Raw genomic sequence first — 72,089 nt, forward strand, 5'->3', positions numbered from 1 at the left:
CGTCCACACAAGTTCCCAACCATCCAAAGTTTCTTTTATAAATTGAAATGCCATTATAAAAGGCCATTCACAGTGCATATGTCGAACACTCACTTAAAGTACAGAAGGGGGGGGAAGGCCCATAGCCTTTTTCCTTTTCATTATTAAATACTTCTCAAAGAAATATGAAATTAGCTTTAGCATTAGATACTCACATGTCCTCTCTGATCAGTGTTGGGAACAAATACATGAATTGGCGTTCCAGTAGTAACTCCTACAGTGCACACATTATCTTTCAGATAATTTACGTGTATCATGAACTTCTCAGTTAATGATGATTGGAATGAAGACTGACCTTCAGAAACTCCTGAAAATATTTTACACGTATCAGTCTCTTTTCTGGGAGTAGTAATTCGGCTCTGACCTGGCCTCCTATAAACAAAAAGTTGGTAAATTTATTAGTTAGAAGACATTTCGAATCACAAGAAAGCATAACCAATAATTACTCATTACTGCTAAATTCGCTATGCAGGAGAAGTATTAGTCAAAAAATCCAGTTGGCAAATACCTCCTATCAAGATCCACTTGCATGTCCGCTTCAGATAGTGGTAGACGAGGAGGGCATCCATCAATTACGCAACCAACACCTCCTCCATGAGATTCTCCATATGTTGTCACACGAAAATAATTTCCATAGGTACTACCTGCTGCCTGTATCTCTGTAATTATCACAGGCATCAGTACAAAATATTTTATATGATCCATCGAGTTTAGCATTTAACAATTCCACAAGTTCTGAAACTCTCATTTTCCGTAAATATGGAAGAAATTACGACAGTAACCAGGTAGGATACCTGGCATTGTTAATTATGTAAATCCTTCAAATTCATATATACAGCATTTCTTTTTCACGTTTTATGTAAAGTTTATAAAGCAATCACATATAGAAAAAAACTGTCACTAATGACAAAGCAACATGCGAATAAGCCCAAACTATCCTCACTTCAACTACTTACACTTTCAATTTTAAAAAAAAAAAAACAAGAAGAAGAAGAAAATACTGCGACGGGAATAAACAGATTCGAAAAATAAAAATCGAAATTTAAGATGGAGAGAAGAGAGGGAGAGAGAACTCACGCAGTCTCTTGGGAGTGCCAGGGCGAACAGAGATTTGAACCACGGCGGAGGAAAGATAACGGCCATCCGAATTGAAGGAAGAAAAAGCACCGGATAGGAATGGCTTGGAAGAGATGGAGGAAGCCATTAGATTATAGTGGATCAAAGGAGAGAGGAAGAAGATGAACGGGAGGAAGGAAGAGTAGAGGGAAAACAAGGTTGTTGAGAGGTTGAAGGGCAAAAGGTGTAATTATAGGAAAATCAGTTCTCACCTACCCTGCCTCAAGCAACTCGTCTGCCTGGCTCTGGTTTTTTTTTTTTAAATAATAATAATAATCTTTTAAAATATGTAAATAATAATTTAATCTCTCAACATGTCATAATTTTTTTAAAATTTTTAGTGACTTTTTTATCATTAATAAATTTATATAAATTATTAAATTATTTTATTAAAAATAAATGATTTATAAGTTTTGTTTTAATATGCACAACTTTTTTTTATATTTGCAATAATACAACAGTAAATAATGAATTAATACGTGAAGTTATGATTTGTTATTGTATTATTAATAATATAAAAAAATTATGAATATTTAAACAAAATTTGTGTATAATTTATTTTCAAGAAGGATAAATTGATAATTTATATAAATTCATTAATAATAGAAAATTTTCAAAGACTATAGAAGAATTATAATATTTTAAGAGATTAAATTATTATTTATATATTTTAAGAGATTTTATTGTCATTTTTTTCTTCTAAAAGTTGTGTGGGGTCCTATAAGCAATACTACTTAGTAAAAAATATTACATTTTTTTAGGTGAGATGGTAAAAACTGTAAGCATTTTGGATCTTTAGATTTATAATTAATGATTTTTAAGAAATATTCTCAACTAAAAGTCTAATTAATAAAATTATTTTAATACACATATCATAGTAAACAAAAATAAATATAAAATAAGAAAAATAATTAATTAATTTATTAAAAATATAATTTATTTAAATATTGAAGGGAGAAATCTTTTGGTTGGACTCAAATCCTAGATGCATGTCTAGCTTTTCTTCATTGAAATCGGCTCTATTCATAACTTTTATGTTTATACCTCCAACTCTTTCATCCCAAAATTTTGCTCTGTGACCAGATTCTCATTTCCACAAATTACAGTTTTCAGTTGCAACAAGTTTCATCTTTTTATGTTAATTTTCTTAAATTGCTAAAAAAAATTAAATATAATAAGCTCGTTATTTTTAAATTTATTTATACCCTTGCAATCCTTTCAATTTGGTATTATTCAAACAAAAGTAATTTTCTTTAAAAGTTTTTATTCTTGTTTCTCATTTTATTCCCTGCACCACCAAACCAGGAAGCCATTTAAAAAATAAAAAGGTCGGTTGACGTTATTAGAATTGATCATTAGCATGATCGCTGGTCAAAGTTGTGTGGTTCGGCTTTGTTAAGTTTTGGGTGGGTAGGTGAGGAGCTGCTATAACCTTCCATGTCATTTGGTTTGGTGGCCCAATAGCTTTTTGAGCATTTGGTATGCATAAATATGGTGGATGGCTAAATTATTTTAAAGTATAAGTATTCAATATTTTATTTATATTAAACTCGCTTACAAGGGCCAACGGGACAATTACGCATGACTCTTATTCTCATTAACCTTCATTTCAACAAAAATGCAACTTCTTTGCCAATGCCGTGATGGCATATGAGGATATGTGCATTAATATTAACATCCAAACTTGATTAATTATCAGAGTGTCATGATCAATTAAGTATACTGTGAACTTTAGAGACCGGACGAGAACATGAAATATTAGAAACCTTCAGCCAAGGATCTTGCTTAAGAAATTGAAAATTAGAAGGAATAAAGGAGAGAGAAGTGTTGAATCTAAATATCTCAATTCATATGTATAATAAAATATGATAGAATAAAGTAATTCATGCGTACCTGAAGAATCCATGAGTGCTAGAGAAATCTTGATTACCTCGAGTATGGGCAGGTACACAACCCTCAAGTCCCCAGAGCCTTCAGAGAGTTTAGAGATAATGGAAGTAGAAGAAAATGAGTCGTGTGTTTGTGGTTACCGACTAATCGTCTTATATAGATCAGATCGGTAACCGCCTTATTAATATAATTAAATAATTATATTATCTATTATCTCTGACTCAGTTAGTTAAGAGATAGGAAATAACTGACGGCTACTGAGTTGTGGGTTGGGCCTCTGCCCATTGGGCTCACTTGTGTGGTCCACCTATCATGGTCCACACAAGATCATAAGGACCAATTTATTGGGCTTATTAATTAATGCTAATTCATAAATAATATTCCAACAATCTCCCACTTGAATTGCATTAATTAAGCAAGTTGTATAAACAAGCCACAAACAAATTCAGAAAATGAAACTCCACAAAATCACTGAATCCTATGGGGAAACAAGTGATATGATATCTTATAATCTGAGTAAAATATGAAATTTTATTTCAAACACAGCTCAGTAAGATAACAACATAAATCACTGATTCCTATGGGGAAACAAGTGACATGCATAGCGTACCACAACAGAATCATTGAATCCTATAGGGATACAAATGATATAGACGCATCTAATTGAACTGAACATAACTCACAGAAGAAAACAAAGCCTAAAGAGAAATTGCAACAAAGAAGGTTCTCAAACTCTCACTAAACTAGGGCATCAAAGGAATTCATAATACCCATACAAGTTACATGATTTTGAAAAACTTCTACAGGTAAGCCCTTAGTCAGCGGATCTGCAAGCATCTGCGTGCCAGGAATGTGTACCACACGGGTTTGAGACTCAGCAATTTTCTCTTTCACAAACATAAGTTTGATATCAAAATGCTTTGTATGACTGGAATTTCTGTGATTGTTAGCATAGTATACTGCAGATTTGTTATCACAATAAATGGTTAGAGGACGTGATATTGACTCAACTAGGTGCATGCCAGATATCAACTTCCTCAGCCATATAGCGTGACGTGTAGTCTCAAAGCAAGCAATATACTCAGCTTCCATAGATGAAACTGCCGTAAGTGTCTGTTTCACACTCTTCCAAGAGACAGCTCCTCCAGACAACATGAAAATATAGCCAGTCGTGGATTTACGATCATCTAGACAAGAGGCAAAATCTGAATCTGAAAAGCCAACAATCTCAAGATCTTCTGATCCCTTAAATTCATAATCAGAATACCCAACAATCTCAAGGGAATTTGACCTTCTGTAAGTCAACATATAATTCTTTGTACCTTGAAGATACCTCATAACTTTCTTAGCAGCCTTCCAATGATCCGGACCTGGATCATTTAAGTATCGACCCAGCACTCCAATAGCAAAGGCTATATCTGGTCGAGTACACACTTGAACATACATAAGGCTGCCGACAGCGAAAGCGTATGGTATCTTTCTCATTTCAACCCTCTTCTTATCATCTTGGGACACTGTGACTTTGACAACAGCTCACCTTTCTGTACAGGAGCAGGTGAAGAAGAACATGAATCCATTTTGAATCTCTTAAGTACCCGCTCAATATAAGTGGCCTGTGATAAACCAAGAATACCACGAAATCTATCACGATGAATTTGTATCCCAAGAACAAAGGAGGCTTCACCCATATCCTTCATGTCAAAATGACAAGACAATAGGTGCTTTATCTCATTGAGGAAATTTATTGAATTGCTGGCTAATAAGATATCATCAACATAGAGAACAAGAATGACAAAATTGTTCCCATCAAACTTCTGATAGATGCACTGATCTGAGACATTCTCAACAAAATCGAGAGAGGTGATAACTTCATCAAATTTCAGATACCATTGCCTAGAGGCTTGTTTCAGACCATAGATGGATCTCTTTAATCTGCACACTAGATGTTCTTTACCGGATTCAACAAAACCATCAGGTTGTGTCATGTAGACTTCTTCATACAAATCGCCATTCAAGAACGCAGTCTTGACATCCATCTGGTGAAGATTAAGATCAAGCTGTGCAACTAAAGCCATTACCACTCTAAAAGCATCTTTGGTGGATATCGGAGAGAAGGTTTCTGTGTAATCAATACCTTCTTTCTGGTTGTAGCCTTTAGCTACAAGTCTGGCTTTATATCTATCAATTTCACCCTTAGCTCCTCGTTTTGTTTTAAAGACCCACTTGCAACCCACTGGTTTAAACCCCTTTGGTAGCTCTACAAGCTCCTATACGTGATTGCGGTACATAGAGGCAATTTCTTCACTCATAGCCTCCAACCATTCAGAAGAATGCGAGCTAGAAATAGCCTCCTGGTAACACATTGGGTCTAAGCTATCAATAGCATCTGAATCAAATTCCTGCAAATATACCATGTAATCATCTGGAATAGCAGACCTGCGAACCCTTTGGACCGTCTCGGTTCAACAACTATGTCCCTATCACCCTCTAAAGGTGGTTCATCTTGAGCTTCATTCTGATCCACGGCATTATTTCTGTCAACATGAGGAGTTGTCAAGATAGGCATAGGCAAAATGCTACTTTCGTCATGCAAGGTAATATGCCTAAGCACAGATCTCCCACTGTCTAAGGCATCTTCAAAGAAGTAAGCTCGGTCAGATTCAATACCCTAGTAGTGTGATTTGGACAATAGAATCTGTACCCACGAGATCCGATGCAATAGCCAATAAAGAAACCATCAACAGTTTTAGCATCAAGCTTCATCTGTTGTGGATTGTAAGGTTTTACCTATGCTTTACAACCCCAAACTCGCATATGCTTCAGTGGAGGAGTCCTTCCAAAATACAACTCATATGGAGTCTTTGGAACTGACTTGCTAGGAACTTGATTCAAAATATAAACAGTAGTTTTGAGTGCATCACCCCACAAGAATTCTGGCAGTGAGGAGTGACTGATCATGCTCCTAACCATATCCATGAGAGTACGATTCCGCCTTTCTACAACCCCATTTTGCTGTGGGGTGCCAGATATAGTATACTGAGCTTCAATGCCATGCTCTTGAAGGTACAAAGCAAATGGCCCAGGGTTCCTGCCAGTCTCAGTATATCTCCTATAAAATTCTCCTCTTCTATCAGATCTCACACACTTGATCAACTTGCCAGATTTCAATTCGACTGCTGCTTTAAAAGTTTTGAATGTGTAACATCCCAATATAAATTTTAATAGTTAATTTGGGTCGATAGAAATTTAAAAAAAATAATTTAAAAAAAAATAATATTATTAAATTATTATTATAATAATAAAAAAAAAGGTGTAAAAACAAGAAAGAAAGGAAGAAAACGTGAACGCAGCCGCCGCCTCAACAGTAAAATATAATAATAATAAAAAGAAGAAGAAGAAAGAAAGAAGAGAGAGAAAAGAATAAAAAAAAATGTGTGGGACCCACTGAATTTTTATAAAAACTTACCTTCCTTCATTTCCTCATTCATTCCTGCGCGCGAGCTGAGGCGGAGAGAACGCGAGTCACCGGTGCGAAATATCTAAATTTTTAAGGTAAGAGTTTTTAATAGGATATTTAGGGTGTGATTTTAAGCTTTTCAAGACTAAGTAAGTATTCTAAAATTTTTTCTTAGTCATCCTTTTTCTTTGGTTTCTGAGTTTGTAGTGGTAGAAAATTTAAGATCTGGAAGAGGGATGAATTTATGTTGAATAAATATGATTTTTGAGGTTGTCAGTAGTATAATAAATGTTCTAGAGTATAAATTTATTGATGATCTTTGAATCTGTGGCTTATGGATCAAATTCTAAACTAGATCTGAAAATATATGTTGATTTATTGAGGTTTAGATGATTATTTAGGATGAGAAATGAATTATTATTGCTATAAGATTATGATTCTAAGCTAGAGACTTAATTTTTAATTTTTGGGTATTTTAGGTACGAATTTATGAAATAAAAAGAAAATTTTGATAATAAAAATTAGTTTAGAAGTTGATTTTTAGATTATTAATGTTTATTGATAATTAAAAGAGGAGTTAAAAATTTTACTTAATAGTATTGACTCTAGATTTGTATTAAGATTGAGATTAGGAATTATGTTATATTTTTAATTCTATTATTAGAATTATTTTATTAGTTTCAAAAATTGAAACTAATATTTATAAATAATATGTTATTTGTAGATTGTATTACTGGTGAAGATTGTGGTGAGAGAGAAATTTTAAGGAATAATTTATTGAAAAAGCCACAAAGTAACCATGCTTTTAATTTGTGATTAGTGTTACTTCATGTTAATTGGGTGATTATTGAGAAAATTATGAATTTTGTAATATTGTATAATTGTGCAATATTATTATGAATTTGTTTAATTATTGTGGGAGGTGTTGGGAGACTTGCTATTATTGTTGTATTTATGTGCCACGTGGTACGCCCCTATTGGAGCTCAATAGGTGGCTTGTAAGGGCTCGGGCTAATCTACCTTTGGCCGGGTAATTTAGCACCGAGTGAGGGCTACGGCTCGAGGTTAATGGAGGGATATAAGGATGGTTGTTTGTGTGTATTGTAATATTTCTTATATTTGTTGGAATTATATTATTTTTAATTCTCACTTAGTAAGCACACACTTAACTGTTTGTATACACTATCATAAATTGGCTTTGGTTACTGGGACTTTTGAGTCTCATTATGTGGTTAACAATTTTCAGGAGAAGAGCCACGAGTGACACGTGGAGGAGTCCCAGAGGCTTAGTGGTATAGATCCACTGTCTCTTTTGGGTATTTAATTTATGATTTATAATGTGTTATATTGCCAATATTAGAACTTTTTTATGTTTATTGTCAATTATATGAATATATAAATGTAATCATGCCTTTCAAACTATTTCTATTTTTGGTACAATTTGGATGACTGTAATTTTAATATTTGGTTTACTTTGGATTGGTTAAAATGGCATGATTATAAGGCCAAATAACTGGCTTGTGTTGAAAATTGACTAAATTGCTTATTTTACTTGTTGGGAGTATAAGGATGGACAAATGTGATTTAGTTTACTTGTTGGGAGTATAAGGAGGGACAAATGTGATTTAGCCTAATGGCATGTGGGAGGTAAAAATTTATCTGAAATGTTATAGTGTGTAAGTTGAAGCCATTTATAAAATATTTTATATCGAAATTATTGATATAAAAATGTGTTGGGTGGCTGTAACCCAACTATGGTTGAGTTAAATTATTTAAAAAAAAAATTTTGGTGTGTTACAGAATGCATTAAGGGACTCGCCCTTTTCACGCAAGAGTTCAATCCATCCATGACGAGAGTAATCATCCGTGAAGGTGATGAAATATCTGAAACCACCCATAGCCGGAGGCGTGATAGGTCCACAGATATCAGTATGGATTAGGTCTAAAGTATTTTCAGACCTCTTTGCCCCTTTGGTTCTAGCTCTAGTAGGGAATTTTCCCTTTATACAGTCAACACAAGTCTCAAAATCTGAGAGATCAAGCTCTCGTAAGACACCTTGCTTGATCATGCGTTCCAATCTCTCTCTAGAAATATGACCCAAACGATGATGCCATAACATAGAGGAATTATCATTGGGCCTTTGACGTTTATGCCCAATAGCAGCATTGACATGAAGATTAGGAAGTTCAAGTGACCAATCATTCAATCGATATAAACCATATATCAAGGAAGCGACACCAACATTAATGGAATCAAAACAAATGTTAATTTTCCCATTTCCTTGGAAGAATGAATAGCCACAAATAATGCCGTGGATCAGAATGAAGCGACACCAACATTAATGGAATCAAAACAAATGTTAATTTTCCCATTTCCTTGAAAGAATGAATAGCCACAAATATCCAATGCAGAAGTTGAAATTAAATTCCTCTTCGCAGAAGGTACATAAACAACATTGTTCAAATGTAAAACATGACCAGAATTTAAATACAAAGAAATAGTTCCAATGCATTCAACCGATGCCTTGCTCCCTGCTATGCCAAAGACTGACCTCTGTGCCTCACTTGGAACCTTCTGGTTTCTTAGCCCCTGTGGAGAATTCACAACATGTACAGTGGCACCAGAATCCAGCCACCATGAGTCAAAGGAAGTTTCAATGGTGTTAGATTCAAAACAAACTAGAGCTAGAGGGGCAGTTTGAAGAGTTATACTTTCACTTTCTTGTTTGTTCTTCAATTTGAAGCAATTAGCTTTAATATGACTCGGTTTCTTGCAATAATTGCATAACCCTTTAAAGGGTTTCTTCCTCGACTTCTCACTCTTATCACCATCCTTCTTAAAGGTTGGATTATTAGGCTTTGGGGCATCATGCTTCTTCCCCTTTTTCTTATGTGACCCTCCAGATTTGCTGCTAGAGCCATGGGAAACATAGTTTATTGAGTGAGAGGAATTCTTCTTTATAGCTTCCTCTTCTTGAGTGACTATCGATATCATCTGGTCAACAGACCATTCAGCTTCTTGTGAGTTGTATGAAGTCCTCAAGAATGTGTACTCTGATGGCAGTGATTGAAGAACATGGTAAACCAAGGTGCTTTCACCCAAATCAATCCCATATGACTTAAGCTTGTTATAGTAATGAACAAGCTTCAGAATGTGCTCCCTGACACCAGAAACTTCGTCGTATCGAGTATTGTCAAGAAGTGACAGATAGTAGTTCTTTTGAGTCTTGTCAAGCTTCTTGTATTTGTTACCAATAGCTTTCAAGTACTCCACTGCAGTATCATTTTCAGGAATATTGTCCCTAATTCCCTTTTCAATTGTGTACTTAATGATCGCTAGACAGATCCGGTTGGACTCACTCCATTGTTTATGGAAGGCTATTTCAGAAGCACTAGACTCGGAAGAGAGATCCACAGGCTTGGGCTCTCTCAGAGCTAAATCTTTCTCAGAAATGGTCAAATACATATTGAGGGACTCTTTTCAGTCATCATAGTTAGTCACATTAAGAGCCTTCACAAAGGATAGTTGCGTAAAAGCAGAAACTGAAATCGCAAAACAGAAAATGGGAAATATTAATTATGCGTGCACAACATAATTATAAAACAGAATTCCCAACAAGCGATTATCAATTATGCAACTATAACCATGCACCAAGAAGGCTCATATACCATAAAGATTTAGCTCATACAAAAGTCCATACAAAATAATGCATTAAACATTTCCATACCTATAGGGTACAATAAATATCTAATACATTAAAGGAGTGCTATTAGCCTATTCTCAAAGCCAACCATCAAAATCACATTAATAATGTCACACCTATAGGGTATGTCCATTATCAATGCTACAGAATCCTACGTATCATCAATAATTTATAAAGTCACAAATTTTATGACTTTAGGACAAAACAAAATTATTTTAAAAGTCCTTAGGATCTTTTGGGAATTAGGAAACGAATCCAGGACTTAAGTGAAATTTTGAAAGGTAATCAGGGGCAAATAAGTAATTGAGGAAGATATTTGGGTCAAAATTGCAATTCTGAAAGTTAAGGGACTAAACTGTAATTTCTAGAAATATAGTGGGGCTAATTCGTAAATCTAAGGAATTATGGGCTAAAGGAGGTAATTTAAAAAAAACTGGGGCTGAAACGCAATTATCAATTTTTTTTTTAAAGCCAAGATCTGGGCCCATACGAAAATAGGCCCAGAACCATGGATCCGGTTCCTGACCCATTTCTGGGTCTTCCCCAGCCGCGAGCTGGGAACGAGGAAGGGGGGAGAGAGAGGCTGGCATGCATGGACTCCCAACCGTCGGAGAGGACAACGCCGTCGGGGGGCAGCTGTTGCAGAACCTGAAAAGAAGAACAAAAAAAAAGACACACGGCGACCGGCGGCAGCTGTTGCAAAACTGGAAAAAAAAATGCACGGCGACTACCCAGTGCCATGAACCAAGCAACAGATCTCGTGAAAAAAGGAATAGGAAGATGCCGCGATCCCTGTTCGACGATACGTGAACCACGAAGGGAGGAAATCGCCGACAAGCTCCTTTTTTTTTCGTGCTTTCATCATAAATATAACAGGATTTAAAAAAAATTCATATTCAAATCTTATATTCATACTCATTTTTCTGAATAATATGGATATAAGAAATTGTCGATATAAGATAAATCTCTATCAATATATGTCATTAGAAGAATTGAGATATATAAATTTAAAATTCGTTACCAAGGCTTTGATGCCACGTGTTGAATCTGAATATCTCAATTCATATGTATAATAAAATATAATAGAATAAAGTAATTCATGCGTACCTGAAGAATCCATGAGTGCTAGAGAAATCTTGATTACCTCGAGTATGGGCAGGTACACAACCCTCAAGTCCCCAGAGCCTTCAGAGAGTTCAGAGATAATGGAAGTAGAAGAAAATGAGTCGTGTGTTTGTGGTTACCGACTAATCGTCTTATATAGATCAGATCGGTAACCGCCTTATTAATATAATTAAATAATTATATTATCTATTATCTCTGACTCAGTCAGTTAAGAGATAGGAAATAACTGACAGCTACTGGGTTGTGGGTTGGGCCTCTGCCCATTGGGCTCACTTGTGTGGTCCACCTATCACGGTCCACACAAGATCATAAGGACCAATTTATTGGGCTTATTAATTAATGTTAATTCATAAATAATATTCCTACAAGAAGCACCTAAGCAAGCAACAACACTTGTTTGTATAAAACTCTTTAAGGAATACACCTCAAGCTCATCCTATAAGCTACTTTCATTTATTTCACTGGAATCAAGGAATGGCAAGTAGTAGATATGTTTTAAATTTAAAAACTATTCCAACTTTACTCCTATTAAAGAAAGAAAGAAATATAATATTTTTTAATACAAGATCACAGCATGAATCGTGAGAAAGATACAAAAATTAGGTCATCTTAAAATTCAAGATGATTATGCATCCTGTAGGTAGGTTAGTAAAAACAATAAGAGTAGAACTATCTTGAGGAGCTAGGTGTGCGAGCATATCGATGTGTTTGTTAGCTTCTATAAAGACGTGGTCAAAATTAATTGTCTAATCTTTCAAAGCAAACTCCCTGATTTTTTAAATATTTATCGCTCGAGGATAATGATCAAATAAGTTATGCTAGATTAGTGAAAGGGCTTCTATGGAAACAATGTGAACATTAATCTTTGTAAGTTTTGCATTCCAATAAATTTGAAGAACTTCTAGAATGCCCATTAGTTCAACTACAGTATTAGAGTGGTAGTTAAAATATTTTGAGAATCTCATAATCCAATTTCTTTTATCATTGCGAATGACTCCACCACAAGACGCCCCCCATTAGAGGTTACCTAACCGTCGATATCAACTCTGATCCACCCTGACTTCTGAAGGACCCCAACTAGCTTCAAATCTAATTTCGCCCTTATTTATAATATTTGCCCTTAATTGAAGCCTTGTATTATTGATAATTTGTTGAATGTTAGAAAAGACAATATCTTTATCATGATTATCTTCTCCGAAGTAAATCATCTTGCACCTCGGTGGTGTACGCCCTTCGTTAATTATGAAAGAGAAACACAACATTTGAAGAGTCATATAAAAACTTTAAATTAGGATTAAATTCTCCTTTTAATAATTTGTTGGCGGTAAAATTACACAATTTTAATTAATAACCCTTTGTGACTCATATTAAGAATTAAAAAAATTCTTTTAAAATGTATTTTATAATAAAGACTAAATGGAGTATCTTATTAGTAACGCCTAAAGCAATCCTTCCTCGAATACCTTTACCTACCCATAACCTTTACCTACCTATATCGTTGTAATTCATCACTGGCATCACAATAATGTTAAAACAAGTGCATGACAAAAGATGTACTCATCATGTTGTTTCTCTTGAATGGTTTTCCTTTTAATTAAGATTAAAATTATTGTCCATGAGCTGAGAACCCTTTGATGGCAAATGACAATGTCAAGTCTTGACTTTGAATGACTCTGCACCGACAAAAATCTCAATCATAGACTTATATTTAGAATTTAAATATTTTATTTGTAATTAAAATTCCTAAATATTATATATATATATATATATATATATATATTTTGCATGAGTTTAGGCATCTTGAGGTCATCTCTTTTAATGGCATACTTCTCATTGAGAATTTAATAATTAAAATATATTTAAGATTTGAACTCAAAACCTTTGGTTAAGAGAAATAAATTTCTTGCCAATTAATCCAAGCGCCTCAAGGTTGAATATGTAACTATCTTAATTGATATTTATAATTCATTGTGCAAAAAATTTTATCAGGATCTTAATTATAATTAATTAATCCTTTTAGCACTTATTTAGATATGAGATAATAAAAGGGTGTTAGGTTTTACCTTTTAAAGGGCAAAAGTCTAGTTTTAAAATCAATTTTTGATAGGTCACATTTGACCACGTTAGAGAAGTGTATAAATGTGCTGACTTCTTAGCTCACCGATTAACTTTTGATTCCTTTGATATCACAATTTTTTATGTCCTCCTGCATGATTGTAATAACCTCATAGTTTTAGACATGATTAGATCATAATATCTTTGCATGGCTTTGCCGTTGCCTTATAAATTAAAAAAAAAAATCAACTTTTGATACAAGTTTTCTGGGGTTTTACAAGCTTGTTCTAAAAATTCATTTCTTCAACTGGTCAAGTTGTTAGAAGTTACTTAGCCTTGGTTTTTGCTTTTGGCTTTTTTAGTTTTAAAGAATCTCTTTCTAACATATTCCGTATATTACCCATTCCTTCATATGAAATGTGTGTCAAAACAATTCTTAATTTAATAAACTGACTTGTTAAAAATTTTCTTTGCATATCCTCCAAGAGAAAATTCCAAGAAATAAGCAAGAGTTGATATTGGCATAACTGCACAAGTCAGCAGTTAATCATCATGTATTTTAATAATAAAGATTCTTGTTTTGTCTTTGAAATATGGCTAAGAGTCCTAGACTCTTTTTAAGTGTCAGATATTGTTCACAAATTTATAGTCTAATCTCAAGAGAAAAGTTCCTATCTTTCAGATAATGGTACTTGGTTTAACTGGGGAACGATTTGTCGTATTGATTTGTGATGTTCTTGCATTTTATTTCCGAAATTTTGGTATTCTTTGTGCATCTTATTTCAGGTCATTGAACAATTTTACCTCCATCTAGTGATGTATTGTGTCTTCCTTGACTCTTAAAATATTTGACCATATTTAAGGAAGTAAAATATTTTAGTATGCAATTCAAGTTGAACTTTCTGAGATTTGGCCATGTTTATATTGATTTTTTTTTAATTTCTCATGTTTGACTCACTACTTTTTAAGTACTTAAAATACGGATGTTGAATTTGTTTTACAATTCTTATGACTTTAATAAATTTAATCTGTTGTTTGTTTAATTTAATTTAGTTGTAAGTTAATTTTAGTAATTTTTTTTCAAAGTTTCAAGTTATTAACTTGTATAATTTTTATTAACAAATTACAAATAATAATGAGATAATTCTCATTTTCTTGGTAATAATATTTATTATATTATTTAATTATTTATTTTTTAATTATGCATTCTCCACCTTTTGGTTAAGATCAATTTTATGTTTTTTACTACAAAAACTAAGAACATACACAAAAATTTTTAATTTTTTATTCTTAATTTTCTTTTCATTTTTCATCATCAAATCTATTTTCTGTTTTTTTAAAAAATATAAATAAAAGGAAAGCGTCATTTAAGGACCGTGAAAGTAATTTAATATCAACTAATGATAAAAAAAACTAAAATATTACTGTAAGACTTGAGGAGTGATTTTAAAATAATTTTTGATGGGTAATGACTCTAAATATTTTCATGTATTTTTTAAAATTTTTGAGTTTAATTTGAAGTCATCTAATTAATTTTAAGAGAAAATGACACCGTTATTTGATAAAAATGAAAGAAAAGTGTTTTTAAATATGACAAGGGAGAATTGGTAGTGTTTTGTTAAAATGAATAGATTACTTAAGTTAAAATTTGCATTAATGATTTTATATTGTATATAAAGTAATCCAAATTAAAAGTCAAAGTGCTAAATGTAAGTAAAGATTGAAGATAAAAAAGGCAACATTTATGCTACAGCATATCTAAATTATGCTATAGCATAATTCATTAATAATATTAGTGGCAGTGGGGTCCACACCACAATATAACTTAATTATGCTGCAGCATAAGTGTTTTAGTTAATGAAAAGCACAATTTCATGAATAACTGATATTGTTTTTGCTCATAATTTTTCATCTTTACTTGTTTGTCTTCTAAAGCTCCAAGCTAATCAAGGAAAAGGAAAAAAACACCATGGATGAGGTGGAGGAGCTTGGGTTTCATGGAAGATTAATAATTTTCATCTAAAATTACTTTAATTAAGCTTTTCTTCTCTTTATTTTTTTCATTTTGATGTATTCTCTATTTAGTTTTGAAATTTTCAGACTTATGTGTGACTAAATCTCTTAGACCTAGAGTAACGATGAACCTATTAATGGATTTGATTCGTTTTTACCCATTAATTAAATTTAATGTTGATTTTGGTTTTTCAATCTTGTACTTTAATGTCTATTTGATGTTTACTAAAAATTAAATGTGATTTTGGGTGTTGGGATTTTTTCTTGACAAAAAAAAATCTCATTTAGACCATTGAATTGAGTAATATGTGATTAAATTTTATTTAATTTATAATTAGGATAGACATACACCGAATTATCTCATATAATCATTATAAAGTGTTCTTGGTTTAGGTTGTCTCTTAGATAATTGTGTTAGAAATAACATAATTAATTTAATAGAGAGTTGTTAGTGGATTGAAAAACCCTAATAGCTATTAAAACTCTTGATTAATAAAATTAACTTTAAAATTAATTAATTGGGCTAAAACGGAGTCTAAAAACTTAATAGGGAATTAGTGACTCCATGTTACTTTTCACTCAAGTGGTTGTTGGATTTAAGCTTTTCATTGTGTTTTTATTAAATTTAATTTTAAGTTTGGTTGATTAATCAATTTCAATTAGTTTTGCTTAACATAAACAAAAATGAGAATTTTAGTGCCTAATCACTATTTTACTTGATTTCTTATGAGATCGACCTTTACGTACTGATATATTACATTTTGACTTGTATACTTGCAGTGATATATTTTGTGTGCATCCATAAGAAAAGACTATAATACTCGTTCTTTTCTTCTTTTAAAAAACTTGTCAACTAGCAAATAATATCTTATTAAATATGAATGGATACTTGTAATTAACAAATGATTACTTATGAAAATATAATTTATACTTATCCGTTCCTACAACTAAGTTATTTCAAATTCTTGAACTTGTTAATTAGTAAATGGATGCTTATTAATTAATGAATGGCTACTTATTAAAACATCATCTACAATTGACTTTTTTCACAACTAAGTTCTTTCATATTATTGAACTTATCAATTAGTGAACAATTTATTGTTAAATGCCAATGTGTATTTGTCAATTAATGAATTGTTACTTATTGAAATATGATTTATAATTATCTCTTCACACAATTAAATTCTTTCAAATTCTTAAACTTGTTAATTAGCAAATGACTTTTTGTTAAATGCAAATGAGTACTCTTTCTGTTAAAAAATACAAGACATTCTTTTTGAGGGTTTAAGTGTTAATAAATATGAGACATTTTTAATGTTTTGAGGTGTAATTAATGTGCTTTTATCAAAAGTGTCTTTGATAAATAAGTCACTTTATATTTATTTTAAAATAAAACACCTTATTAAATATAGTAAAATATGAAAGAAATGATATTGTTAGAAGACAACTAACTAATTTATTGAAAATATGATTCGGTTAAAAATACTTTATATTTTTAAACAGAGAAAGTATTTGTTAATTCACATAAAACTACTTGTCAATTAAAAAAAAGATAAAAATATTATAATCTTTTTATTTAGAATTTAAAATTATTTTTAAATCAATTATTTATTTTTGCAATAATATTTTAAAATTTTTTAATCTTTTATTAATATTAAATACCTTTAATGGTCCATGAATGTTATTTTTTCGAAATTAAATAAGTTACTCGTAAAGTGTTTTTTTTTTTTTTAAAAAAATTTACAAGGGCAAGCCAAAGGGCAAGCCAAAGCTTGATAATTACAGCTAATTAGTCACTTGAGCATGAGCTTGATGATTGCAGCTAATTAGGCCACTTCCCATGCACAACCGCTCAGGCAATCCTGTTCTCCATCTCATGGCGGTGGCTTTCGCCACTTCCTTGCCTTCGAAAACTAAGCAGGTAATTAACTGATTATCCTCTCTGCTTCTATCTGGTTTGGTTTCTGAGTGTGAGTCTTCCTTGCTTCAATCTGAGGGAGATTGAGCCATGGTCTTCATTGTGCCGCCCAACCACAAAACTCTATCCCTCGATGTTGACCCGAAGACGACCTCCCTCCATGCCTTAAAGCTCGCTATCCAGCATATTTCCGACATACCCACATCCCGCCAACGTTTATTCCTTTCTCAGAGTCTCCGATTGCTCGGCAATAATGATTCTGTTCTTATCTCCGATCTCGGAATTCGACCTTACTCCACTTTAACTCTTCACGTTCCCTTACTTGGTGGCACTCAACCTCCCGTCCCTCCCAAACCTCGACTTGATTTCCTTAACTCCAAGCCTCCCCCTAATTATGTTGCTGGTCTTGGACGTGGGGCCACTGGATTCACCACCCGTTCTGATATAGGGCCTGCCCGTGCGGCCCCTGATCTACCCGATAGGTCGGCGACCACCATTGGAGGTGCTGCCCCTGCGGCTGGCAGGGGAGGGGGAAAGGGAGGTGAAGACGAGGAAGATGATGAAGGGGATGATAAAGGGTACGATGAGAATCAAAAGTTTGATGAGTTTGAAGGGAATGATGTGGGGTTGTTTGCTTCCGCTGAGTACGATGAGGATGATAAGGAGGCCGATGCTGTGTGGGAAGCCATTGACAAGAGAATGGATTCAAGGAGGAAGGATAGAAGAGAAGCAAGGTTGAAGCAGGAGATTGAGAAGTATCGGGCGTCCAACCCCAAGATTACTGAGCAGTTTGCGGATTTGAAACGTAAATTGTATACCATATCTGCACAAGAGTGGGATAGTATACCGGAGATTGGGGATTATTCTTTGAGGAATAAGAAGAAGAAATTCGAGAGTTTTGTCCCGGTGCCTGATACGCTTCTTGAGAAGGCGAGGCAGGAGCAAGAACATGTTACTGCATTGGATCCCAAGAGCCGAGCAGCTGGGGGTACCGAAACTCCATGGGCACAAACACCAGTTACAGATTTAACTGCGGTTGGTGAGGGTAGAGGCACTGTGTTGTCTTTGAAGTTGGATAGACTCTCAGATTCAGTTTCAGGGTTGACAGTTGTGGATCCGAAGGGGTATCTGACTGATCTTAAGAGTATGAAAATAACAAGTGATGCAGAAATTTCGGATATCAAGAAGGCTAGGTTGCTACTTAAGAGTGTTACACAGACAAATCCTAAACACCCTCCTGGTTGGATTGCTGCTGCAAGGTTGGAAGAAGTAGCTGGCAAGATTCAGGCAGCAAGGCAGTTGATTCAGAGAGGTTGTGAGGAGTGTCCCAAGAATGAAGATGTGTGGTTGGAGGCTTGTAGGCTGGCAAATCCAGAAGATGCCAAGGCTGTTATTGCTAAGGGTGTGAAATCGATCCCTAATTCGGTGAAGCTGTGGATGCAAGCTGCAAAATTGGAACATGATGATGTGAACAAGAGTAGGGTATTGAGGAAGGGGTTAGAGCACATTCCTGATTCTGTTAGGTTGTGGAAGGCAGTTGTGGAGCTTGCTAATGAAGAAGATGCAAGGCTCTTGCTTCACAGAGCTGTGGAATGTTGTCCATTGCATGTGGAATTGTGGCTAGCGCTTGCAAGGTTGGAAACTTATGATAATGCTAGGAAGGTTCTTAATAGGGCAAGAGAGAGGTTACCAAAGGAGCCAGCCATATGGATAACAGCTGCAAAGTTAGAAGAAGCTAATGGCAATACTTCCATGGTTGGTAAAATTATTGAAAGAGGTATAAGGGCTTTGCAAAGAGAAGGTTTGACTATTGATAGGGAAGCTTGGATGAAGGAAGCAGAGGCTGCAGAACGTGCAGGGTCAGTTGCAACTTGCCAGGCTATAATTCGAAATACAATTGCAATTGGAGTGGAAGAAGAAGATAGAAAGAGGACATGGGTTGCTGATGCGGAAGAGTGCAAGAAAAGGGGTTCTATTGAGACAGCGAGAGCTATATATGCTCATGCCCTTACTGTCTTCTTAACTAAGAAGAGCATATGGCTCAAAGCAGCTCAGCTTGAAAAAAGTCATGGAACCAGGGAATCCCTTGATGCTTTACTGCGCAAAGCAGTTACATACAGACCACAGGCTGAAGTTCTTTGGCTTATGGGTGCGAAAGAGAAATGGCTTGCTGGGGATGTGCCTGCAGCTCGTGCAATCCTCCAAGAAGCTTATGCTGCCATTCCCAATTCTGAGGAAATATGGTTGGCTGCTTTCAAGCTGGAATTTGAAAACCATGAACCTGAGAGAGCTAGAATGCTATTGGCCAAAGCTCGTGAGAGAGGAGGTACAGAAAGAGTATGGATGAAGTCTGCAATTGTTGAGAGAGAACTGGGAAATATTGATGAGGAAAGAAGGTTGTTAGATGAAGGGCTGAAGCTTTTCCCTTCATTCTTCAAGTTGTGGCTGATGCTTGGTCAGCTTGAGGAACGACTTGCTCAGGCTTCTAAACAGCATGAGAAGCATGAGGAACAACTTGAGCACTTAAAGGAAGCTAAGAAAATTTATGAGTCTGGACTCAAAAACTGTCCTAATTGTATTCCTCTATGGCTCTCTCTTGCGAAACTTGAAGAGGAGATGAATGGGCTGAGTAAAGCTCGTGCAGTTCTAACCATGGCTCGGAAGAAAAATCCTCAGAACCCTGAACTCTGGCTGGCTGCTGTTAGAGCAGAATTGAAGCATGGAAATAAGAAGGAAGCTGATATTTTGATGGCAAAAGCACTGCAAGAGTGTCCAAACAGTGGTATTTTGTGGGCAATGTCAATTGAGATGGTTCCTCGCCCCCAGCGTAAAAGTAAGAGTATGGATGCCCTCAAGAAATGTGATCATGATCCTCATGTCATAGCTGCTGTGGCAAAGTTATTCTGGCATGACAGGAAGGTGGACAAAGCTAGAACTTGGCTGAACAGGGCAGTGACTCTAGCACCTGATATTGGGGATTTCTGGGCATGGTACTACAAATTTGAACTTCAACATGGAACTGAAGAGAACCAGAAGGAAGCATTGAAAAGGTGTGTTGCTGCTGAACCAAAACATGGTGAGAAATGGCAGTCCATCGCGAAAGCAGTGGAGAACTCTCACCAGCCAACAGAAGCCATTTTAAAGAAAGTTGTGGTTTTACTTGGGAAGGAAGAGAATGCGGCTGAGAATGATACTAAACATTGAATAGCAGATTAGTTGCTTCATAGCTTCTGTTTCCAGAATCGTATTCTAGATTATGCAATGTAATGTGGCGTTTAATTGTGACCTCTGGCTGTATCTAATTTAATATTTGAGGCTGCAGCGAAAACTATATTGATGGCTTGATTCTAATATGATGGTAATTTTTCAATATGTACCCAGAAATTTTGTTGTTAAACGGGCATATTCTATTTCTTCCCATTCCCACATGCACGCGACTTTCTTTTGTTATTTATGAGAGTTCTTCTGGTTAAGATTAATATCGCTGAATTCAAAATTTTGGAGCGACGAAGTTCTATATTATAACTTCACAGTCCACACATACACTCTTCTTCCGAGTTCTGTGCTTTCCCTTCCCCATTTTCGCTGGTAACCTCTCTTTTCCGTCTTCGTTCTTGTGATTTGGTGTCCATGATTGTGGGGTCCTCTTTGCTCTTTTCAACAGACTCAATTTTTTTTTTTTTTTTTTAGCTGCAGCCATATTTCCTGGCCGGTCTGCTCTGGGCTGAAATTTGGAGGTTGAGTTCAGTTCGATATGAACCTAAGCGGTACTGGGTTTGAAAATCCTATTGGCTGTTACGATGCTGCGATTCAAGTACCTTTCTCTCCCTTTTGATTTGTTTCTTGCCTTTGTTCGTTTTAATTTAATTCATTTGAAATGTTGGGGGGGGGGGGGTACGAATTCCTGCCACAAGGTAGTTGACTTATTTCAAGTTTTAGCATAGGGGGATATGTCTCCAGGGGCTTCTTATGTACAATGGGAGTGTTTGTTGATAGAGCTGAAATATTGAGTATCGAAGTGTAATTGATTTTTTTTCCCCGTTTACTGCAGCAATGAAACCGTTCTAGTTCTTGCGTGTGTGGAAGTGCTGATGTACTAGAAGCATTGGGAGTGGCTATTGACTTGGATCCTGAGGTTAGTGCAAAATATATCTTTAAAGGCTTTTGTCCCTATACGTCTTAAATATTTATGCCATCTTCCGTTAAAAAAAAAAAAAAAAACCTGTTGAGGATTTCTTTTAACTTGCTACTTTAGAAACTTAAAGATAGCTTTTGTTTTCCCATTTAACTTTGAGATAGTTCAATGGCTAATGATGTTCAGATTTAGTTAGTTTTTAATACTGATAGTTTTTGTTTTCCCTGCAGATTGGTGGCAGGAATTAATACTGAAAGGAAGATGGAGAGTCAGAAAGCAAAGTCAAGGTCTTCTGAAGGCCGGATTCAACGGAATCTGGCAGATAAAGATGTAAAATTCTTTCCTCCTTCTCCCCTCCATGAGCACTTGACTGTTGTCTTTTTATTTGGATCCTTATCCCCCGAGTGTCCCTGTTTGTCTTGTTTTGGAGGGATTTAATCTAATGGTTTAAATGTTTGTTAGCTGCGGCTGTAGCAGCATTGGTAAAAATGTGTATTCTTTACGACTTCTTGACATTGACATAGTGCTTAAATGTACCACTAGAATCATGAATTTTCCTTGGTGAGCACCCTCTTAATCCACGTTTTTCATGTGATGGAAAGAAAAATAAAAAGAAATAAAAGAAGATATTAGAATGACATTGAAGATTTAAAGACCAAAGATTTTACTTTCATATTAATTATAAATATGTTATTTTAATTTCAATTATTGTTATCTTTTACTCCTTCTGTTAAAAATAAAAAAATATAAGGCATTTTTAACCAAATCTCACTCCCCAATAAAGTAGTTACCTACTTTCAAACTAACCCTATCTTTCCATATTTACCCCTATTAAACAACCTATGATAAATATAAAGTCACTATCAACAGGGGCATTTTTGAAAAAAAGGCAATGATTACACCTAAAAAGATTAAAAATGCCTTACGTTTTTTAACATCCAACTCCTCAAAAAATGCCTTATATTTTTGAACGGAGGGAGTAGCATTTATGGCTATCTTTTCATTTATTGTTATCTTTTGATTTAATTTTAGGATTTTCATGCATTTATTTCTAGGGTTAGGTTAAGGCCTATTAAATAGCACTTCAACTCATTTGATTTGTATGCACATTTGATTGAATAAAAATTACTGCCATCTTGTCTCTCTTTTGAGTTTCTCTCTTCACTTTGTATTCTCCCTACTGATTCATTTCTCTTGTTTCTATATTCTCTTCTCCCTTCTTCATTTCCATTCTGCATCAATTGACATTAGAGCTAAGATCCCACTCCTCTTTTAGTACCAAACCCACTCTAAAATACTTTCCCATTATTAATAGTCATCATATATAAACACTTTGAGGGATAAGTTTATAACTTAAAGCTCCTTAAATTACTTGGTAAGATTTTTCAATCCTAAATTTTAATCTTTGAGTCTTTTGGATTTTACAGAGATATTCATTTTGGTTCCTTTACTACTTGTTTTGTTTCCTAATTCCTTTTTCTTATTATTCCTGTTTATTTCTATTTTCTTTCATATCAAATCATTCTACCATATTTTCCTTCTTTTTGTTAATATTATGTTTTATTCCCTTAATTTTCTTATTTAATTATTTTTCATATTTTTCTTGCCCTCCTTTGCTCATTTGATTCGTCTTTTGATTTAATACTGAAAAAAAAGAGGGCCAAAAAAAAAAATCCAAAAGAAAAAATAAAAAAAAAGTTTGAAAAAAATAAAGCAAGCAAAACATTCTGAGTGCTAACCGAAGCAGTAACAGCAAAATAAAGCAAGCAAATGGTGACTCTAGCACCTAAACTGAATCTAAGCCACCAGACCATACATCATGGCTAATCCATTATTTCTGGATCCTCAGGATATTGCTTCTGACCCACTGGGTATTTCTTTTCTGCACCCACCTGCCCCCTTGATCTCCTCTTGTAAGTCTGACCATATCTCACGGTTACATCAGTTTCATACAGGTTGAGCCATTAATCAGCTGTCCTTGTGATAGAGCAAGTGAGCGTCCCGCCCTTCAGCAATTTTAGCAAATGTATATCCCAAACGGAGTCCTTCTATCCCTATCCTCCTCATCATATTTATATGAAAAGGGACTAGAATTCAATAAGTCATTGCACCTGAAAGAAAAGGATTACACATATGGCTTGAAAATAATAATTTTGCTTCTTATGAAAGTTATGCTTTTGAAAGAAAAGGATTACACAGATCATGCAGGTGCAATGACTAAATTTGCAAATGGCCAAACAAACCCCGATGTATACTATGTAAATGTGTCATTAAGTTCAATTTCCCTTGTGGTGTTTGTCAATTTTGTTGGATACCTGATCAGTGTGTCTGTGCTTTTGAAGTTATAACATATTGCATATGTTTTTTTCTTTTTTCCATTTACAAGAGTTCTTCTACCAGTACACACTCTACATTGTTGCATTTCACTCCTTTCCTCTTTTTCGGTGCCACTACTTTTATGTATGCTGCTTTAGTAATGCTTTTACTTTAGGAAGTGGGTGGGTATTGATCAAATATCTCTTCAGCAATATGCTAATATTTATGAATTGATGCATCCATATAATTTCCAGCTAACCCTTGGTGTCTTAACATAGTCAATGTTATTTAATGAGGCATATTTTTGATCTATCAGTGTTTGTTCTGCCCCAGCTTCTGTGTTCTTGGAAAAGGGGAGCAAAGTATATAAGAATGCGTTTCTGCAATACTGATGGTGTCACATCTCAAAACAATTTTAAATGGGTTTGAATAACTTGCAGATTCTGGTTATTAGTGGAATACATTCATTGATGCCATGCTATTCTTTGGTGAAACATGGCATGCTGCTGCCTTCTGTTATGGAAGGGTTTAGAGGTAATCTATTCTCGCTTTTTGCCAAGGAATTGTAGGATATATGGCAAATTCACCTTTTTAATTCACTCATTTAGGCTTGATGATGCCTAAACGGCTCCTATTTATGTCCTACAAGAAAATTTTATTTGACTGTAAGTTGAAAGGATCTATAAGTATATAAGTTGAAAGGATCTATAAGTATGGGTTTTTGGTCGTAGTTGTATAACTGTCCCATATTCTGTATTGTATTGGATATTTCTGTCGACCTCATCTAGGCTACATAATTTGGGTACCATGCCTTTCAAAAGTAATTTGAACATTGTTTACCTTTGTGGCTTCCAGCCTTGTTGGGATGCAATTCACAAGCATCATGGGAATGCTATTCACATATCTTGTTTAAATATTTGCAGTCTTCTACTGATGCGCATAGCGATGATGAACCATGACATTATTGTGTTGAAAAATTGGACACTTTCTATTTTTGTAAGTTTAGTTCTAAATTTATTTGGATTAATGTTTTGAATTTAAAGATTTTTAAAACTGTCCTCATTTTCTGTTTTTCTGATAAAAATTTAAAAAATTGATGGAGGACTAGAGAGAAGAGAGAAATATGGTAAGAAAAAAAATAAAATGATAACAATTTCTTATTCAATATTCTAAAAATCTTAAAATTAAATTGAAAAACGATGAAAAATGTAACAACAATTGAGAAAATTCTAACAGATAAGCATAATTTTAAATAAATGTAAAATTACCACTGTTAAAATGGGTTGTGCCTCAATTATTAAATTTCTTTTAAATATCTCTTTCGTGGATTTCCAATATGAAAAATAATTAATAATGTTTTGGGGGAAATTATGTGCTATAACTTATCGGATACTGGACAAAACAGGGAGAATGTTAAACAATCCCATGATGTAAGATGTAAATTTGAATTTAATTTTTGGAATGTTATGTGGATTCCATTTCAAAATGATTTGGAACCTGAGGCAAAAGTTCTTGCATTGGCTGACAAGCTTCTAATAAATTAGTCCATTCTCACTCTTTTTCAACTTCAAAATGCAATAGGGGCCAGGGAAAGTATCTTATTAGCAGCACTAGGAGAAATCCTTCCCGGGTACCCCTGCCTACCTGGTACCCACCTGTGTCTATAATTAATCAGAGGCACTACCATAATGTTAAAACACGTGCATGCCAAAAGATATGCTCGTTGTTTGAACGATTTTCCCTTTGATAAAGATTAAAATTATGGTCCATGAACTGAGAACCCTTCGATGACAAATGAAAATGTCGAGTGTTGACTTTGAATGACTCTGCTCTGACTAGATGAATCACTTTGGAGTTCTGCAAAATTTCTCTGCTTTGGGATAAAACCTCTTCTCTCTCCTGACCCCCATGATCAAACTAGGACCTCATAGTTTGAATTATTCCACACATGCTCAGAGGGGTTTTAGTGGTTTTCTAGTGTAGGCTATCATTTGTATGTCAAATGATGTTTCAATACATTATATCTCTTTATTTGGCAGACAAATTGAACAGATTTCTGAGCTGAAACACCAAGTGCAGGAAGTTACATAACTGGACTAGTTTCAAATGACTAATTAAACATCATACTGAGACAGGCCTAAAAAAAATGTCATACTGAAAGAAGCATGTCTTAACTAATTACTAATACTGAGTGCAATGGAGAATTACTTTGGATGGCCTTCCTTCATCTTGATTTAAAGGGGTACTTTGGGTGGCTCTAATACAGGATATAGAGGTTCTTGCAATTCTGGATTGATGGGAAAGAGATTACATTGTGCATATTGTGCCATCAATTGGTCCACAAGTACCAAGGCTACCATGGCTTCCACAATAGGTGCAGCTGCATCAAACAATATATATCAGAGAAATTTCATTTTCTCGTAATGAAAATATTGTTAGAAATAAAAATAAAAAATAAGTTAATGACATCAAGAAAAAAAGAGAGAAACAGCAGAAATTGAGGTGTTGCTGACATGAAAGAAGACTATTATGTACCTCTTGGGACTACACAAGGTTCATGTTGACCACGAACTATGAGTTCTGTCTCTTTCCTGTCTCTAGTCACAGTATGCTGCTTTTTCTGCACACAAGTGTTAGCTCTGTGTTACACTTCATATAAAAAATATTCTGGGCAGTGAAAAACAAGAACAGACATGTACTTTTGGAGCAAAGTAGTAGTAGATTGGTACCATGATCATCATTTTATATGATATTATAAGCTTCTTCATAACCATAAGGTGTAAAATTATTTACTTGAATGCTTAAGTTAACATGTTTATCTACCAACTTTCGAAAGAAGAGAGGTAGGACTTACTCTAATAGTTGGTGTTGGCTTGAAAGCGATTCTCATGTTAATGATTTCTCCGTTGGAGATTCCACCCTGATTGTCAATGTACATAAATATCAGTAAAGCATATGTATTAGTGCAAGCTCATCAGACAGCTCATCCAGAAACAATTCAAGAAATTATAAGACAGTACATACCTGAATCCCACCAGAGCGATTTGTTTTTGTTCTCACCTTTCCATGCTTGTCTATATAAAATTCATCATTGTGCTCACTTCCAGTCAAAAAAGTACCTATAATGGTCTCATTAACTAGTCCATCAGAACACATCCATGATGCAAGTAAGGAATTTTGTAGTGGTTTTTCTGTTTATTGCTGGTTACTGTAATGTCTAATTTCTACTGTGATGGCTGCTTGTACTCATTATTAATCAATGAGATAGGATTTTCTTGCTATGTTCTATCATAAGCTAACTCATTCTTTTCAATAAACTAGTGTCTGTTCATTCAAATCAATCAGTAAACTTGAAAGGACAAAGAAAATGAGATCAAAATATTAGCAGGATGAACAACCCGTAAAGCCACTGCCAAATTGGAAGCCATTGGTTGCCGGAATTGATAGAACAGCTTTGCCAAGTTCAGCCCCAAGTTTGTCAAATACCGGCGAACCTAGGCCCTGAAAAATATTAGTGTTCACTATTCTAATCAGAAAGCAACGATGAAATCATGAAATGACATGCTTCATTTCTTTTTATTTGTCTATCTTTTGCGAAAATCTTGTGGCAGAACATGCTAGTCATCAAATATTATATGGACAAGACTTCTATATTCTTGGAGGAGTGACAAAACGTGTTAACTCAAAACCTAATGGGACCTATTAGGAATGGGGTTGTGAACAAATGGATGAAGAGATATCACATTTTAACTCAAGACATCAAAGCTTAAGCTTATGAAGCTTTACAATTTATTATATATCTAGCTTATGTGGAACTCCACATCGATTGAAATCTGCTAACATTTAGACATCTTAACAAAACAATTTGTTACTCATGAAAAGTTTGAAGCACCCTTACTCGCCCATCTCCTTCTTTATATCCGTCACTTTTTGAAGCTGTGAATAATATGACTCATCCATTAGCATTGTATATACCATCTTTTTTTAGCACTCCTTTTTTTTTTTTTTAAGATATTATATATTGGTAGCACATAGGTCCCAAAGCACAAGACCTAGGCGTAGAACCTTTGTGCTGTTTATTACTGGTAAAAGTTCAATTGTGCACAAATTCCTACTTGCTGAGTTGCTCTGCAATTTCCCACGAGACCTTGGCAGTCAAAGATGAAGAGAAACTTACACGTGGGCAGTTTCTTACAATACAAGTTATCACGCCACCAACCGAATCACCTTTCATTCTAGCATCATCAACAACAGCTATCATCTTTTCTGCATATTGAGGGTCTGGGCATCGGACAATATTACTTTCAATCTGAAAACATGTGGAAAATAATAGATGAGATCTTAGTATCTTGGGAAGAGCATTACTAATACTTGATGAGTGATAAGTAAAAAGCTTGAATCATCAAGTAAAAAAGCAATTAACTTCAATAACTGCAAGCAACTCCTCATTCAGCCAAAGGGGCAAACAATTGGACCCATAAATTTGCTTAGTTTATTACCCTAAGAACAGAATGGGATAGGAGGTTTTAGCATACTGATCTCTAAAATTGCCTCATGACAAGAGCTAAACACGGAAAATCTTAATGTTGTGTTAAATTAATGAGAATTTAAATTTAAATTCGAGCAAATTTATTTTTTTATTATAATTTTAAATTCCCTATATACTTTAATTATTTGAAATTTAGCAACTTCAACTTTCTCGTTTTCTTTCAATTTTTATTATTGGTGCCTTTGTCGCTTTTGCCTCTTATCTCTCATTCCCATATCTCACCAATTAAAAAATAAAGATAAGCTTGTCCTTTCAATCTTTTGTTTTTTCTTCAAATATTAGCTCATCTCTCTTCTTTAATTTTTTTTATTTAATTTAAAATACATAGATTTTAAAGGTCAGAATTTAAATCTAAAATTTAAATCCATCAATCCAAACACTACATTAAATTTTACAAAATGCTTCTTACAAAAAAGAAAGAACATGCTCCATGATCCTTAAATGACTAACCGTTCACAAATGGGTCATATACAGTTTTAAGACCCACAAGTAACTTCCAGCAGTTGAACATGAAGTTACTAATTATGAGCATTTAGTACCTGATCAAGGGTCAGAGTGTCATGATCAGTCAGATCCTCAGGAAGAACAACCTTATTGACTTGAGAGGTATAGGCAAGAACCTTGATCAGTCAAAAGAAACCTCTAATCATCAATGACCAAGCATTATTATAAAGCCATAATTCCAGCTCAACTGTAGAAACAATCACACACCTCAGTTCCTGAAAACTCCTTGAGGATTTTCCTTGCAACAGCACCAGAAGCAACCCTTCCAATTGTTTCTCTTGCTGAAGATCTACCACCACCCTAAGACATCAGAAGTCCCAAAACTATGATCTTATATAGCAGATGTGATGCAATAAAATTTTCGCAAAATTAATTATTTTGTTGCTATAGTTTTAACTCAATTATAACTTAATTCCTAAACTTTTACTCATTATAATTTAATTATTATAATTTTGACTTGGTTCTAATTTAATTTTTAAACTTTGACTTAGTGCAACTCAATCATTAAAATATTAATTCCTACATTTTAAAAAATAAAATTATAAGAACTGAAGTTATTTCTTGAAAATTAGGGACTAATGTTTTAGATTACTTAAATTATAAAGATAGAGTTATAATGAGTTAAAATTTAAGGGTATAATTGTAAGATGATCAAAATTTAGGGATTAACTTACAATAAATTAAAATTACATGAAAAAAATGATTAATTCTCTAAACTGATGAAGTCGATGTTCGTCTTGCTCAGATAAAGTTTTTTGTGTCCATCAGTAAAATCACACAAAAAGCCACTTCATCACATTGGAAAAAGTCAGTACCTGCACTGATCTGACGCCATACTTCATATCATAGGTTGCATCTGCATGTGAAGGCCTATAAGCTAAGAGCATCTCACGATAATCCTGAATCAAAAACAAGACAAAAAGATCCGTGAGTAAGGCAAATAGGTATTTGTCTTTCTTTATTCAATACTTAACAATACAAAATTAAGCAAGCAGCCTTAGTATTAAATACTCACATCTCCTTTCTGTTCAATATTAGGAACAAAGACATGGATGGGAGTTCCTGTAGTAACTCCTGCAATGAAATGAAGAAGAAGAAGAAGAAGAAGAAGAGATCACCTTTGGTTCATTTAAATTACATATATCATAGAACTTCTCAGTTAATAATGGAAGGAACAAAGCTTGACCTTCAGAAACTCCTGACAATATTTTACACGTATCAGTCTCTTTTCTAGCAGTAGTGAGTCGGTTCTGACCCGGCCTCCTGTAAATGCAAAAGCAAAATTATTCTCTAGAGACGTGTTGTATCAGGAATATGAAATCATAAATTCTTTAGTATTTTAATTTTTAGTCCTTATTTTTATTTCATTCTTCTCAATCTCTTTAATTTAGTTCGTGTGCCTATTATTTTAAAAACGCACATGAGTACTTTGAGCAGGCAATGGCAGAATTAGTTTTTGGTTTACTCCAACTCTTTTAAGCCAAATATAAAAGAAAGTGTTTTTAATTCTCTCTTATCTATTTATCTGGTCAATTTATTTCCATATTAGAAATTAACATAGATACATGGAAGTTAACTTCTAGGTACTAGTTTAAGGTCTTTACGTGCATTTGTAAAATTATAAACATTAACATTCTAGATGAATCAAATTAAAGGGACTAGAAGAAATAATGAAATAAAGCTAGAAAGATTAAAAACAAAACACAACCAAATTAGAGGGACATGCTATTGTATTTTCCCTAAATTATTCTATTAACAAGAAAAATATTCCCACCCGCCAGGACAAAGTAAAATAACTTTACTATTCTTGAGAAATAGAAGTTAATATCTTTGAACTTGTAAAACTTGTTTAACTTTCCAATTTTGCCCTTTACTAAGATTAATGACCACAATAAAATTTATGTAAGAATTACAACTTGGTGGAATTCAGGAGGGACAGTATTGGAGCAAAAATTAATAGCATTTAGGATCAAATAATAATTAAAATAGGATGAAAAGTTTTGGAGGGCCGTGTGCCTTCTATCAAGATGGTCTTGTATGTCAGCTTCATGCAATGGGAGACGAGGAGGGCATCCATCAATGACACAACCAATGCCTCTTCCATGGGATTCTCCATATGTTGTCACTCGAAAATGACTTCCAAAACTATTCCCACTCGCCTTTATCTCTGTAAATATGTTAATTACTGAACAATTAAATGAAATAAAGGAAATATAAGAATAATTATTTTTTTAAAAAAATAAGAATATTGATTGATTGTTGTTGATAGTTAATATATATATATAGAGAGAGAGAGAGAGGGAAAATTGCAAATAGTTCCCGTACAAAAAATTTATTTATATTTAAGTCTCAGTAAAATTTAAAAACTACAACCAAAACTCTTAAAACATGAATGTAATTTAAGGTTGAGATGTAAAGATATTACTCCCTCTGTTTAAAATTGTAATGTATTTTTTGAGAGGTTCAATATTAAAAAATATAAAATATATTTAGTCTTTCGAGGTATAATTATTACCTTTTTTTTAAAGCCCTACTCATAAATGATTTTATATTTATTGAAGAGTATTTAATGAGGATAAATATGAAAAGACAGAGTTAATTTAAAAATAAATAATTGATTTATTGGGGAGTAAAATTCAATTAAAAATATTTTATATTTTTGAACAGAGGAAGTATTTGTCTCTGTTAATTTAATTTTCATTTATAATACTCAAAAGTCAAATTTCTTATTTACTGTATAATATAACAACCAAATTACTTGTAAATTGTGAAGTTTGATTTGTAAATTATGAATTTTTCAATTATAAATTTTGGAATTACAATTGTAAATAAAAGTTAAATTAACAAGACAATAGTGCATTTGCACCAAAATCATAAATAACACTTAAGTCTTACGGCTTTGGTTATAGTTTTTGAATTTGTACATGACATATCTTAATTTTCCCATACGTTGGTTGCTGATGCCTTCGGATGGAAAGCCTTTTTATTTAAATATGCGTTTCGACCTTAAATTAATACATCTATCATATGAAGGAGAAATACATATCTAATTAGTATAAATTGTTATGAGTAAGGTTATGTTTTTCAATACAAAAATCGATAGTTTTAAAATTAAAATATTTTTAAGAATATATATTTAACTTATTTTCAAAAAAAATATGTTTTTCTTACAAAAATAATAGCAGACACTTTGTTTCTGTAAGCTTCTACTTACAGAAGAAATTATTTCCTCCAAAATATTGAGAATAAAAATATACTACCTCCATTTACAAATACAATACATTTTTAACTGAGTCTTATCCCCTAATAAAATAATTATATACTTTTAAACTAATTTTATATTTTTATATTTACCCCTATTAAACACCTTACAATAAATATAAAATTATTTATTAATAAGAGGTGTTTTTTGAAAAAAAGAAACAATGATTACATATCAAAAGATTAAAAATATTTTATATTTTTTAACATTTAACTCTTTAAAAAATATCTTATATTTTTAAAAGTTAGTATATCATCCAAAATTAATTGTTTAAGTGACAAAAATCTTTCTTTCTAAATAAAAAGAGAGTGCAATTTTGGTAAGTAGAATGACACTTAAGGACCTTAATGCATTCGTAAAATTAAAATCTGATTATTAATGCGAATCATTCAATGATTTTCTACCTACAATTGATTTAAAAAAAATTTTATATCTCCACAAGCCTGAATTTTTTATAGTGCTTACAAATTTTTTTTTTTTTAAATCCTTTCTTACATACATATATAAAACCTTCCTTCACACAAACATACATCATAACGATAGAAATAAGAAGGTGAGGAGACTGATGAAGGGAAGAAGCAGAAGATGAGAGGAAAGAGAGAGCTTACGGAATGGCCTGGGAATGCGACGACCATGACGAGGAACTGATGAAATGTGGAAATCTGAAAGAAGAGAAGACACAGACGAAGACGCCATTGGAATGAGCAATGGAGAAGACAGAAATGCAATGCAGAGGCCAACTTTACTAAAGCAGGGGAGAGGGAGAGGGAGAGAGATATCCAGAAAAGGAAAAGAAGTGCAGCAAGTTGCCATTATAACGCTGTCATTTGTCAGAGATCTGACCCGCTGCCATTATTACATGAGCCGGAAATTTTCAAGCCTGGGAAAACTTGACCACAATGATTAGTACTTCAACATGCAAATGATGAATCTTTATAACTTGAAATGTGCTTTTCAAGTGAACTTGTCATTTTAATACATGAAGTGCACTTTAATAATTAACCAATAAAATTTAATTTTAATTTAATTCCTTAATTTTAAAAATATATTTTATATATATATATATTTTTAGAATTTACAGTATAGTAAGTAGCCTAAAATATCTTCTTATTTGGCTCTTTAAAAAAGAGTCTTAATAGTATTCATTCCAGTGAAAGAGGCTATGATGACTCAAGTACAAAGTTTCAAGTTTTAACGTATATTAACGGAAAAGAAAGGTCTTTAAAAACCTACCCTTAATTTGGCGAGACAATTCTTAAATCTCATTCAAGAAAACATCCATATTTAAAATAAACATTCACGTAAATGAATCAGTTTCGATGGAAATGAATAAAGGCTGTCTTTCATTTACTTTTAACTTTGTGTTCTTATCTTATCCACGTTCTCACCTGCATCATCTTTTAATGAAGAAACCTGCCACATGGTCCACCTCACAGACGAAGTCTGAGTTGTATTGGTGATCGATAAGAATGGCCCATTGAGAAGGTTTGTTGAGATTTGAAAAGTATTTGAAGAAGGAAGGTTATCGTATTATTTGGCTTTTGCCACCAATTTGATTGGAGCCTACGTCAGCGGATATTTTCTGATATATATAGCTTCTACTTCATTATTTTATGCATCGTGAGGGACAAAGTAGGAAGAAAGTCGTTATAACCTTACCTTTTATTAGGTTTGAGCTAATTATAGCATAAAATTAACTTGCTTCACGATGATTAAAGAATGATAATTAATATTATTAAGCTTGTAAAAAATGATTAATTTTCTAATTTTTCTATATAAACTGAGATTAATTATTACAATGAAGTGTAGCTAAGATTTAAAAGTTTGTCAACAACTTGGTATAACTTTTTTTTTTTTAACCAACAACAACTTGGTATAATTAACTATGGTAATATTGTAAGAAAAATAATTACCACTATATCTTTATCTTATATTTAAGACCAAATAAAGTTTTAAAACTGTGCCCTACAAATATATTTGTATACGTTTTGCCAAGAAAGATTATGCAAGCATCGTTGATATTAAAAGAACACATTTAAAATGATAACTCTCTGGTTAAAAATGCCGACAAAAGAAGAGCCCAGCATAATTATCTGAATTAGTATGACCAATTTTGGGATATTCCCTCCATATGAAACTTTTAACCCTCAAATTTAATGCAGTTATTAGTTTAACCTCTCAAATTTAATTTTTATTAATTTAATCCTTTAAATTTATTTCAATTATTGAGTTGATCTCTTATTATTTAAAGAAGAAAATAATAATTTTAAAATCTATTGACATAAATAAAAAAATGTTATGACAATCATGTAAATTAATGAATAAAAGTGTAATTATTTAGGCAGAAAAAAAAACTTGAAAGTTTTTTAAAATAAAAGAACAAAACACGAAATAAGGGATTTGATTACTAAAAATTAAATTAATTTGAAAGTTATTTTTTTTCTTATTTAGCTACAAATACATTTTAAGTTATCAATACAGTTTATATATTAGATTAAATATATAATCAATTTATGTTTTAAAACTTAAAAGACTAACATGATAATTTAAGAACAGGCAAGGGACCAAATCAATAAAATTAAACTTAAATAAACAAATAAATAATTATTAAGACAAATTTAAGGAATTAAAAGTTTTATTATGGCATAAAATAACACTAAATAAGAAAATGAATTACATCATATCCACAAAACGATGAAATGGTTAGATTGGACCCGTATGATGCAAACATTTCCAGACTTTCTCTGCTTTGAAAGCCAACAAAGCTGTTGTTAGTAACCTCTACTCAAAATGGATCACAGCCTTTGCTGGAGCCTGTGTTTTCAAGATCATCTCCTCGTACTCATCTTCAGGATTTGACAGAGCAATGATAGCCCCTCCAGCCCCTATTGAAGCCTCACCCTCATGGATAATGACTGTCCTTATAACTATATTTAGATCAAATGTCTGATCATAAGAGAAAAATCCAATGCAGCCAGAGTAGATACCTCGGGAACAGCTCTCAAGAGAATCCAGAAGCTCCATTGATCTCAACTTGGGTGCACCGGTCATCGAGCCACCAGGAAACACAGCTTTGACACAGTCTACAGCACTGGCATTTGATACCTTCTTCCCTCGGATTGTACTCACCATGGTATGAACAGTTGCATATGATTCTACATCCATGAGATGAGGCACATGAACCGAGCCAGGTTCACAGACTCGACCAAGGTCATTCCTTAGAAGGTCAACAATCATCAGATTTTCAGCCTGATCTTTTTCACTGGAGAGAGAGAGGGAGGGAGGGAGAGGGAGAGAAGCTGATAGTCAGTTCATAGAAGATTCAAGTTCACCAATGTAATTGTCCATATCTTATGCCAGCATGTTTTATGTGCAAGCATTTAAAAATTCTAAAAGTATTGCAACAGGCCTGTGTTTGGCATGAAGGCATTGTATATAAGATCAGATATGAGTATGGTGGCATTAGACATATGATGTTCAAACTCCCCATAATTTTTTATTAATACCATCATCATTCCGTAAAACAGATTATATGTGCAAACTTGTGCGGGCACAACACATTTTGATGAGTCTCTCATATATCCACGTTATTCAACATATTTCCATAAACTTTGATCTTAAGCATGCAAATTGTGTTTGAAATGGAAATGGATAGATTTACAGCTACCAAGAAGAGATATCAGTCACCTGAACTGTAACTTTAATCTGAGTCGCTCATCCTCCTCTTCTGTAGCACCACGAGCTATGGTACCTTTGATAGGCTTAGCTTCCAGTATACCATTCCCATCCAACTTCAAGAACCTCTCAGGGGAAGAACAGCAGATACAGAGATCTTCGTTTGAAAAATTAAGCCAAGCAGCATAAGGTGCTGGATTCCTTTCCCTCAAGTGTAGATAAAGTCCGAGAGAATTCAATTCCTTAATATTTTTTCTTATCTGAGTTGTAAGGCACAACTCATAGCTTTCGCCATCTTTAATGTAGTTTAAACACTTCTTAACATCCTCAATGTACTGCTTTCTAGATTTTTCAGCAACAAATCCAGCCTTAGATGGAGAAAAAGTAGAAGTATGCGATTCCTTCTTTTTCATCTGTCTTGTCACAGATTTTTTTAAGTTCATCAACTTCTCCTCTGTATCATCCAACCACGGTGTCATAGTTTGGCTTCCATCATGTATGCACAGTACGTAAACATCATCATTCAGGTGGTCAATAGCAATGAGATTATCGGCAAAGAAAAAACATGCATCTGGAGTATTAGACTTGTGCCGATTAGATGTGTCACCACATTCAAGTTTGAGGTCATACCTGCATTAGAAGACATTATGATTACTAGTGTAATGTAAATTTTACTGCCAAATTATCATCTAATGAAAGTTTCAATAAAGTAAACCCACTATGAAAGGAGGTTGGGGAAGGGTCAAGAACCAAGAGAAAAGTTAAAAAAACAACAAACATAAAATTTGGTGGATATTTAGATATAGCAGGTTGTGAAGGCTATTTTAAATAATTAAATGAGAAAAGTGAAAGTAAGAGTATTGCCTGTGAAGCAGGCACTAACAAGTAGGAAAAGTTTATTTTTTTCCACCTACCCTATGTAACCAATATATCCACCATGAAAGTCAAATGGTAGACCTTCAAAATCCTTTTCATCATAACGAAATGATTGAAGCTCCTGCAACATTACCAAGCATATATTAGAGTCAAAATTCAACTTAGAGTATGAAGATGGCCATTTATAAATTGAGAGCTAACATCAGAAGCTATATAACCAAGAATGATGACTGCATCATACAAGAATGAAACGTTAAACAGTTCAACCAATTTCAGCACCTTGTTCAAAAAATCAAAAAACCCACTTTCCAAAAACATGCTTCTGCTATAACCTTGACCATCTTCAATTGACATAAAGCCTCCACCTTGTAAACTTCCATTTCTGGAACGAAAATTATATTGATCACGTCAAGTATATACAGAAATTGAAGATACTCAGTTAACACAACACAAATAAGTTACAGGATAGATTTCACACCTTTGATCTGACAATCTAAATGACAATTGTTTCCAAAGCGATCCACCTTTACCCCCCATAAATGAAAAGCGTGCCCTTCCCTACATAAGTCGGTGTTAAAAGACCCCAAGAAAATAAATTTTATAAGTCAGAGAAGCACAGAATCATGATCATACCTTTTCTGTGGAGGAACTATCCAACCAAAAGCTATTTTCAGCTTTATGATGTCCAAACAATCCACAAAATATGTTTTTTGCCCCACCAACTTGACCAGCCAAATGATCAAATTTCCTCCATTTCAACTTCAGGCATTTATAAGCAATACTTGCATGATTAAGATCAACCACGTTGGATGTTTCAGAAGGATCAATCTCGGTAGTATCAAGCATTAAATGTCTATCTCTGGAAGACACTTTATTTTGTTGATTCACAACATTATTCTCTGAGTTTACGCTGCTGTGACCTTCTCTACCCAGTTGACTAGAATAAAGAAAGTTTACTGCTCAGGGTAAATTACAAGGGATCAACATAAATAAGTCAAAGGGCCAGGTAAATTAAGAACAAACTATGGAGTATGTAATGGAAAAAAAAGGCTAAATGGCCCATTAAACACTCAATATTTAAGAGGTTTGTATCTCTACTACAACTTCATTAGACCAAACTTTTCATTTTATCTAAAAAGAATTTATATTGCCTAAAAAAATACTAAAAAGAGACAGAGTGCCTCCCCAACTGTAAAGAAAAACATCAATTTCCCAATTTAATTTTGAAACAAAAAATAAAAATAAAAATCTGCAAGCACATAAGATAGAAGTGTGTTTCTATTTAGGAAGTTCTTCAGGTTACCAGATGAATGAGCATATTTTCCCCTGTTGTTTGATGATCCAAATCTCAGCCAATAATCATATGTAATCTCTCTAAAATTTTTGAATATTTGTGTTCCATGGCTGGTAGCTATACTCTCTGGATGAAACTGAAGGTCAAAATTGTTGAGTGCAGTTGACAAGAATGAAGATAAATATAAAACAAGAGCTGAAAATATAGAATGACCATTTCTGTACATATTACCTGTAAACCATAGTGCGGTCTTGTAGAATGCTTGATGCCCATAAGAACTTGTGCACTTCTTGTCCAACCATAATGACTTGAAATGTTTGAACTTCTATTTTCTACGTCAGCAGAAACAGAGTCAGCAAACATTATTCCCTTTGTCTGTGCTTCAGAAGGATTGGTACTGTTGGGATCCTTAGACCTAAGAAGAGTACCAGCAGAATCGGTCCATGCTATGGGAATGAGATCTTGTGGAAGGGATTCAGGATCTATAACCAATGAATGATATCTAACCACCTTCAATTATAAACAAACAAATTTCAAAACTTTTGGTTGTGGATCAGATAGCTCATAATTAACTTGACGCAACAAATTGAAGGAAAAAAAGTGTAGACAAACAAAAGAATGAACTACTTCGTCCCAACTTGTGGGTATATAGCTATTACTCAAAAGAAGTACTGCATAATTACTTCAAACATATTTTTTTCAGTGACTATCAACAACTGCAAGCAGTGTCCCTTTGCTGATGTCCTGTGGCAATGGATTCCAGTTTACATATCCTCTTCCAGTGTAATTTTTGTTTTTGGGATAAGAAAAGAATATTTAAAGAGAAAGGGAGAATGCAGGACATGAAGATTGGTAATCCCTCCCAAAAAACAAAGGAGACGCGGAAATGCACATTTCCCAAAACAAAACATCCAATATAAAGATATTTCACAATTAAATTTTAGAGTTTCTCAATGCTTAAAAGACATACATGTCCATGTATCATTATCTCAAATACCATTTGCAAGATTTAAACTATTAAAGATTCAAAGGTAGCCTATTCATGTTCTTCCAAATACAGAGAGGTAAACAGACCTTAAATCCTGAATTTCTGCCAGAAGGAATATCATGAAAAAGCTCACAGCCATTATGTTCAAGTTCACTGTGCAGCAGAAAGAATAGTAATAAGAGAGAATGAAACATGCATGCTTGAGAGACCACTTTAGCAGATGAGTAAATGAAACTTGTAAGCAACCTAATCTAATTGTAAAAATTAAGTCATAAATATAGAAAAATGGGGAAAATTATAAAGATTTAATCATACCTCAAACGACCATGGACTGGTTCTGGTGCATGGACAACTTGAGCTCCATGCACAAAACCTAGAGCCTAATAAATCATATGTCAAGCAATTAAATTATGAAAAGAAAGTAAGGTAAACAGCAATTCTAAAAGGCAAGAGTAAGAAATACAATAATAAATTCATCAAAATGAATCACTACATTAATACAACAAAGACTGAGTCATATCATGAAAGTCGTGACATCAAACAAAGTTAGAGGAAGCCCTTATTGAATGATTTTACAATCAATATGGATTTTATCCTCCAAAAAGAATTACGTCTAGCACTGCCAAAGAAAGATGAAGAAAGGACTTAACAACTTGATCTGATAGGCAATAGATGGAAAATTTTGGTGTCATTAATGCATGCAGTTTGAAGTACAACTGGATTATGCTATGTTTTGTGATATTACTGCATCAATCTCCACAATCTTGAACATGACATAGCATTATTTAAGGAAAGTACTACCTTCTAGCACAGTCAACTCAGAAGACCAGAGCCAAACAAATTTCAAAAACTTAATATTATAAAAAATATAAAACAAACTCCAAATTTATGAGTAAAGCTTTACAAATGAGCCTCTACATGGAGAAAACCCATAAAAATGGGAAAAAAGAAATGAAACAGAAATTGAGATAGACATCAAAAAGGAGGGCAAACTGATGGACAAAAAAGCGGATAGATATTTAAAAGAACAAAATTAACAAATTTATACAATTGTAACCATTGTTAATATCTCAAAGAGGATGAGGAAAAAAGGGAGTAAAGCAGGTGCTGTAATCACAGGCACAGAAAGACAAACTATCTTGCAAAAAGGAAGAGCAATTACCTGGTGTCCTAGGCAAACACCCAGAATGGGGATGTCCCAGCATTTGAGCAACAGCTGAAGGCAAATACCTGCATATCCAAGAACATTTTCAATAGTATTGAACATAAAGAAACCTCTACACCTCATGAAACAAAGATCAGCCAACAATATTCACTTGATATTCAACTATAAAAGCATTTAGCAGCCGCTAATTCACAATATCAAGTTCTGGAAACTATACTGGGTAGTTTTGAAAATACAGGCATAATTACTCTGACACCCGTGTTCCAGTTACTCAGCTCGTGAAATTTTTACATGCTTTCAGTTAAGTTCAATGTGCTCTAAGAAACTGGTGAAAAAAATAAGTCAATTATATTCGGAAAATCTAGTAGGAAAGTTTTCATAGTTGACACCTCAAAGATCTTTAGATGGAGGTCCAAAATCCAAATATAATCATACATACAAATAGTGTCGGTTCAAGCAAAATAAAAAATCAAAATTTACTTGTTAATGATTTACAACTATAAATGATGTTAGAGCCTATGATAGTAAGTTATACAAAGAGGTCACCATAAAAAAATTATGTGAATTTTCTGTTAGCCCAAGTTAGTCTTTGTCCTGCTTCTTGACCCAGAGGACCTAAACTTGCACCAAAATATTTCAGAGATGAGTGAAATTCCATTAAACCACAAATGGGTGTACAAGCTGATCTAAGAAAAATATGTGATAAAAACAAGGATACAATTCATTCATGAGCCATGACAGAGTATTAAGTTACATGACCAACAACTAACTTTTCTATTGTACAGCACGAATTAAAGATACTAAAATTATGAATAAGTAATGGGCCACAACTCTAATTTAAAAAAAAAAAAAAAACACTTCAATTTACTGCCGTCAATTTGTCATTTGTATCAAAGATTATTGGCAGGGAAGCGTCTCTCACCTATATCTTTTGGGCATGATGGAGAACCAGGTCCAGGTGATATTACAATGTTATCAAATGCATTTTCCTCATACAAGTAGTGGCAAAGTTCTTCCCATGTCAAATCATCATTTCGGACCACCACAGGAGGCACTGAGATGATAGAAAACCAAAACAGTTGTTACAATGGGGATAATTTCATTACACTTTGTAAGTCATTTTAGGCCTCAGTGTGCAGTATCTTGTGATGGATTTTAAAGCATTCAGAGGAGAAGATTTAACATTCAGTCTAATATTTTGAAAAAAATGTAAAAAATATTAAGTCTAAATATGTTCTGCAAATATTTGGCAACAGTTTTCTACGTCTTTCATCACAAACACAAGCACAGTAGAGAGAGAGAGAGAGAGAGAGAGGACATACCACCATTAACCACAGACAATGCCTGGTATATATTGTATGTGTAACTGTCATAGTTGTCGATCAACAATGTCCTTACAAAATCTAGCTTCTTTATAGGCACCTGGAGGCGTTTATTTCTTTTGTATGACTCTTCTACATGGCTAGGTATTAAGTGGCTGGACATGGCCATCCTTCTCGTACCACTCCTGATTGCTCGCACGATATTTTTCTTAATGAAACATGAAACACTTGCTGGAGGTCTGGACAAATGAAAACAAGCACAGGTGTGTTGCATGCATTCATTTGCACGACACACCAGCTCAGAAGATGATGAAGCCAAAGAGAAGTTCATCTTTACAGGGAAAAGGTTCAAATAACTGGTATGAACGACTAGTCTCCAGCAACCATAGTCTCACCGTCTCCAGAAAAAATAAAACATGAATAAAATTAGTTTGAGCATGATAACCAGTTCAAGGAAAGTTAGCAGATTTTGAGCATGTAATTGAAAAGAGGGAACTTAAATGAACTCCAAAATAATCGCATGCATCCATGTAAGGAGGAGATATAGAGACGCAAATTGAAAAACCAAATTACTCTAAGAAACGTCCCAGAATGCAGTCTTAACTGGCTGGTTATAAGAATTCAATAAGAAACAAAAGAAAAGGAGATAGAGAATGCAGACATGACTTGCGAAAAGCCAATGAAGTAATTGCAGATTTAATTACAAAAATATGAAATGAATATCCATCCCAATTGAATTCTTCTCCGTCCTGTGTAAATTCATGTGGGTATGCAAAAAAACACGAACAGAGTGATAGAGCAACAGATGTCAGAAGGTGAAATGAAAATGAGAGGTAGCTGAAATGGTAAAGTTAAGTAAAGGTACTAGCCCAGAAAGAATACTTATACTCCAAAAAACATCCTAGAACGCATTTCAACGAGGCAATGAGTAGTATCAACAAATAGACAAATGCACAAGACAGGCAGACATGACATGCAAGAAACCAATGGAAAAGTATCAGATTCAATTATAATAGAATGAAATCAATATCCATTCCAATCGGGTTCTTCTCCCTCCATCCTGGGTAAATTCCTTCGGCCATTCGAGCATGCAAAGACAGGAGCAGAGTTATAAAGCAGTTGAAATCAGAAAAGGAAACGACATATATGAAAGCAGACCTGGTGTTACTAAAATAGTTACCCTCGAAGCATACCCGACAGCTATGGTGCCAGAATCTCTGCTCTGTCTAATGGCGAGGAGCAATCAGAGCTGGTGGAGGATAGGCTTCCCAAATTGCGGCTTGGAGGAAGCCAGGAATTCGGATGCATATATATATGCACACGCGCAAGAGGAGAGAAGGAAGGTAAATAGGACCCACACTGGTTGGGAATAGTGATCCGTCTCGGAGACCGATAGCCGATAGAGACAGTTTCGAACGGTCAAATGGCGTCTGAATCTGGACACCGTAGCTGGAGCCGCTGGTAGCGGCTGCTTCCCCAGCGGCTGCTCCGGTTCGTTGACACATCCTCACATTTGAGATTTCAATCGAGTTATCAAGGACAAGTAATACTTCCATGCAACTTTATTCCTTTTGCTTTTTTGGTCAGCACATGCATTTTGTTCAATTATCAATATATAACATATGTGTGTATTACTTTTTCTTTTTAATATGTACTTCCTTTTGAAAATTTAAAACATTTTTTAAAAAATTAAATATTAAAAAATATAAAATATTTTTAATTATTTGAAATGTAATCATTGTCTTCTTAAAAAAATGTCTCTATTAATAGTGACTTTATATTTATTATAAAGTTGTAATAAGAGTAAATCTGAAAAGATAAAGTTAGTTTAAAAATAAATAACTACTTTATTGCAAAATAAAATTTAATTAAAAATACCTTATATATTTGAATTGAGGGGGTATGCCTTAACAAATATTTATATATCAATAAAATTTTTAATTTCATTAAAATATGTTGTTATTTTTCTTTTTGCCTTTAATTCTAATCTATGATAAGTGAGAATAAAGTTATAAATTTACAAATACAAGAATTTAACTTAATAAATACAAAAGATAAAATTTATTATGAAAAAAAAAACATATAAGAGGTAAAATAAAAAAAATGCAAATGTTAAGTTACTCATATTTTGGACCAAAAATAATTGAAAGAAAATGTTTATATTTTGAATAAGAGATAGTATAAATTTAAGGCCTTCTAAACTCTTTTCTTTCAATTATATCCTTGTTATTTGGCCATAAGAAGGGCATCCTCGTTTAAGATTTATCATTATTATTTTTGCACTCATATTTTTTATTAATTTTATTTTTTTATAAATTATAGATATTTTTATTAGAGATAATTTTGTCCAAGCCGTAATCAAGCATTAAATATAAACAATGCTTTAATATATGTAAAAAACCCAAGCCAAAAATTTTAAAAAAAAAATTAGATAACAGCAAGGCGAAGGTTGACAATTTGCTATTACTGTTCATTGGGAAATATAAAACTTTGGATATCAAGCTACTTCTGACTACTATTCATGTGAAAAATCTTCTGACTTTGAACCAAGAAAGATTCTTTATCATCCATCCTCAAATCATTGAATGCTTTCTTGAGCGCTGCTTGATAGACAGTTTGAGTTTTTATTCTACATTTATATTTGAAGCTAGGAGTGGACATAATCACATTATTAAAAAAAAAGAAAAGAAAAATGAACGAACCTGGATTTTTATGGATTGGCATTGTTAAGCAGAGCTTTGGTCTATCGAAAGAAATAAATAAATAAATATAGTAATGTTAGTTGAGTCTAATACGTCGTGTCTGGTAAGAGTAAAAAGGAAGTTAGGTTTAGTTCCATGTTTGGTTGAAGGGTGGGTTATGAAAAGCAATATTTCCATTGAACTAAATTGGACATTTGGATCGGAAATAGATTCACACTTCACATAGTCTAACTTGTTAGATTCACGGTCAAATTGATAATGTACTAATTAAATTTAAAAAAACATTATATACATAATAATATAAATGCAAAAACAAATATAAAATTACTACATAACTTAAAAATAAAGTTAAATACTTTAAATTAATTATGAGTTAATAACCCTTATAACATAATATAACATTAAATGATTCTAGGCCAACACTCACAATAGATATTCCTACTGTAGCTTTTTTTTACCTGAATATTTGTTCAAATTAAAACATACAAAAAGAATAAAAATGATTTATCAAAAAATGTGTCCAAAAAAAATAAAAATGAAGGTATTATTATGATAAAGAGTTAAAATTGAAATAAAGTGTACAAACTAAATTCATTTTCACCTTTTCAAGGTTTTTTAAAAATGAGGAAGGTTTTTTTAAGGTTAAAATTAGAACAAAGTGGGGGGCAAAAAAAGAGCTTTTTAGTTTTCACGTAACCATTTCAATTCATGGTTTTTTAATGATTCTCGACCTAAATAACAAAATTTGGTTCAAAAATTAAAGTGGTTTTATAGTTCAAACCAAGCTAGAATAAAGACTGGCTAGCGGTCCAATCAATCAGACTTGAACTGTCGAATCCGGTTTGGTCTTGAAATTATTGATGAAGAAAAAATAGATCCTGATGAGGTGCATGATTTGATTTTTTTTCAAGTAATCAAATTATAAATTTAATATTTAAAACTCACGTATTCTCATGCCCAGACAACTTTTTTTTTTTAAATGAAAGGTCAAGGATAAACTATGCTAATTGAGATGATGAATCATGTCAATATACAAAAATTTTTTACAATCAATAGGCGCAGTGTCAAAAATGAGAACATTTAAATTATCGTTAAAGGCTTGGTGACTCAATCAATCTGCACAATTATTTACTTCTCTAAAGATGTGATAAAAGGTTATAGTCCAGCCTCACATAATGAGATCTTTAATTTTATTGATAGTAGTAAAATGGGTGATTAGTAGGAAATTCATTACAAATTAATGTAAAAGCTTTAGCAGAGTCGGAGAAAATATTAACTTTGTCAAACTTTTCAACCCAACAGATGTTTAGACCTTCCAAAATGCTCATAAGTTTAACTGCTGTGCTTGAATAATATCCTAGATATTTTGAGAATTCTTTAATTCAATTTTTTTATTTGTCTCAGATGAGATTGTCATAAAAAGTTGCATTGTGAATATTGACGGAGCAATCTGTATCCAACCTAACCTGTCCTTTCTTAAGGGGGAGCCATTTTGCTTTAATTCTATCACCCTTTTAAATCAAAAAGTTAATTTTAAATTGGAAATATTGATCAATAAAAATATCGTGGATATTAGCGTGCCCATACAACATGTGAATCCTGAACTTCATACTTAAGGAGGTGACATTATGACTATAACAATTTGTTATCCCAACATGGTTTGATTATTACATATGGAAGCCAATGGTTTTATAAATTGGAAGTTGTGGTCCAGTCTCCTCTAATTCAAAAAGAAATAATATATACTCACTTCATTTAAAAAGATAAAATATTTTTTAAAAAAATTAAATGTTAAAAAATATAAGATATTTTTAATCTTTTGAAATATAATTATTACTTTTTTTAAAAAAAATACTCCTATTAAATGAATCACTTTATATTTATTGTAAGGCAATCATTTTATATTTATTGTAAGGTATTTAATAAAAATAAATATAAAAAATATGATTAATTTAAAAATAAATAATTATTTTATTTAAAAATAAGATTTAATTAAAAATATTTTATATTTTTAAATGAAGGAAAAAAAAATATATATATATATATATATATATTAGATATAGAGGGAATAAGGTTGGGAATCCTTCCGCGAATACCGACCACGACTAGGGAGATGCTAAGTACGAAAGGAACCGTAGAGGGAGAATTTGGAATCGCAAGTGAAAAAGGACAAAGCTGCTGCTTTTAGTATAATGTCATGATTCTTTGTACAACTACTTCACTAAAGACGTTAAAAAAAAAATATATATATATATATATATGTATGTATGTATGTATGAATGTATGTATGTATGTATATTTAACTTACCGTAAACCCTTCATTTTATGCGGGCCCTCACAAAAAATAAAAGAATAAAATAAAATAATTAAAGAGCTTTTTTTAATAAAATAAAAAAATTAATAAATAAGAATTAAATGAAAAATTATCAAATTTGAGCCTTAATATGAGTCTTCACTTAGGGGAAGTCAAATGAAAATTCAATCCCTAAAAATTGCCTTGATTTAAAATAGCAAAAGTCAAATTAAATTGATAACAAATTGTGATTTAATGGAATGTAACCATTAAAGTGAGAAGCCCTAATTTTCATTTATAAAAAGGTAGTGATCAAAGCAAAGAAGGGGAGGCAAAAGAGAGAGAGAGAGAGAGAGAGAGAGTAGGGTTTGAGAAAATAAAGAAGAGATTTTGCTTAATAAAGGTAGAGATAATTATTTTTTCTCTTCTCTTTGCATGATAATATGGAGTTAGAAAAAGAAGAAGTGCATGATAACCATCCACATGTATATTTATGGAAGTACCCTAAGGAAGCAAATGCTTGCTATAACCATGGTTCACGTATGAATCTTAATATTAGCAACTAAAGGTAATTAAAATGTGATCATTCAGTTCTTTCATTTACTTTCGATGTATTTTGTCTCTTTGTCATTTTTTTTCTTTTTTCATTCCCTCTAAAATATGACATCATCTTTACACATATATGGATGCGTGCTTATGGAACCTTTTATTTCCTCTTTCTCCTCTTATTCTCTCCATCTCTTTTCACTGACATCCCATTTATAAGCTCTCATAGAAAGATATAGAATCGTATACATGGGTTTTAAGCATACTCAAACACATACACTTAAATATATATATTGGCTAGTTATTTCTTGTGTCTATGAAGTGGAGATGATTGGAATAATCACGTAAGTTGCTGTAAGTGATAAAGCTCAAAATGTTTGATCCCCTTTTAATTTGAGTTACCTATAGTATTGTAACTTTTTCTAGTACACATGACACCATATGATTTGAGACTTTTATGTGTTTATTTTTTTTAGTATACTATGTGAAATTTTTAAAGTTTCTGCAGTTAATTAGTCTATTGGTATGCTGCGTGTGGTAATGGGCCATCACAAACACACCAATCACAGTGCTTAATTGATTTGTTTTATATTTTTTTTAAAAAATAGAGCTTTTTTTTGTAAATATAAATAGGTTGAAAAATAATTTCTATATGCCGTGTGAGATTTTGGAATTTCTGCAGGCATAAAATAAATTAATTTTTTTGTGAGATTTTGTGAATCTCTGCAAGAATTTTAATTTTATTTAAAAATATCCTATCTTAAATAAGGAAATAATTTTTTTCTAATTAAAAGATACTAACCCAATTTAAAAACCTTTTGAAAAATGAGAAATTCCTTTTCTAAAAAATACTAACAAACATGCATTTTTTATCCTCAAACTACATGAACTTTGATTCTTCTAAATGGTATGTAGGCCCTAGAGTTTCATCCTAAGTCAAGTCCAACTTGTAAATAAATAATATTTTTTAATCATAATTTTCTTATTTTTTATTAATTAAGGATAATTAAATTTTATTTAAGGCCATATTAATTTTGTTTAGTTAACTTAGGATAACTGTTCTTACGGACGGGTGATGTGAGGTGCCCAACACCTTCTCCACACATAACTGACTCCTGAACTCTATTCTGGTTATTGTAGACTATTTTATTTTTTAAAGGTTTTCAAAATTATCCTTTTAAAATTTTGGTGGCAACTCCTACATTTATTGATTCTCTTCCTGGGGAGATCACAATTCAGGTGCGACACTTACTAAATATAAATTAAAATAGAAAAAAATAACTTTATTCACATTAAAAAAAGAATGGGAGATGCATAAATTACAATGAACCATAAAATTTAATTCATAATAAGGATAAAATTGAAAAATGATGATGAATAATTATTCATGCATTTTATATTAAGGACAACATAATCCTTCCAGAAGATGCCCTATGGTTAGGAGTGGAGGAGTGTGTTATTAAAGTGCTCCTCCCAATCCCTATTATACAGTGTCTTTTAGAAGGATTTTTTAAGTTTTTAATATTTAATCTAGATTCTATTATAAAATATTTTTAACTACCTCATTGAAATTAAAGAAGGATGGTTAAGCCATTAAATTTGTTTGACAATTTTCTAAAGTTCCAATTTTACCTTTATCTAAATGAAAAAAAAATTAGATTCACGTTACATTACTTCATCTAGACTAAAATATAAGGCATTAGTAACTAATTCATAATTTACAAAAGATGTTAGTTAAAACCTTAATTTCTTAAAAATAAATTACATCTTTTCAATTTTACCCTCATTAAAGACCCCATATAAATGCTTTAATCATAATAATTAAAATTTCAATGCATCATTTTTTTAAAAAGAGAAATAAATGAAGTAAGGGTATAGTTGAAAAAATAATTATAAAAGTTACTCGTTGCTCTATATTTTATACTAAATAAGGCTTGTAGAAGATGCATTATATCGTGGTCCAAAAAGAGTGTATCTGATAATTAATGAGCTTAAAAAGGGGTGATATTGAAAATATGTAATTAATACTCCCATCAAGTGATTTATACTCCCTCTGATCCCTATTATAAGGGTCATTCTACAACATCCTAAAAATATTAACCTCAAATTAATTAAGTTAAACAAGATTAAGCTAAAAATTGAGGGTAATTAGGTAAATCAGTGTGGTGTGTGGTTTAAAAGGACTAATGAGCTTATTGGGCTGTGATTACAGCCTTAAGATTGGGCTTTAAATGAAAATTAGCTACTTAGGCCATAAAAAGGGAAGGAAATATAAGGAATGATGTCTTTATGCCACACACCACGACATGTGTGTCGTATGTCATAGCATAGAGGCCATAATCAAATAGTAAAGCCCTCTATGCCATATACGATGGTATAGGAAGTATGCATCATGGTGTATGACATCTTTTTGCATAAGACCAGCATGCTTTTTGCCATGAGCTGTGGCGTATGGCCAAAATTTTAAGTTTATCAAACACAAGTTTGATATAAAAAAGAGGAGAAAAGAAAGGAGTTAAGCGAGAAAGGAGAAGAGCACAAGGCAGTTCTATTAGAGCCTGATTTGAGGCACCATTTGGAAGTTATTTGAAGTTTCCAATCTCTGCTAGTAAGTTCCTTAAGCCTAATTCTTCTTTCTCTTCCTTTTTCTTAAGTTTTTAATTTAGGATTTGAAAAGTGGAGCTGATTTTTAGACTCTAGAGGCTATGAATCTAAATCTATTAATTTAAATAGAGTTAATGAAAATTTTTTAAGTGATTTAAACCTTAGAATGAGTGACAAATGCGTTCTTTGTGGTTGAGTGTAACATCTGAGAAAATTTAATCTTGATTTATTAGCCTAATGAGAGTAATTAGTGAGTTAATGAGGTGTGTGGCTAGAGGGGCTTAACTTGGTGTATTTGTGGTGATTTCAGCCTTAGAAGTGATTTCGGAGCAATGGCAAGCCACCCGGGCAAGGAAAGAGGAAGACAAAGTGAAGAATTATCCTTTGTGCCATATGTTGCGGTGGGTAGTCAGTTCGTCACGGCGCACAGAGAAAAATTTGAATGCAACAAGCTCCTCTGTGTCATGTGCTGTGGCAAAAGGCAGCGTGTGCTGTAGCGCACAGTCAAAAATTAGATATATCTGATTCATATCGACGCGAGGAAACAGAAGAGAGGAAAGAAAGAAAATGAAGAGCTCTACTTTTACTCTGCTAGGGCACGTTATGGGATTACATTGAGACTAGATTGAAGCTCCTAAACACCTAAGTTAGTTTATCATACCTTCTTCTTCCTTTCTCTCCCTCATTTATAATGAGTTATGATAGGGTTTGAGTTAGAAGATGGATTTTCAGTCCATAAGATTATGGATCCGATTCCATTCGTTATAATGAGTAAAATGAGAGTTGTTTAAGATACTAGAACACCACATTGATGATTTTGAAAGTGGTTAGTCCATGGGAGCATTTAATATTCAAAAATTGATATAAATATGGTAGTTGGGAGAGATTTATATGCATTAATAATGATTTGAGGTGTTATTAGTGATAATGTGCATTAATAGAACTTAATGAGCCTATTGGGTATGAATGAGTAGTGACTATGGGTTAATAAAATAGAGTGTGTGGAGTTATGTGTTGATAAATTTTTAAGATTGAGACAATGCTGATACTCTTGTGGTATGATTGTAGTGTGGTTCATTTTGTCACCATTTGAGCTTGTTAAAACTTTAGAAAGTTGGTATAGTGAGAGGTAAACCTTTAACCTCTCAAAAATTTGAGGTAACCAGGAAAAACTTAATCTTTATAATTAAATATTAATTATATTTATGAAATGTGATTTATGATTTAAATCAAATGTGTTTGACTTTTGAAATAGTTTTAGAAAGATAACCTTGATTATGCCACCCTTTGTATTTTACAAAATTAATTGTGATTTATTATTATGGGTGAAGAATTGTGATGTATTATGTGTTGAGTTTGTGGAGTATTTGAATTTATGTAATTTCATGTACTATGAATTGATTATTAAAATGCATATTATATGAGACATGTGCATAGCATGATTATTGGCGGGAGTTCGCTTAGGGAGAGGAGTAGATTGATTTAAATCTATATGTTATTGTCAGTGACTGTTGGAATCAAGAACTAGCCTTGGCATCAACCGTTAGAATCAAGAGGTAGCTCTTATCCTATGATTGATTTAGGACTATCCCACTTGTTCTACGAGAGACTTGAACCTAACTAGTCTTCACTGGTTATGAGGAGGCTAGATTAAAGGTGTAACATCACATGGTTGTTAGTATTAGGAAAAATTAGATTACATAAGTAAGTGAGTTAACCCAAGCCTAATAGCTCCTCACAACTAGAAAGCTGGGTTAATCTGTGAAGGACGTAGTCACATGATTACCATCGGTTTCATGTCAGAAGTAACAAGAGAATATAAGGTTGGCATACGATTATGCATATAAGTCTAGCCATATGATTGTTAGTTTTGTGGTTTAGCATATGTTGAGGGTGCATGGTTGTTATTTTTGCGATCCCATGTTATGTTTTGTGAATTAACATGAGAAAGTGTGTTGTGGTAAGCCCGGTCACATGGTTGTGAGCTGTGGTTGAGTGTTATATGTGATATCTATATTTTTACCTAATTGCATCTATTTACAATTAATATGCAACTGTATGGGTTAGGTGAAACTTGGTTACTAAGTGGTTGTACTCACCCTCAATTTTCAATATTTTCATGACCTAGTTCATCGAATCTGAATTGGAGAAAATACACAAAGGCCTAGGATTATGGAATAATCCTCTTTATGCCTCTTTTTGTTGTTTTCATGTGTATTTGTTAATAAAATTGCCAACTAGGATCATTTGACATGATTTATGCACTACTTGCATGATTTTGTGTATAACTGATGTATTTTATGCCTTGGGTTGTGAGTTTTGGTTATAAACTCATAGATAGGATCAAAATACTTGTGCAAGTAGAAACATATGTATTTTGAAAGATTTGGGATGAAATTGATGATTTTGTGTAACATTTCCTCCCCCTTTATGTTTTGTGAAAATCGAGGTTGAATGGTGATTTCATGATATAAGTGTTTTTGATTGTGTGTGGTGCATTGCATGGGTCTGTTAGAGTCAATTAAGTGTTATTGGATGGTTGGTGTGAGCTATTGGCACGAGTGGTTGAGTTGGGACACCCATTTGTAAAATTTTGTAAAAGAGTAGTCAAAATGGGTTTTGGTGTCCAATTTTTTTATAGAAAATGAGTTTGAATATGAAACTAATGCCATTAGCTAGAGCTAGGAGAAAGCTCCGTGTAAACACCAAAACCACCTCAATTGGACGTCGGATGAAGATTTAGGATGTGTCGAAAGTTCACTCCCTATGTTGTCAAATGACAGCACTGATATTGTCAAATTCATGCAGTGCGCCACAGCGCATGATATAGAGAAGACAAGCTATGATACACATGCTGTAAGCCACGGCGCACATGTTATTTTTTGCACAAAATCCTATTTGAGTTTTAAAACTCATAACTTTGAGTCCCAATTAATTTTCAAACTTCTATGTTGCTTTTAAAACTCTGATTTAAGGCTATTAAATAATGTTTGAGATTCAAAATGTTGAATTTGAGATTCTTTTAAAAAAAATAATTGGAGAAACTCTCTTTTTGTGAAACTTTATAATTTAGTAATCCTTTGAAAGTTAATTCCTTAATTGCCATGATTTGAAATTAAATAGTGGATTAGTAAGGAAGACCTTACAGTTTGGTCTCTTAGGTTTTTACATTGAGGGCCATTAATATCTGAGAATACACAATAGATATGATAGTTGAAAGTTATTAATGCCATTAATGGTTGATTGAAAGTTCAATGAAGTTAATGTGACCTAATGAGAATTAATGAACCCAATAGATATGTTTAAAATGAAAATATTTTGATTTTAGGAGCTTTAAAGTGTTAAGTTGATGGGTAAGAATTGTTAAATCATAATATTAATGATGGTGGTATGATAATTTGTAAATTAAATTTCATACTAGAATCATTCAAGCTTTGTGAAACTTTAGAAGTATGTTATTAGGGGATAAATGTAATATCCTCCTTCTCTAATCCATGATTAACTCTAAATCTCCATAGTTAAAGAGATTGGTTTAAGATAAATGACATAATACTAAGTTTACAAATAGGTGAAAAAGTTAGAATTCCAAGTTTTTAAAAATAAAAATATTTCTAAGGACTTTTAGAATAGATAAATCAAAGTTTACAATTATACAAAAGCATGGGATTATTTCAAAAATTGGTGCATTTGCTAAAGAATAAAAAAAACAAAGTGACTCTATAAGAATCAGGGCATGTGTTGCAGCTCGTTGAACTTGCATCATGGCATGTTTGCATTTGTGTCATGTGCCACAACGCATTGCACGTATCATAACAGTAACTCTAATGTCAATTTGATAGTTTTTGGAGTAATTTTTGATGCGCCCCATTCTTCCGTCCGACATTCGATTGATACGAATTAGATGTCTACAAAAAGCTCTTTTCAAGCTTTAACTAATAACCTTGGTTTTATAATCAAATTATTACATATTCAAAATTTAGACATTTTTTCAACCATTTCCATAAAATTAAGTGTCTAAATCGTTCCCTAAAAGCCAAGAGCCATTGACACTACTTAGACTACATGTCATGCACTAAAACTAACTTGTGTAACACACCATATTATATCAAAAACTTATAATTTATAATTTCAATACTTAACCCCTTAATTCAAAAATATAAAAGGGGGAGTTCAAGCAATTTTTTCATCAAATAATTCATAATCATCACACAATATACCTAACTTTTATTTGCATTAGTATTTTAGCGCTATCTCAAATATCATATTTCATAAACTCACTCCTTAGGGTCCAAAATATACTTACAACTCATAAACCATATAATGCAAGTAAGAATAAAAATAGACTATTCTTGATTAGCAAATTCAATTGTCACATACACATAAAGGCTCAAAATAAAGAGGCTTACTAAATAGGATCGCAGTCCTAAACTTTTGGTTGTTTTTCTCTCTTCAGTTCTCGTGAACTATTCCCTATAATATTGAAAATAGTGGGGCGAGTACAACTACTCAGTAACCAAGGTTCAACTAACTTATACTAATGCATGTCTATTAATTTTAAATGCAAGTGGCAAGTATAATTACTTTTCCAAACGATGTAAAATGTTCAAGAGTATAAATTCACATTTTCAGATATACTAGCATAAAATCATAAAATAATGTTTTTTTAACAACTTTCATATAGAAGAGAGTTTGTCACACAATCAAATGACATATACTCGAAAGGAATTAAAACTCAATTCATGATTCTCATCATTAGGGCCACAAGACAAACACCATATGCCCTTACTATATGTATGATCACACCTCCCTTATATCTTCCTTATTCCTCTAACATGAAATAGTGGGCTATAGTACACTGAGATAGTCTATAATTCAAGACTTCCCTAGCCTAAACACTTTTGAGAGGATTACCCTACCAAGGTTTACCCAACTCATTTATGAAACACGATTTCTCCCATTTTCTCACATTATAGGGTGACATTCTCCTTAAACTAGCTTCCTCATTGAACTAATGAATAGTTAGTTAGATTTGAGTCCCTCATTGAACCAGTAAGACAATGTGCATATAACAATCCGGGCAAGCTATCAATTTGGATGGGAGTCTTACCATGTGGATTTAATTTTCTACTCTTTCACCTAGGAAAACTCTTGCCTCTCGAGATCATACAATTCATATTCATGTAACAATTCACATTTAACATATCTCATAGAACTCCACATACCCAATTTCATTGAACTCCTCCATTTTGCGAATCATTGAACTCCTCACAATATATATATTCATGAAACCTCATTAACAAGTAATTATTGTACTCCACCAAACATAAAATCATTAAACACCATATCAATCAATCATTGAATTCCTATATCAATCAATCTTTGTACTCGTATATCAATCAATTATTGAATTCCTATATCAATCAATCATTCTACTCTCAACAAATCCCAATACAAAAATTCACTAATAATATTCTTAAAAGATTGCATTTAACATGTCATTGCATTTTTGTGAAAAAAAAAATCATCATAGTGAATTTCCAAGCAATTCATACCACATTTGCATTTCAATCAATTTCACATAATTCAATCAACAAATATTAATCAATAAACTAATTAACACACAAAGGTACAAGATAGAATTCCCCCAATTACCTCAAACCTTTGAGAGGTTAAAAGTTTCACCCCTCAATCACTCAATCTTAAAGCTTTTAAGAAGTTTGAATGATGCCAATAAGATTAGTCTACAAGTATTTACAATATAATTCATCAATATTTATAGTTAAGTTAATTTTCACTAGTAGCTTAACACATCTTCATGTTCAAGATTCATTATATACTTATATAAAAATACTTATAAGGTTTTTTAGCTTCCTTTAACCCTTATTAACATCATTGAACTCTTAAATATCCATTAATGAAACCACATGGTTTTCAATCAACACATTTATGGTGAAATTCGCATATTAAATGCTCTCTAACCACCAATCATTATAAATTCATAAATATCAAATTTTATTAGCTTAATCTATTTAGCTTTATCTATTCTTATTAACTGTATTCAAGTTAATGGGTTTAGATCCATAGCTTATATAGATCAAAAATCATCATTATTAACCAAACTCTAACTTTTACCACTAAGAAAATGGAAAAAGGAAGAAAGATTTAGGCGTATAAAGCTTATCTTAATGTTTAGGAGCTCTAAAATATTCTCAATACTCAGATTCTCTAAGCCCTATCAGAGCATTTTCATCCCTCCTTCGTATACCTTTATTTCTCCTTCTTCTGTTGCATCAGTTTACAATCTTATTATAGCATAAATGTGACCATATGCCATGGCGGATGCACAATACACCGTAGCGCATGGCACAGAGAGTATCTGCCCAGGCGTGTTACCACACATGCTTCGCGGCGGCTTATCCACAAGCCGCGGCGTGTGACACAGAACTTCCCCTTTTAAAATTTCTTTCTCTTTTCATTCCCAAGTGACCTAATTCTCCTTCAGACCTATGTTTAAGGTTGGAAATCAAAATCAACCACACCCGTTAAGCCTTTCTGGCCACACACCTCGCTAATACACTTAATTAATCTAATTCAAGCTTAATTAATCTAGGTTAAAATCGAGGATGTTATAATAAACATTTGACCTCTTAAAGTTTGAGATAACCGAAGGAAATCTTAGTTGTATTTTTGAATTTTAATTTGTTACAAAGTTTTATAACCATTTTTAAATGTGTGAAATTATTCAATGCAAGTATGGCATGTAAAATTTAAATAATTATATGATGATATTGGCTTTTGAATTTGTCTAAGAATTAGTTGTACAGATGAAGCATGTCATATGTGGTGAGTTAATGTAATACAATGATTAACTTGTTGCTATAGTAAATTTGCAATTTGTGACATGATATGTGCGCGCGCGCATATGTGTGTTATGAATAATGAGAGAAATGTTAAATTGAAGAGTTCTATAATGATGTGAAAATGTGTTAACATATGACCTTAGGAAGTTCAATGACATAACATGACATGAGAATGTGATTATTACAAAATAATATGAATATGATGATAATGTTAAGCAATTGGGAAAATTTATACATGCTATAAAATATTACACTTGTGCATTGTATGATCATGTGAGGCGGGAGTTTACTTAAAAAGATGAGTAGTGAGTTAAAATTCACGTGGTATGGCTGCCATTTATAGCTCTATGGCTTACTTTGATATATTTATATTATTTATCCCATAGTTTATCAAAGGACTTGAACCTAATCTAATTTTCACTTGTTTGATAAAGAAGCTAGTTTAGGGAGAATGACACCCTCATGATATGAGATTTGTAGAAAATTGTGACCCACAAATGAGTTGATTAACCTTGGCCAGTAACTTCTCACACATGAAAGTCTAAAGATAGTCTTATCACATAGACAAGCCCACCATATAATAGACTACGACTTGTATCAAAGGTATAAAGAGGATATAAGGGATGCATGGTCATGTATATTGCTATTAAAGGCATATGGTTGTTTGTATTACGACTCTTGTAATAAATTATGTGAATTCATATTACTAGCCATGTAAAATGTGAAATAAGCCTTGTAAATGATAATTAATTTGTGTGGAAGAATGTTATGCCACTTGCATTTTGGAACTAATTGACATGCATTAATATAGATTAGATGTATCTTGGATATTGAGTGATTGTACTCACCCCTCTCTCTTCAATCTTATAAGTGCTAGTTTATCTGAACAAGGTCAAGAAAATAGCTTAAGGTTTAAGATAACCATCTTATCTTGATAGGCCTCATTTATTTTGAGAATTATATGTATATAATTTATTATGATATTATCAACCAAGAGATTTTATATTTTTGCTTACTTTCACTATTTGATTATTAAACTAAGTTTATATTTTGGGCCCTAGATTGTACGCATGTTAAATGAGATATCTAGAAAAGGCAAAAATACTAATGTAAGTGAAGAGTGAGCAAATTTGTGATTGAGGAGTTGAGTATTAAAAAAATTATAAACGTACTATGTGTATGCTGTGGTGTCTTGCATAAGTGTTCCTTAGTTTATTGAGTATAGTCTAGGATTAAGTTTATACTTTTGGCATTTGGATTGAAAATTGGGCACCTAAGTTGTATTTTGATTGGAAAAAGAGTGAGATTGAAAATAGGTGTACAACTTTTGATTGAAGAATGTTTTCCATACACTATAGTGCATCCCTTATTTTTGCACTAAAATTGTTGTTTTCAAATAAAATGCAAATGCTTTGAAATAATTTGATATCTCATGCTTTTGTAAACATATTTTGCTCTGATTTTTATTTATGAAAGCATATTGTAGAGTTCTAAAAGTTTGAAAAACTTGGGATCCCAATTAGATGATTTTACAACTTGGACAAATGGCTTTATAAATCATTTGGTAATCCTCTTGGGTTAATATCATGGTTACCAAAGTTTTAGAGTTAATTTTGAATTAATAAAGACAACCTTACACATTCTAGAAGAATTTTTTTATCTTTAATATAAAGCACTTAATAGGATGTATTAATTATAATTTTTTAATATTATTCTTATTTAAACTCATTAACTATAAGAGAAAATATAATGCAAATTTAAAAATTTTTCATTTAATAATATCATGGTTACCAAAGTTTTAGAGTTAAATGTGAGTTATATGTAATTGTTTCAAAATTTAGTAAAGTTTTATGCATTTTAACCTTTATTTTCAAACAAATTTAACAACTTAACCATCTCTTCTTAATTTTGATAGGGTGGTTAGAGGTGCTTTATAATAAAAATCAGAAAAGCTTGAAACCTTTTTCTGGTCCTCAGTGTAAGATGAATTTAAAGTAATTAATGATTTTTTCCAACTATATCCCTTATATATTTCATATCATTTGAATTTCTAAATAACAATTTATTGTAATCATTAATTACAAAGAAGAGTAAAATTGGAAAGTTACATTTTTTTTTTTACAATTTCAAGTTTAAAATTAACATTTCTTAATAAGTACTCCATCCGTTCAAAAATATAAGGTATTTTTTAAAAAGTTGGATGTTAAAAAATATAAAATATTTTTAATCTTTTAAAGTGTAATCATTGCTTTTTTTTAAGTACTCCTATTAAATAAATTACTTTATTTTTTAAGGTAAAATACTCTATGAAATAAGAATAACTATAAAAAGATAAAGTTAGTTTGAAGATACATAATTATTTTATTGAAAAGTGAGATTTGATTAAAAATCACTTATATTTTTAAATAAAGGAAGTATGAAACTTGTTAAATTTAAATTATATTGCAGGTTAGAGGGAGAATTTTAGACCAAAAGAGGCTTCTAAAAAATATCATTTATTATGATATGATTGAGTATGAGGGATCTAGTTTATTGTTGGCAAAAAAAAAAAAACAATAATAATAATGAGGGATCTAGTTTATAAATGAGATTTAATGGATGAATATTTTCCATTGATATTAATGCAAGCATTGTTAATACCGATAAAGTCAGTGGTAAGATGTTGATGAAAATGTTACATCTATTGGTTCTGCTCCCCTTGAAGAAATATCCCGTCTCTCTTGGTGAGGCTTTCAATGACATTTAATTCAACGTTAGGCACGTCTTTTTCTACGATGTTAATGCAAGACTTAATAACCAGCGACAGAATGTAATCTATGATACCTATAGAAGCTACTAATAAGCCCAGGAAGTCATAGATTTGGGTTTTGTTCATTATTGCTCTTAGTAAATGGAGAGCGCTCGTTTGGAAATCCATCAATAAACTCGTTCCATTTAGTAGAAACGCGTTGAGGCGATCTTTTGTTGATATGCTCAACGTATCCATAATATCTTGACTGGTCATAATAGGTAAAATGATAATAAAATCTTATTAAAATACTAAAAACGGAAGATGAATTTAGAATATGTAAATGATGATTAATTCTTTTAAAATTTTTAAATACTTTTTTAATATTAATAATTTTAAATTAAATAATTAAATTGTTTCTTTTTTAAAAATAAAAATAATAGGCATAGCTTTATTTTTCAATCATAACTTTTATTCTATAAATTGTAAAAATTAAATAAGAAATTACAATTGTTCACATGAAATTTCTTTTATGATTGATAAATAATTTTTGAAAACAATCAGTTTTAATTATAATTTTTGTTTGAGTGATTACAACTTTGAAATAAATCGTAAAAACTGAATAAGAAATTATAATTTTTTATGTGAAATTTTTTTACTTCCTCCGTCTCAAATTATGAGATATTTTTAAACAAAATCTCATATATCAATAAAACTTATTAAATACACTTTGCAACCTTACTTTTTCAAGATAAAAGTATAAACTTTTAAAAATATCTTTCATTTAACATTCCATTGATAAAATAATATTAAAAAGAGATAATATATAAAAAAGATAATATTAGAAAAGGATCATTAATAAAATCTTATTTTTATCAAAGTGTTTTATATGTTAAAATGTCCAATCTTCTTTAAAAGTATCTTATAATTTAGGATGAAGAGAGTATTATTGAAGTTCAAGTTTTGAAAACAACTAATTACAATGTTTGTTTAAGCAATCACAATTTTTATTATATGAATTATAAGAATTGAACAAAAAACTATGACTTCCCACATAAATCTATTATTTTTTTTATTTAAGTGAGGGGCAATTTAATCATTTAACCTATGATCATTAATGTTAGAAAAGTACCTAAGAATTTTAAAAAAATTATGATATTTTGAGAAATTAATTATTATTTATATATTCAGTGAGATTTTATTGTTACTTTTCTATCATAATACTCTGTCTCCTCAAAATTACACCCCTTCTATTTCTATTTAGTATTTTTCAAATTCAAAATATAAATGAAAAATTCATATATCAATAAAATTCTCATTCTCATAGAAACAAATATTATTTTCACTTTTTACCTTTCATCTCAATTACTAATGCATTTTATAAGGAGTGAGAGATAACTTTTCCTAAGGATTTAAATTAATAAATATAAGGGATAAAATGAAAAAAATTACATGTATTATGTTGCTTATATTTTGAACTAAGATTAATTGAAAGAAAATGTTTATATTTTGAACCGGAAGAAGTGAAAAATATTCAATTTACATCATTTAAGAAAGTTGATTAAGTAAAATCATTGTGTCTGAAATTAAAAATCTAGACTAAATTATCCTTGCAATTAATAAAACAAATTTGTCTAGAGAAAATGAGCATTGACTTTATGATGGACAACTTGAAAAAAATATCATAAATACTTTATTAAAATTTATCATTTTGCTTATAAATAAAAATAATAGGACAATTTCTCTTATATTTAAAAATAGAGTAGTAATATTATACTTGTAGTTTCATTTTATAAGATACTTTTAGATAAAATTATATATATTAATAAATTTTATTAAATATATTTTACAAACTTATTTTTTTCAAAACAAAAATATAAACATAAAAAATATATACTTTGTTTAACATTTCATTTAAAAAGAAAGAATATAATGTGAAGGGTAATATTTAAAAAAATATCATAATGAAATTTTGTTATTTTTAAAATGCTAAATATCCCTCAAAAGTGTTTTACAAATTGGAATTGAGGAGAAAATTATTGCCTCCAAATCATAATATAGGATATTTTTTAAAAGTCTTACTTGATTTAAAATATAGGACATTATGCTGTGTGTGTGTGTGTGTGTGTGTGTGTGTGTGTGTGTGGTGTGTGTGTGTGTGTGTGTGTGTGTGTGTGTGTGTGTGTGGTGTGTGTGTGTGTGTGTGTGTGTGTGTGTGTGTGTGGTGTGTGTGTGTGTGTGTGTGTGTGTGTGTGTGTGTGTGTGTGGTGTGTGTGTGTTGTGGTGTGTGTGTGTGTGTGTGTGGTTAAGGTATAATTTTATTCCTGAACTATTCTCAGAGAAACAATGTTATCATTAAGCTACTCATCATAGCAACATTGACACTAAACTAATTGAATCAAAGAAATGTTGCTCTTACCATTTAAATTTCTATTATTGTAGCTAGTGAGACTCACTTTTTATAAGTTAAGGTGTAATTTTATTCCTAAATTATTTTCAGATGAGCAATGTTGCCCTCACCATTTAAAAATTATAAAAATAAATAAAAATAAAATTATAATAATATTAAATGTATATACAAAATAAATATAAGAAAAATTTAAATTATAATTTTATAACTTGTCAAATATAAATAAATTTTGATTAAATTAGATATGAGTAAACTTAAAAGTATATGCATTTACACTTATAACTATCAACATCTTCATAAAAAATGGTCTCAAATCATATTTTATACATGTAAATTATTCAAAAATAAATTTGGCTTTTATTATGATCTATTTTTTAAATTTTTCTATTTTTAAGCTTTTTTTAATATTATATTTAAAACCATTTGATTTTTTAAAAACTACTTCGGTTCCCAATTCAACTTCAATTTTTAACTTAATAGTGGTTCAACTCTTGTTTAATTTAACTCAATCATGAAAACAGTTTTTTGATTCAAATCAAGTCATTAACAACGACTTTAATCGATAGTTATAAGTGTAAATACATATACTTTTGAATAAATTCATATTTAATTTAATCAAGATTCACTTATATTTGACAAGTTATAAAATTATAATTTATAATATTATTAATTTATGATATTTTGTTAACATACTATAAATTTTTTTCTTATATTTATATTATATATAAATTTAATATTATTATAATTTTTTTAAATTTTTTGATTTTTAAACAATGAGGGTGACATTGCTCCTTCAAAATAATTTAAGAAAAAATTTTATTTTAACTTATGAAAAGTGGATTCCACTAGTTATAGTAATGGGTGTTTAAATGGTCGGAGTAATATTACTTTAATTTGATTTGTTTAGATATAACATTGCTACGATAAATAATTAAAAGTAATATTGCTTATTTGAGAATAATTTAAAGATAAAATTACATTTTAACCCTCTATATATATATATATATATTTCAATTATACTATACTATTACTTTATTATAATCCACACAAGTATTTAATGAGAGTATTTTAATACATCAAATGTTACATTTATTTATTTAAGGGTATGATTGGGAGGATATGAAAATTTTTATAAAATCAATATTTTAAACAATTGTTTTTTAAAATGTAAATTAATTAAAAAATTTACATTATGTTTCGAAAAGAGTACTTATAATGGAATTATATTCTTCAATGAGTTAGTTAATTATCTTTAAAATTAAATAATATTTTTATATTTAATTTTATTTAACATGGTGTTTCAATTAAAAAATATTATTAATTACATCACTTGGTTAAGGATTTTTTTTAATAAAATTTTATTAATTACATCTTAAAATACTCAAAATATCTTATATTTTTTGTCATAATAATTAAAAAATATTTTATAATATTGAATAAAAGGAATTAAGACACTTTTAATTAATTTACACTCTCTATAAGTTAATTAATGACATTTTAAATGACATATTTTTTTTCATGTTTATTCTTATTTAATAGATTATTTCATTTAAAAAATATTATTAAGTACACCTCTAATTAAGGGTATTTTGAAGGGGAAAAACTATATTAATTACATATTAAAAGGCTGAATATTTTTATATTTTTTAACATGATAACTTAAAAAAGTGCCAAGAGAGAATACTTTCTTCATTCCATTATATAAGTGCCTGTTTGGATAGAGCATTTAATCAATTTTGAGGTAGAATAATCAATTTTAATAAAATTTACCCAAATAGCCAATATTGCAGCTAATCGATTATGGAGCTAGAAATTGATTTTTTGATTAAGCTGCCCAGCTGCCCCCATAAGCTTCTTTGAATCAATTTTTACCGTTAAAACAATAATAATTTATCAAAAATGTTACCTAACAAAATTACCCTCCCTCAGATTCTCGTTTTCGGCCTCCCCTGTCTCGATAATCTTTTGCCTTCTTGTGCCATGTTTGTGGTGAGGTTTGCGTCGAAGAGATAGAGAAGGTCATCGATGGAAAAGGAGTTCGAATACGTATTCATTGGCGGTTGTCCGATGAAGAAATCTGAGAGGGCATGTGGTGAGTCTTGCTCCTGTGTGGCATTCTCAGATCTCAAAGCACTGAGAAGGAGAGCGAGGAAGAGAGAAAGAGAAGGTAGCGTGGAAGGCTTTTAATTAATAATGCAAATGACGATGAGAGCACGTGTAAGGAGAGAGTGAATGTTAATATTAATATGATTTTCTGGCTAAAAAAATATTAATATAATTTAATTTGTTATAATTAATTAAATATATAAATTAAATAATATATTTTCTTTCTTAAATAAATTTTAATAATATCATATACAAATTTATTAATAATTTAATTTTAAAAAGCAATGCCCTTTACGGTAATTCGTATAAATAAAATTAATTATGAAAAAATTATCCAAATATCTTAAGTTTTATTAAAATTAAATTTAAAAAAATAACATTCAAACTTATTTATTATTTTTATAATCTATTATACTCAATTAAAATCGGCATTATGATTTTTTTAAAAATTTTGCAAATGCAATAAAGTAAATTAAATATAATTTTAATTTTAATTTTTCTACAAAAATATGTACTTTTTTTTAAAAATTCCTCATTTAATAAGGGGGAGAGAGATACTTAAGGAATAAAATAATAAAAAATAAATTTGAAATAAATTTCATCAATAAATTATTATTTTTTCTCAGAACATCTAATAAAATGAGGTTGGGGGGAACACTGATTTGAAATATAAGTCACGTGTGACAAAGAATTTATAATTTTAAATATAGGTAACTTTGCATAAGCTTTCAAAGTATTTAACACTTTTCCCATTGTAGTTCTTTATTATTATTATTATTATTATTTGATATTTTCATGATAGATTTTTTATACTATATGTCTTTTTTTTTTATTATTATTACATTGCCTAGTATTGTGGAAAATTCAGGAGTGTCCCCACCTTTCACCTAGATTAATCGAAGCTAAATTGTATAAAACTATTATTATCAACGGCGAATTCCTAACATATTGGGACCACCTTTGATTTATTTATATATGTACTTTTTAAAAGGAAGTGGTAGATAGGAAAACTTATTTTATCTTGAGATTATTTTAATGAGGCAATTAATTTTTTTTAATTACAAAGAGCTAATTAAAATTAAAAGTGACTTAAATTGAAGTTGAGAGTGAGTAATTTTCATCACCAAATAAATACCAAAAAAAAAAACCTTCAAGTAATTTGGATAACGAGAACAAACAAAATTAGAGTGGAGTTAAAGAAGTAGTGATTTAAAGTCGAGAAGGTTTCACAAATACTATCAGTCCATCACCTCCGTTATTCTATTTTGGTATTTTCACAGAGGTTTCTTCCAATTTACATTTAAAGATTTGATCTAAGTTCAAGCTGTTGTTCCTTTCCTTTCTTGTCCCCAAAAAAAAATCCATTCTATATTTTATAGGAGAAATTGTTAATGAGTCGTAGCTCAAAAAGAAATTTGTTCAAAAGACTAGTAATTTGGATAAGTGTTTATTAGTGCCATGTCTTTTAGGGAAACTAAATGTAATTGTGAAATGACCCAAGTGCCCCTTCCTCTCGAAATTTGTACGACAAGCCCATGTGATAGAGAATGTAAAATTTATGAATATTTGTATTCCATGGCAGGTAGCTACACTTGACGAACCTTGAGATCAAAATTGTTGAGTTGAGTAGAGTTGACAAGAATAGAAATAAATATTTTCTTTATTTAAAAATATAAGATATTTTTAATTGAATCTCATTCTCTAATAAAGTAATTACCTATTTCTAAACTAACCCTATTTTTTTTTATTTATTTTATTAAACACCCTACAATAAATATAAAGTCACTCATCAATGGAGACACTTTTAGAAAAAGGCAATAATTATATCTCAAAAAACTAAAAATACCTTACATTTTTTAACGTTCAATTCTTTAAAAAATACCTTACATTTTCGAATGAAAGAAATATAAATCAAGAGATGAAATTATCGAATGATCATTTATGTACATACTCCCTCAAGTCTTTTTCAATTGTTTCTAGAATTTTGAAAAAAATTATTTTTTATATTTAAAAAATGAAATGCACTCTCATTTTTATTTTTAATTTTAAATAATGATACAATTATATTAAATAATTTTACTTTAATAAAAAAATAAATTTAAAAAATGATTTAATAATTATAAAATGTCATATGTTTTAAATAAAAAATTTCTTTTAAAAAGAGTTTTATATATAGAGTCAGAAGGAATATAATTACTTGCAAACTATAAGAACTTGTGCACTTTCCTTCTGACCCCAATGACTTGATGTTTGTTTGGACATTAGATAGTACCTTTCAGATTTTTTTTTGACTAAAAATAAGTACTATAACATTAAAAAATCTGTATAATGAACAAAACCTTTAAGAAGTTAACTTCTTTCACAATCCACCCTCTCATAAAATTGAGAAGGTTGATGATGAAGGGAAACAAAAGAATCAATCTTAAGCTGACCTACACTAATCATAAAATTAGAATGGTACCTTCAGATTTTAATTGTGCTTTCAAAAGATCTTCCAAATGATGTTTGTGAGAGCAAAACATTTAAAACTTTTGCAAAAGCACATTTAAATGAAAAAAAAAACAAAAGGCACTAAAAGTCTAAAACTCTTATGTCATATGATAATTGAAGACATTTTATATTATTTACTACTCTCTTCCCTTAGAAAATGTGAAATATATAATATTTTTAATTAAATTTTGCCTCCCAATAAAATAATTACTTATATTCATACTAACATTATTTTTTCATATTTATTTTTATTTAATAAGGTATTTCATTTTAAAATAAATATAAAGTAATTTATTTATTATTGATACTTTTAAATAAAGCACACTAATTATATTTTAAAATACTAAAAATATCCCTTATTTTTTAACAAATTTTTTAAAATATTTTATATTTTTTAATCGAGAAAGTATATTATTTGCATACTACTAGCAGAATTTACCACATAATTTTAAGAAATTTTTTATTTATTTTGAATGATTATACAAATAATCACATAGCTAGGGATCTAAGCAAAAACATTATTTCCTCTATTTAGTATTATAAGACACTTGAAACCAAATCACACCATCAATGAGTTAATTAATTATTTTTAAAATTATGTATTCTTTTATATTTACTTTTATTTAATAAGATATTTTGATTAAAAAAAACCTTGCATCATGTTTTGTTGGAGGGGAGAGAGGGTAAATTTTCCCTTTCCTCTCCTCTAGATTGGGAAAAACTTAGCCTTATTAATTATGTTTCTAATTAAAGATGTTTTTGAAAAATTTTATTAATTATATCTTAAAATATTCAAAACGATTTTTATTTCTTAACATGATATTTCAAAAAAATATTTATAATATTAAACAAGAAATATTTCAATAAGCTAAATCTATATGTTGTGGGTTTTTCTCCGTTATTTTTTCTTCTACTGTTTCCCGTTTGAATTAAATGTATATTTTTAAAAATTATTAAATTTAAATAATTAAATTAAATTTAATGATTTAAATTTATAATTTTATTTATTCTTCCCTCCATTGCAGAGGAGTAAAGTCAACTCCAATCTACACGTGGGACCCTAACCACTCACGCCATACTTATCTTTTATAATCATTGCATGTGTTTACGACAAAGGTTCAGCTCCTCATCTTCTTTGGGTCAAGCATTTAAAACTAATCTTTTGCTCAAAAACAAAAAAAGGCATTTAAAACTAATCACTGAACCTTCTCTAAACCTTTTTTTGTTGGGCTTCTTTATGAACAATGACAGAGGCCTCAGGCCTTACAAAGCAAAACAGTCAGGACACTGAGCTAGTTCGTTTTGAATTATAGAAAAAGTAAATTGTAAATGTCGAAGCCCATAGCTAAGGAATCTAAGCGCAAATACTATATAACCTATACCCATAATACTACCACTTTGGGGGAATAACAAAGCCCAAAGGCTAAACAGTCTTAACAGTGGCACAACAAAAATAAAAATAAACCATATGAGTGTGACGTGGTGGCTATCTCACTTTATCCCTTAATCATATGGTGGGGGGTTGATTCCTCACTCATGCGAATGGAAAGCACTCTATGGCCAGCCGTTTGCTCCCTTGTGGGAGAACCCGTGGCGAAAGTATTAGTCACTGCTATCGGTGGTGGATATCTTGAGCAATTAAAAAAAAAAAGATAAAAATAAAAGCCAAGAACATCATTTTTGCTGATAGTCCAAAATAGTTTTTCCCCCATCCAAAATAGGTTTGCAAGAGGATGGGCTTCAATTTTTTCTAATATAGTAAGATAAATAAATACTATAAAAAATCATTGAATATTATAATTTCAGTTTTTTTTTATAACGTGTGTTTTTCATTATTTTTGTTGATCATTTACATGGACTCTATGCCATATTTTTTTAGAATTAAAAAAAGTGTTTGATTTGATTTTTTATTCAAGTCACATGTTAGATAATATCCTATAGGAATTGCGAAGTGTTTCACTCAAAACCTATTTCCTAAACTCGTTATCTTTGAAATGTTGAGGATAAGTTTTTTCGCCCATTATTCATTCTATATTAGTTTATTCTTATGTTTTTTTCCAAAAAAAAAAAAACCTCACAAAAAAGACAATGATTTTTTTTTGGGAAGTTTTTTTTTCTCAAACCTCGATGAAAAAAATTAGGTTGTAAAATTTTTTTTTTTTTGTGAATGGGTTAAATTATTGACGTGAAACTGAAAGACGAAAGAGAAATAAGACAATTTTAAATATCTAAAATAAACTTAATTGTATATTATCCATATTTCATCAATTATCCTCTCCTAAAACCAAATGTGTGTTACAGTCACATTTATTTTGATCAGATATAAAAAAATTATCTATATATAATTAAAAAAATTTAACAAATCTTATTATTCATGAGCTATAAATGGTATAATTTCTGTTTAAGACTCCTTGCAATGCTTGAGACATATACTAATTAAACAAGCATTGCATTTGCGTGCATTTTTTTTTATAATTGTAGAAAGTTACATATTTTAAATTTATAAATTTTAACACAAAATTGAAAGATGTATGATTTTGACATTTTGGACAATTACTATACAGTAGCAATGCTAGATTGTGGTGGTTGGTGAGCATAATTAGAGGAAGAAAGTTAACAAGCACGCTCGCTTGAATTTATGATTTGAAATAAACTAAAAGAGAAATCCCAATCAAGAAGACAATTAGATTTGAATCTCATCATCATCGATCATATGTGCACAGTGCAGATTTTTAAAAAGATGATTTGACCCGGAAGCATAATATATAGGATTATTATTATTATTATGATTATTTTTAGAAATAATAGGTTAAAACTTTTTAATGAAAGTGACATTTGATTTGGGCATCCAAATCAAGAAATTCAAGTTTTGAAAAAAGAACAGAAATTAGATTGAGAGGGGATGCCGAGATTAGCTCCTACCATAACTTTCAAATTTATATCCTTTGATCAAAATGTCAACAACTATCTCAATAAATAAGCCTAATTAATTGCTTTTAACTCTTCTCATTCTAAAAAAATTAGTCTTTTCAATAAAATGTTCTATTAGTTAACAACAAAGGTTGAGTTTAACAAAATAAGAGTGTATTCATGAACTAATGTTTAAATTTTTATTGAAAGAAATATTTAAATTTAATGCTCGATCATACTTTAAATATGATTACCTCCAAAGGGAAGACATGTTCATGATAAAAATATACTCTCGGTCTCACAAACTAAGAAGGATGCATATCGGTATTTTTGTATTTAATATAGATAAAGCACAATAGGAAATTTAAGGGATTGTGAAATTCTTAATTCTTGAAGTGTGCATTAATTTATCATTTTGATCTCTCAATTTTAATTTTTATCCATTTGGTCCCTTGTGCTTTAATTTCTTAAATTATCACATTAGTTGTTTAAGTTTTAAAATACATATTGATATTCAAATTAATCCAAAGAGTAAAGTATATATGTTGATGATTTAACATGTATATGTACCTAAATAAGGAAAAATTAGCTAAAATCAGTTTAATTTTAATCAATATAATATAATTTCTTACACTATGTTTTTCTTAAAAATTCACATGTTTTCCTACCTAAATAATTACAATTCTTTTCATTAATCTACAAGGCTTATCAACATTCTATTATTCATCCAAGCAGATTTTAATAGTATTACATCTTTCTTAAATAATAAGAATTAAATTGATAATCAAGATAAATTTAAGGGACTCAATCGATAATTAGGGTTATATTTGAGAACTAAAAATTTCATTATCTCAAAGTGTAACCTACTAATTAACGTTTATATTATATATATATATATATATATATATTGTTTTGTCCAATCGCTTAAATATATACCCATGCCTGTTGATAAATGAAAATATATACCCGTACCTTACAAAAAGAGAATGTTAATTCAACATGGTACAAGATTACAATGGCCCATCATTTATTATTTCAACAAAGGTACAAGCTAAACCATTCTTTTTTCCTGTTGAAATAATCTTGATTCTTCGACCGAAACAAAAAGCACACCTGTTTCAAACCTATCAATTTCGTCAAAATTCTTAGCAATGTCAATTTTGATGTTTACACGTACCTTTGATTTCATTTTAGTTAACATCAAAATAGCTGTATGGTTAAAAGAAGAAGAAAAATCAACATTGTTAAATTAATTAGATCCAGCACGTTTTTTTTGTTTTTTTATCTTTTTTGTTGGGGGGGTCAAAAAACAAAACCAGACTTGTTCAATTTTGGCCCAACACATTCCAAACCATCACGTGGAAAAAGAAAACAAAAAAAAAAAAACTACCTTACAAGTCTAGGGCTCCAACCCTTTTTTTCTTGCAATATGGGGGTTTGAAATATTTCTACTAAAAATAATGAAAAATTTAGATATTTTTTTAAAATACTTGGTAACTCGAGTATAGGAATTATATCGCAAAAAAGAAACAATAGAGAAAATATTAAAAAGCAAGAGAAGAATCACTAGATCTAATTAGAGAGGAAAAATTGCTTAATACTTGTTTTATTTCCAGTTGTAAACAGGTTTTTTCAAATTTAAAAACAGAACCATTTTCATGATACTTTTAATCAAAACCAATAAGACCAACAAATTTTCAAACACACATTAAAACGTGTTAGAAAACACATGCTAGGCTATCAAAAGAAACATGACAGTAATTATAAATTTAATCCGTATGTTAATCCCAAAAAATTACAAGAAAAGAGAAAATCATGGTTTACTTCGATCTATAGGTATATATGCACCATGATGCTAACATATAATGATAAGGTGGAAGTATACTTTTAATCCCGGATTTTTATATGAAATTTTAATTTAATTCTTTAATTTTGTAAATTATTTTTTTAGTTATTTAACCTTAACATCGTTAGTTTTAAATAATTTTTTTGTGTCAATCACTGTTATTTTAAAAAAAATTAAACTTAATATATAAATATTTAAAAATATTTTATCAATATTTAAAAGTTTCATGTAAAAATTTGTTAGAATAAAATTAAGGGTTAAAGGAATAGAAAAACACTTTATAAAGTTAAAGGATTAAAATAAAATACAGTATAAAATTAAGAGATTAAATATATACTTTAAACTAATCATAATGATAATAACAATAATAATGAGAGAAATCAAACAAATTATATGTGTACCTCTAGTGGCAGTGGTAAATACAGTGATACAGTCTCTGATACATGTAACAAGTTTTTTTCTTTTGTCTGTCCCTCAGTCAAACAAGAGACACGTGATCTCAAAAATTTGATTTCATTCAGAAAAGATGTCTCAGTTATTTTATTTCTCTTAATTAAGACTATATATACCCCAAATTTTGACATTATATTATTAACAATATTGTAATAAAGGATTAACATATTGTCGCATACATAGTAATGTTTTGAACTTGCTTTTACGTACACAGCCCCTCAAGTAATAAATAATTTCTTTAAAAGAGATAGTATTAATAATTTATAAAATAAAGCCAGAAAATCATCATTAGTGTAAATTTATATGGAGTTTAATTTGTCAATTGACAAAGTTAATAGGGTTTTTGCACACACCTAAACCGCGGCAAGCAATTTTATCCAGTCATAACTCAATGGCTCCTAGATCACAAGATGTTCTTCCCAGAGAGGATAACTTATTATGAGTTTAATTTTTGAGAAAATATCAATAAAAGACTTTTACAACGATTTAATATCTAATAATGACTTCTAACAAATAAATATTAACTATTAATAAGTAAAATTTAATTTTTAACAAGTATCCCATCTGTCTAAATCCTTGTCAGATATTACATTACTTTAGAGGTCTATTGATAGGCTAGTTATTTGAGTGGATCAGATTTCAAATTAAATTAAAAGTAATTCTTCCAAAAACATTGGTCAGAGTTTGATCTTAATCACTCTACACAACAAACAGTCTCTCTTATCTTTGTTTAGTCAC

At 31.2% G+C, this 72,089-nt stretch overlaps 4 protein-coding genes across 10 annotated transcripts in view; 1 reads left to right on the top strand and 3 right to left on the bottom strand.

Annotated features, from left to right (window-relative positions):
• Window positions 1-1,325, bottom strand: part of LOC129319575 (chorismate synthase, chloroplastic-like) — a 7,593-nt gene extending 6,268 nt beyond the window's left edge. The window contains exons 1-4 of one of the 2 annotated variants that reach the window (XM_054964682.1): window positions 1,117-1,325; window positions 548-698; window positions 335-411; window positions 195-253 (exon numbers count right to left, since the gene is read on the bottom strand). In XM_054964682.1, the coding sequence (XP_054820657.1) occupies window positions 195-253; window positions 335-411; window positions 548-698; window positions 1,117-1,243 (414 nt within the window). In that variant the 5' untranslated portion in view covers window positions 1,244-1,325. The remainder of the gene's footprint in view (window positions 1-194; window positions 254-334; window positions 412-547; window positions 699-1,116) is intronic. The other variant, XM_054964676.1, reaches the window with a different exon arrangement.
• Window positions 1,326-17,223: 15,898 nt separating this feature from the next.
• LOC129309937 (protein STABILIZED1-like) lies at window positions 17,224-20,693 on the top strand. Its single transcript, XM_054951724.1, has one exon. It carries the CDS (start codon window positions 17,408-17,410, stop codon window positions 20,519-20,521), a length of 3,114 nt encoding a protein of 1,037 aa, XP_054807699.1. The 5' UTR covers window positions 17,224-17,407; the 3' UTR covers window positions 20,522-20,693.
• A 2,649-nt stretch (window positions 20,694-23,342) lies between these two features.
• On the bottom strand, window positions 23,343-32,950 carry LOC129309947 (chorismate synthase, chloroplastic-like). 3 transcript variants are annotated; one of them, XM_054951743.1, is made up of 14 exons: window positions 32,692-32,950; window positions 30,838-30,988; window positions 30,008-30,084; window positions 29,837-29,895; window positions 29,637-29,720; window positions 29,029-29,121; window positions 28,857-28,937; window positions 27,946-28,077; window positions 27,167-27,269; window positions 26,793-26,887; window positions 26,623-26,688; window positions 26,304-26,388; window positions 25,977-26,148; window positions 23,343-23,563 (listed from the first exon to the last, which is right to left on the bottom strand). In XM_054951743.1, exons 1-13 carry the CDS (start codon window positions 32,894-32,896, stop codon window positions 26,003-26,005), a joined length of 1,377 nt encoding a protein of 458 aa, XP_054807718.1. In that variant the 5' UTR covers window positions 32,897-32,950; the 3' UTR covers window positions 23,343-23,563; window positions 25,977-26,002. The 3 variants fall into 3 exon arrangements, with proteins under 3 accessions (XP_054807718.1, XP_054807727.1, XP_054807711.1); XM_054951752.1 differs by lacking the exon at window positions 23,343-23,563 and adding an exon at window positions 25,739-25,829; XM_054951736.1 differs by lacking the exon at window positions 23,343-23,563 and having other exon boundaries at window positions 25,739-26,148; window positions 32,692-32,948.
• A 1,702-nt stretch (window positions 32,951-34,652) lies between these two features.
• Window positions 34,653-42,927, bottom strand: LOC129315369 (aminodeoxychorismate synthase, chloroplastic). 4 transcript variants are annotated; one of them, XM_054959018.1, is made up of 14 exons: window positions 42,597-42,927; window positions 41,404-41,801; window positions 41,004-41,135; window positions 40,079-40,146; window positions 39,232-39,296; window positions 39,003-39,069; window positions 38,160-38,438; window positions 37,938-38,064; window positions 37,268-37,590; window positions 37,113-37,192; window positions 36,914-37,016; window positions 36,673-36,755; window positions 35,771-36,388; window positions 34,653-35,345 (listed from the first exon to the last, which is right to left on the bottom strand). In XM_054959018.1, the coding sequence occupies exons 2-14, from the start codon at window positions 41,732-41,734 to the stop codon at window positions 34,865-34,867; spliced, it is 2,757 nt and encodes a 918-aa protein (XP_054814993.1). In that variant the 5' UTR covers window positions 41,735-41,801; window positions 42,597-42,927; the 3' UTR covers window positions 34,653-34,864. The 4 variants fall into 4 exon arrangements, with proteins under 4 accessions (XP_054814993.1, XP_054814999.1, XP_054814986.1 ...); XM_054959024.1 differs by having other exon boundaries at window positions 42,584-42,927; XM_054959011.1 differs by having other exon boundaries at window positions 42,562-42,927.
• Between the last annotated feature and the right edge of the window lie 29,162 nt (window positions 42,928-72,089).

This window comes from Prosopis cineraria, unplaced genomic scaffold (genome assembly GCF_029017545.1).
Source record: "Prosopis cineraria cultivar Desert tree isolate PC_DT_omini unplaced genomic scaffold, ASM2901754v1 PC1, whole genome shotgun sequence".
Lineage (NCBI taxonomy): Eukaryota > Viridiplantae > Streptophyta > Magnoliopsida > Fabales > Fabaceae > Prosopis > Prosopis cineraria.

Bases quoted from the DNA above. Each gene is read 5' to 3' on its own strand.
- LOC129309947 (XM_054951743.1), bottom strand. From the start codon at position 32,896: ATGGCAACTTGCTGCACTTCTTTTCCTTTTCTGGATATCTCTCTCCCT. The intron at 26,888-27,166 runs GTTGTTCATCCT...AGACCATTATAG, and splicing joins ATTTGGCAGTGGCTTTACGG to GTACTTTTTTGACTGGAAGT. The intron at 26,389-26,622 runs GTAAGTCCTACC...ACTTGTGTGCAG, and splicing joins AGCCAACACCAACTATTAGA to AAAAAGCAGCATACTGTGAC.
- LOC129315369 (XM_054959018.1), bottom strand. From the start codon at position 41,734: ATGAACTTCTCTTTGGCTTCATCATCTTCTGAGCTGGTGTGTCGTGCA. The intron at 39,070-39,231 runs GTATGATTAAAT...TCTGCTGCACAG, and splicing joins CCAGTCCATGGTCGTTTGAG to TGAACTTGAACATAATGGCT. The intron at 38,065-38,159 runs GTAATATGTACA...TTTGACCTTCAG, and splicing joins GACCGCACTATGGTTTACAG to TTTCATCCAGAGAGTATAGC.
- LOC129309937 (XM_054951724.1), top strand. From the start codon at position 17,408: ATGGTCTTCATTGTGCCGCCCAACCACAAAACTCTATCCCTCGATGTT.